The sequence below is a fragment of the Cryptotermes secundus genome, unplaced genomic scaffold (genome assembly GCF_002891405.2).
Source record: "Cryptotermes secundus unplaced genomic scaffold, Csec_1.0 scaffold46, whole genome shotgun sequence".
Taxonomy (NCBI): Eukaryota; Metazoa; Arthropoda; class Insecta; order Blattodea; family Kalotermitidae; genus Cryptotermes; species Cryptotermes secundus.
In genome coordinates this window covers 1,140,900-1,212,988 of record NW_019726221.1, presented here as the reverse complement: position 1 = coordinate 1,212,988, position 72,089 = coordinate 1,140,900, and the positions used below count along the sequence as shown (strand labels likewise).

The following is a 72,089-nucleotide window of genomic DNA, read 5'->3' as shown; positions in this document are numbered from 1 at the left end:
CTAGAAGTATTGTTGCATGTTACTAAGAATTACAGTATAATATTGTATTGTAGCATCCTGTTGCACTGTGTCTACTTTTTATTCAGATATTCGCTGCTGTCTTGCAACTCGCATTAAAAGTTTTAAACATGGGGCACATATGTGGGATTATAACTGATACAATGGACTTCATAAAAACAGAAAAAGGGAAAGCATTTAAACTCATTATAAAAATGCCATATATACAAAATCGGTAAAAACAAGCAACACATGAACGATACATATACAGGTTGTCCGGATGAAGGGTATCCAAAATAAAATCGTTATATCTCAGAAAGAATTTATTATACACATTAATGGGCTACACCTTTACAAAAGGAAACTATCAAAGTTTTTTCTGCATATATAACTTTCGCAATAAATTTAAATGTGAGCTCCCTAGGTGGCACAACAAATATCCAGGCTTGAAGCATGTTTGGTGTTACCATAGCCACAGCGTCCCTTATGCGGGCTTTCAGGTGTTGAAGGTAATTGATCTTAACCTGGTAGACAATGTTCTTCATATAACCCCATAAGAAAAATCCTCTGGGGTTAAATCTGGCAACCTAGGAGGCCAAGTGATTGGTCCACCTCTGCCAATTCATATCCCAGCCATCTCTGTCCAGGTGATTCCTAACATGGTGGCAAAAATGTGGCGGCATATGCGCATAAGCCGGGTACGAAAAAAAAGCTTTCAGAATTTTCCTTCCCAATGACACAAAGCAGATACATGTATGACAATTAGTTTTCGAGATACAAATTCTTTATTTTGGATACCTTTCATCTGGACATCCTATATTAATACGAAGGGCATTCAAGTTCTAAGGTCTCCGATTTTTTTTCTCAGGACTGGGAGCAGATAGACACATGCGGTTTAGTTTAAAATACATGTGCACTCTTTGTGAATGTGTGACAGAGATGGCAGCACTGTACGGCACACAGAACTCTAGTGGTGGCGGTGAGAATGAAGAGTGTTTTTGATACCTAAAATGGCGATGTTTTCGTTACAAGAACAGCGAGTAATCAGTTTTCTCCACTTGCGTGGTGCGACACCCATTGAAATTCATCGCCAGTTGAGTGAGACGTGTGGTGATGGTGTCATGAATGTGAAAAATGTGCGTTCGTGGGTGCTACAGTTCAAAGAAGGCCGAACGTCATGTGACAACGAACCAAAACTATCTCAGCCTCGCACCAGCTGGTCTGACAACATGGTCGAGCGAGTTGAGAAAGTTGTTTTGGAGGATCGCCGATTGAGTGTGGAAAACATCGCCTCCAGAGTTGGCATTTCCATGGGATCTGTGCATACAATCCTGCATGAAGACCTGCAAATGCAGAAAGTGCCCTCCAGGTGGGTGCCACGAATGCTGGCGGACGACCACAAGGCTGCGCGCATAGCAATTTTTCCAGGCGATGTTGACACATGATGAAGGCATGAATGGGACTTTTTTTCATCATTTGTGACAATGGATGAGACATGGATGCCGTTTTTCAATCCTGAAACGAAGCACCAGTCAGCTCAATGGAAGCACACAGACTCACCGCCACCAAAAAATTTCAGGTAAGCGCCAGTGCTGAAAAAAATGATGGTGGCCATGTTTTGGGACAGCGATGGCGTAATCCTTACTCATTGCGTTCCAAAGGCCACTACGGTGACAGGTTCATCCTACCAAGATGTTTTGAAGAACAAGCTCCTTCCAGCACTGCGAGAAAAACGGCCGGAAAATGCTGCACGTGTGCTCTTTCACCAGGACAATGCACCAGTGCATCAGACGTATGCGACGCAGCAGTTTCTTCGTGAAAACAACCTTGAAGTGGTTTCTCATGCTCCCTACTTGCCTGACCTAGCTCCTAGCGATTTTTGGCTTTTCCCAACGATGAAAGACATTCTCCATGCTCACACATTCACCAGTCGTGCCGCTATTGCATCAGCGATTTTCCAGTGGTCAAAACAGACTCCTACAGAAGCATTCATAGTGGCCATGGAATCATGGCATCGACGTGAAAAATGTATATGGCTGCAGGAAGATTACGTTGAAAAGTGACAAGTTTCAAATTTTTTGTATGATTATTGTGTGAGAAAAGAAATCGGAGACCTTAGAACTTGAACGTGATATTTGAAACAGTTACTCACCCATAGAGCTGAGACCTTCTTGAGAAACTGTCAATTGTGCAGCTACTCAAGAACTTCCCAGCATTTTATGGAACTTTCTCAAACCTTTGGTCACTTCATCTCTCTTTGGTACAAATATTCTCCACAACACCCTGTTCTCAAGCACCCTCAGTCTGTGTACCTCCCTTAATATTAGAGACCAAGTTTCACACCCATACAGAACCACAGGAAAAATTATAGTTTTGTATATTCTAATTTTTACGTTTTTAGACAGCAGACAAGGAGACAAAAGATTCTGGACTGAATGGTAGCAAGCATCACCTGAATTCAGTTTCCTCTTAATTTCCTCCAGAATCGTGTTTTGATTTGTGATCTTCATTCCCAAATATCTGAACTGTGCCACATTTTCAAAGGCTCTATAAGTTATCTCTGTGTTATGATTTTACATAGTTCACTTGCGGTCTAAAATCATGGAGAGTTCTACTGATGACACATCAACATACAAGTATACTTAGTTTATACTTAGTTTTTAGCAGATAAAATCAATCTTAAATGTTTTCATATCAGGGCACAAATAATTTCATGTTCTATACCAAACATAACATGCTTTCAGACACTGTCAAAATGGAAACATGAAGCTGTAGGAATTTTTATCATGGATAAAAAAGAATATGTTTATTCTTCACTTTCATAGTTTGTTCAGCATATTATGTCAGTACAAATAGTTACATAATTAGTTGTGCAGTACCAATCAGTTCAGTTTCACTGCTTGTAATAGAAGTGCTAAATATCAGCCAACATTATGCCTTTCTTTCGTTCTATTAGCTTGAAAAGTACATGGATGCGCTAATTGCTGTTTTAACATTAAACAGAACCACTGAAGAAGGTACTGTTGTTTCCCCATGTACCCAGTCAAGGGTCAAGTTTCTTTTTTATGTATATACTTCAGATAACAGTATTCGGATATAAATGAAAAATCTGACCTGGTTTGTTTGATCATTCCAGAAGGAAGTCATAGGGCCTACACTCTACTCTCTGAGAGAAGCTCATTTCATATGCAACCCAACAAGTGCTAGTTGATGTACAGCATCAAACACTTCCCTCTTCATTCTTGCACATTGTATCTCCTGCAGCCAGATGGTGCTGATGGTATGAATGCACCTACCTCCGTCAGACTTCACAATACCATTGCAAGCATATACCTGTTGGGGGTTGCCTCTGATCTGGATACTGCTTCATGCAATTCTGACTTTTCCATTATAAGCCATACATGAAACGCATATTAGAATACTCCACATTACTAAATCGTACAGTCCTGTTTTGCTGTTATCAGTGATTTGCCATCAAATTTAATGTGAATCATAAATGAATGCAGTAAGTGCTCCATCTAGGAATGTTATGAAGGCTCCATTACACGAACATCCAAAAAAGCCAAGACTGAAATTCTGATATCTGTATCTTTGCTTGGAAAAATTTGTATGTGTTCTATTCCAAATTATCACTCAGCAACCTCCAAATACTAGGCTATAGGTCTTTGAGTCACCTTGTATATTCTAACAGGTTCGTGCCTTTGTTTTCGTTCTCATTTCTTCCTTTTCATAGAATTGGATGCTGGCTGATGGACTGTTATACGTACTTTCTGATCAGATGGTGTCATGCTGTCACAAGGATCTAATTGGAGGTTACATCTGTGCTTGTTAAATATAATTTTACTTACCTGATATTACATTAGCTGTTGAAAGTTATGTCTTTGACATCTAAGCACATTCCTCCAGACAAGACCCACACACATTCAGAGCCAGCATATATAAACACATGAGTCATGCCTTAACATAAAGGGACTTCTGCCACGGTTTATTTCTGTGAGTCATTACATGTTTCTTCTAGTGACCAGTCATTTATGAGTATTATTTGTATTCATGGTGTCCAACCATAGTATGCTGCACTGGAATTACTTATAAGCTTTTTCAGCAGGACCTTGTGCAGGCAAACACTGCATAAAATGTAATGTGAAGTGTGCAAGTTAATATTTGGAATCAGAATGCATCCATTGCTATACAATGGCTAGCAATTCCTAGGCAGCGAAGCCTAGGAAATTATTGCCCCACAAATGAAAGTCTAACAGTGGTGTTTCCACTGTTACAAACGAATTGTTTGAGGCAGACATGTATTCCCACGTTCATTGCATAACAACATGCAGAATTAACCCTTTGACAAGGTACTCCCTATTCAGTCCAAGAGCAAGTTATAACAGTCCACGTCGGCCAGAGACCACCAGAGTTTGTATTCGACTTTAGCAGCAGAGTTCTTATCCGACAAGAGCAGAAGTGTTGTAACACTGAAGGAGAAATGTCTAAAGGACGTTATAAGTGGAGAATAACTGTAAGTGTGAGTGTAAAAGTGACTGTCCAATAAAGGCATTCATTGAAATCTGAGAACCCACGCAATTTCTTGTTGCATTGCATAGCAAATGTGCAACATTCTTAATGATGCAATATTGAATTATCATATAATGTAAGCATACCGGATTGAAGAAATTATGCACTACATTAAATTTTGAATATCAGTTTAAAGTGACATCTCCAAATAATTATTTGTAAGACCAAGATTATATTTCATGCACTTTCTAGATTTTGGACTTGCCCAGTACTTGTCTGCAGAAGACCAGAACAGCTCTCTGAAAGGCTCTCCGCTTTATATGGCACCCGAGATAATATTGAAGCATGAGTATAATGCCCAAGTTGATCTCTGGTCTGTTGGAGTTATCATGTATGAATGCCTTTTCGGAAGAGCTCCATATTCGTCAAATGACTTCAAAGAGCTGGCTGAGAAGATAAAACTGCAGATTCCTATTGAGGTAGTTTTTCATAATCATGCATGAACCACTCTCATATTGCATCTGTATATTAGAAAATTTTAAAAAATTGAAATTGATTGTTTAAGGCTTTCGCAGTTGTTTGATACTAATGTTGATCCTGTTTTGGGGTGGTAGGTCTATGTAGAAGTTGGTTGTGTTGCTGATTTTTTAAGAGATCCATACTACAGTGTACTTCTGCTGATTTCTTGCTTGGCTTACTTTTTGACCCTAAAAATGGAATTAATGTATTAATGTATGTGTAGGGGTCTCTCCAAATAACACAGCATGACAAGCCAGAAGACCATACTCTTCACAGTGACCACTGCCAGAACCTCAAATACAGTTCTAGAAACTGTTATGCTGCCTTGAGGATCGGAGAAAACCCACAGCTAGCCAGTCCATGGCAAAGATTAAAATCAGGCATACGTAGATGCATAACCAAAGTAGTAACCTGCTCAGAACTAATCAATTGAAACTGACATTTGTTAACAGGTTCCTCCTGGATCACAAATATCATCATCTTGCAGAGACCTTTTGATGTCTCTTTTGCAGCATGATCCAGAGAAAAGAATAAATTATGAAGCTTTCTTCAAGCACAGTTTTCTAGATTTAGAGCATATGCCAACACCTGAGTCATATCAGAAAGCTGTGGATCTAGTATGCAGTGCTGTCAGACATGATGCAGAGAATAATTATCTAGAAGCTTTCACCCTCTATATTGAATCATTACAGTACTTCATTCCATTAGTTAATGGTAAGTTACATTTGATGATTCCATAAAGGTATATGGCAAGGGTTATTTCATGTCACTAGAATTATATTTGAAATTTTCCATTCATGGTCTCTTAATTAATTTTCAGTTTATTTAACAACACTTTCAATAACTCAGCCTTGATAGCACCAAGTGAAAGCACTTACTGAATAGTGAATTGGAAAGGTTGTAGAAGTAAACAGTCTTATCCTAATTTGATATACTATCCCAGCATTTGCCTGGAGTATCTTAGGAAACCCATGAAAAATCTTAACCAGTGTCTGGAGCAAGATTTTAACCCAAGACTTCCCAAATGTGAAGCAGGATTGTCATAAACTGAACACACCACTTTTGGTAATGTCTGTTGGCTGATATGTATTTATGTACATTTTGGATGTTAAATTTACTTCTGTTTTCAGGTAATTGACTGCTGCTATACTAACAGATTTTATAGTGGCCTCCGTAGTCTAGAGGTAATGTTCCCACCTCATGACTCGTAGTACACGGGTTCAAACCCGGCGGAGGTCGTGGAATTTTTAAGGGTGGAAAAATTCAGGGAACAAGTCCTCCGGGAGGGACTTTAAGCCATGGGTCCTGTGTCGTAGCTTTACGGCGCGTAAAAGAACTTCATATCTCCTAAGGAGATCACTGAGCCAAATTCAAGGACATTTCCCGCCCAACAGTAGTCTCTAACACCTCTGATAGATGGGGGAAGCATTATAGATACCGCCAAGCCAGTAGAGACCGAACTCGCTGGCTTGGTCGGGACTGATGGTAAGCACCAGTATCGGTAGGGTATAGAGACTGGTAGAATATCATAGAGGGAAGCACAATAGATCAAACTGGTCGCGGTGCATGGGGAAACCCACCCTCTCCAATAACTAACTGACTAACAGATTTTTATTATATCTATGTAATGATGGTGGAAGTATTTTGGATTAGATGTGATATCTTCTGGGTTAACCCTGCTGTGTAGTGGTTAACATTAATTGTCATGCTGCATAAGCAACACACAACACTATTTTAAAAATTCAATTTTTAACTATATTATAATGAAACTGTATTGATGATATGGCTGGCCAGTGTGTGTGGAATGGCAAGGTGTGAATGTGAATTTGACAGTGGTTTTTCCATGGCCTGTGTATATGGTCTTGACAACTTGTGCTGTCTGTGTGAGGCCTGACTATACATTTTATTGGACCAAGGACGTATGATGTGTAGTCATCATGAATTTGTAAAATGTGACATGTTTTATGTCCAGCCCTGTGGGGAGATGATTGGATCCATGAAGTGAAAATAAATGTAAATGTAAATGTAGTCTGCTCTCAGACACTCCACACCTGTGTTCTACCTTTAAAGTGAGAGACCAGATTTCACACCCATACAGAACAATGTGTAAAATTATCATTTTTGTATTTTAATTTTTGGAATGTGATACCATGTATGTTACGAAATGTCTACTAAGGTGGGGTCAAAAGTCCTACGGTAGGATGCTAATGGGCCAGGTAGGTCATTAATGCCTGTTTTATTTAACACATAATACAGTAGTATTTAATTCTGATATAAAAAATAAAGAAAATACAATGGACCTAGTAGATGGTCCTCAATACATAAATACACAACGGTGAGGATCCAACTCTTTCGTTCTGCTGTATCCTAGGTAGCCCATCCTTTTGTTAATTTTGTAGAACTTAATTTAGTAAGATATGGGGCCTCCCCAACCTGATTGGGGTCAAATAACTTGGTAAGGCCGAATTTATTTACTTACAGTCCGTTGGCCCAAGTTCGAACCCCCCCCCTTTTCGTTCAAGATAGGGCCCACTAGGGTGTCCTCAACTCCCTGCCGGCTGCTCCTGCTGTTCCTTTTTCCACGGTGTCGTCGCTGCCAGAGGAGCCTACGCTACCTCTATCTCGAGCGTCTCGTTACCCACTGCCTTGTACACTACTGCCCCCCCCCCAGACATAAGGGTGTGGGGCCGCGTATACAGGACTGTCAAGTGTCTTCCACAGGCAGTGTTGCTACATCACCGATGCTTTTCAAAAGTAGCCTCGACAGGAGCATCACGCTCGTAACATGTAGTCTGGCAGAAATTTTGAAGTCCTGTAAAACATGAGTAAATATTGCATGGCATCCTCTAAAACAGTATACTTCAGTCACAAACATGAGAATCTCAGCTCTCACATAATTACTGTGTTTATTAGAGAGACAGGAGACTGGATGTTCTGGGTGTCTGCACATAATTTCTTCATTAATATTGTGTTGATTTGTTAGTCATACTAATTGGTTGCAATGATCTTACTTACTTACTTACTCATGGAGTTGAGCCCTTCTGGAGGAGCTGCCAATTCTGCAGCTACTCAAGAATATCCCAGCATTTTATGGAACCCGAAGGTTCATTACAGTGTTCACAAGAGCCCTTCACTGGTCCCTATCCTAAGCCAGATCACTCCAATCAATACTGTCCCATCCTGTCTGTCTAAGATCCATTTTAATATTGTCCATCCACCTATGCCTTGGTCTTCCCAGTGGTCTCTTTCCTTCTGGCTTTCCAACCAATATCCTATATGCATTCCTTGGCCCCCCCATTCATGCTACATGTCCTGCCCACCTCATCCTCCTTGACTTGATCATTCTAATTATACTTGGAGAAGAGTACAAGTTATGAAGCTCCTCATTGTGCAGTTTTCTCCAACCTCCTGTCACTTCATCTCTCTTCGGTCCAAATACGTATTCTCCTCAACACTCTGTTCTCAAATGATGCAATGATGTTATATTATATAAATGAAGTCCTTACTTTTAAGCTGAAATGGATGTCAAGAAGAAGGCTGCAATGCGCAGCAAAGTAAATGAATACATTAAACGTGCAGAGGACCTTAAAAGGATAATATATGCCAAGGAAGACAGTGGAGCAGGAGGCCAACTGCAAACTTACGAGAAAATAAGATTGGATGCTACTGAGTTAAGTATGTTGAATGTTATGTTCTTTTACAATAACATTCTGATACTTTAGGGTCTCCTATAGTATGCTGGGTCATTTTAACTTTCTAAAAACTTGTACTCTTTATATTTTATGAAAAACCGTTTATTCTATGAATGTTGAACTAAATGACTTCTCAAAATTTTCAAGAACATTTTCTGATATGTTACATATGAAATTAAAAACTCTTAATATAGTACTAGAGTCACACTCTGATCGTCAGATACAGTTTGAAAATATCATTTTGAGTTTGTATTTTGTCAGTGTATCCCCAATATTAAATAAAATCAGAATCCGTAGTCATAACAAACTTTTCATTCCAGGCCAAAATTTTGGTTTTGTATGAAATACACTGTGTAACCTTTTACCTTCTTGTGGAGGCTTTCTTAACTTTGTTCTGTCACTGGGTTGAATGAGAGGTTAGTACCTTTACCTCAGGTAGAGGGCCCCTGATGCCCATTTGATAGCAGGTTTTCCTTTAAAGTGCCTGTCAAATTGTCCAATATGGTCAAAATTAAATTTGTACAATGAATGGCAAGAACATGATGATCAGTTCTGCAAAAGGGGATTTCTTTTTCTACATATAGTAAAGACAGTAACAGTAGACAGTTTTCTTTGAACTTTAAAGAGCCGGTGCCCCAGACAGTTTGATATCTGAAGTGTTTAGTTACAGATGTTGAGAACCCACAGATTTGATCTTTAAGTTCATTGTTTTTAATTGCATTTTTAAAGGTTTTTGTTAGATGTTCTATTAAAACTCTGTGGTTGTGGCAGTGGGCCCAGTTATGGAATGCTTTTGTACCTTTTTAATTTACGTTGAATTATTTAATGTAGCTAGGTTAAAGTTGGTCGAGACCTATGATTCTCAAGGGAGTGAAAACTGTGATCTTCTGGCCTGTGTCACCATATTGTCTGATATTTATGTGCCATAATCATAGAGGCACATTCTGCCTCCATTTTCTGGGTAGAAGTGAACCAAGTTGAGAAAGTGTCTGGTATGTAGAAGAAAGGTGAAAAAAAAATGGGTCGCGATTGATACCAGTGACAAATCAGAGTGATGAAGGAGAAGAAAATATGAGGCACCATTTCATCCTCCTTGACTTGATCATTCTAATTATACTTGGTGAAGAGTGCAACAATTTTTGTAGTTTTGACCATTTGTCCAAAGAATCCATCCAAATCTGAGGTCCTCTGTAACATTTTGTAACAAACTTGTTTTTTATGGTGAGGAGTTGGTAGCCCCACCCCACCCCACCCTCCCAAAGCTGGAGGACCACACTTTGTCTGCTGTCCATAACTCCTAATTCAGTGTATTCTCAGCTACCTTCCATATCTGGAAGCCATCTCCTCCATCCACAACCTGAGGACATGCCATGCTGTGGTGACAGGGAACCCACCTAGCTTGGATTGAGTAGATACTAGATTCTGGATTCACACTTTTCTCACTAGGTGGCAGTGCATATGTGTGGCTGATGAAAATGCACAATGAGTGCAGTATTATGAAATTATATCAATACAGTGACACTTCAATTTTACGATCTCAAATTTTACATTTTTCTGGATTTATGCACTTTTTTATGGTCCTGGTGAAATACCCATAACAGTAATATTAAACTTTAATGGGTTTTAGGTTTCTGAAACTTTACATTTTCCATAAATTTGCACTTTATTTTTCAAGTCCTGGCTACAAGAATTTGCCCAGTTTTATGGACAACAGACCTTCCCTGTTAGCAGTCACAAGTAGTTTGAAAATGCATATCATATAGCTGATCCACAGGTTTAAGTGATTCATGCATGCACCCTGTGTCTCACTACTACATAGAATGCATGAGCAGTTATTTCCTGTGCTGCAGTCCAAACAGCAGGCAAGTGCCATAGGCCAGCTTTGAACCTGATGTGTCCTGGTGTAAGAGTAACTAAGCAAGTGTAGTTTGTCTGTCCCATGTATCACAAGTTTGCCAAAGATGACCATTACAGCACAGCAACCACTGTGTTTTCATAAGTGAAAACATCTAACAGATATGCACCCAGGTAAATTATTCAATTTTCCTATGCCCAAATGACTTAACTCCTTAAAGACCAAATTTTATTATAGACTAAGATGAATTTCATGGCAAGAGGATGAAAACCTAAATCATTTACAATAAGTAATATAATAAATATTTTAACACAAGTTGATACACATACTGGAACACATGTTGAACTGGCATCATGCTTGGGAACTCAGTGTCCACACTAAACATCGCTGAAATGTTCGTCACTGGAGGAACTGGAATCTGCACTTGCTGCATATTCCAAGCAAGCATTTGAGAATAATGCTTCCATAGATGGCACCCACCTCAAGGAGAAGGACTTACACATCTCTGCTTGTCTGGAAATAGCCAACTTTTCTTCTTCCAATGGTAGAATCAGCAGATTTAACATGGGACACAGTATTGCTTACAGAAATCTATCAGGAGATACCAGACATGTTGATTCAGAAACTGTAGAAGACTGGAAAAATTGACAAATGATGGAAGAAATTGAAGATTATGACCTCTATGATGAAAATAATGCTGATGAGACAAGTCTATTTTTCATTCTACAACCTTGCAAAACCCTCACTTTTTAAGACACTTTTGCCATGGTGGTACAAGTTCTAAATAGGTGGTTACTGTGCTTCTCACATGCAATGAAGATGAAAACAAAGAAGTCCACATTGCTTCAAGAATGTCAAGAGACCACCTGTAAAATATGAAGCAAACACAAATTCTTGGATGACCACCACAATATTTTATTATTACCTCACACAGCTAGGTAGAAAACTGGGATGTTGTGACCCAAGTTTACACTGTGCTCTATATCTCATTTATCTTGATTAAATAGACTATGTTCCGGTACTACTCTGACCTTCATATCAGCTGAAAATCTTGTCTGTCAAGTGTAAACTGTCTGTATTTACAAGGAGATACTGTTTGCATCCATTGTTTCTACATCCAGTCACAGGGTGAAAGAGACTGGATGACTAACCCTAAAAACATTGTGCATTTCTGGGATCCCCTGTAAATGCATGACAGTATATATTAGGGTGAGATAGGACAGTCAGCAATTTAATGCCTGGATAAATTGGCCATCACAGGAAATGGAAAACAACAGATTCATCACTTTCTGCTGCAGAACATTGGTAACCTGTCCAAGAAAACCAGATGAATGGGTTGGATCATCAGGGAACATCATGAACAGGGAAGGTGGATTCTGCCTAGGAAAGTCAGAAAAATTTCTTATTTACACCACAAAGCAACACATGAATGTTTTTATTTGGCTTCTCTGTGCCTGTGGTTCTAGAAGTTGCTCTTTCTTCTCATTCTTCCATAAACCTGAAGAGGGCTGTCTTGTTTTCCTTCTGTACACTGTTTGTGTGAAAGGGTGGATGTCTTCATTTCCCCACTTATAGCTCTAGGTGATGCCTCCTATTCTCTGTGACCCATTTCTTTTCTCCCTTCTGTGTAACCAATCACTTTCACAAGCTAACTTACTTGTACCTTTGCAATTGACATAATATGTTCTTTAGAAATGGTGGTCTTACTTCCAGACTACGTGTGTTTACATGTTTATGTACATAATACTGAGCCATTTGTCTTTTAAGTTGACTTCTTTAATTCTTTTTTGCTAGGTCAGTTATGTAATGCAACTCCTGCAATAGCAGCAGCATTAGAAATTGGCTCTTCAGCAGAACAGTATGTATCAGAGGGTCATTATCAGAGTGCTCTAGATAAATTTCAGTCATGTCTTGGCATTTTGATACCCTTGCTAAATAATGAACCAAAGGGACATAGACGTGATCTTCTTTACAACCAGATTCAACTTTGGATGACACAGGCTGAAAGTACAAAAGCACTGCTACATGTTGCAGATTTTAAAGATGCTGTTATTCCAGATAACACAGGTAAATATTGCTCTGAAATTATTATAAAATGATTTGACAACGCCGTCCAGTGTGACTCAGTATACGTATATTCATATACAGTGCCTTTACATGTTTCGGTCAGTTGTGACCATCTTCAAAAGGCAATAACAACATGCTAAGGTAGTGGTATTACATAGATCATAGTACATATGCGTAAACTTTCATATAAAGATTCATAATTATTAAAGTTAAAAGGTGTTTAAGTTAGTGATATATTATTAATGTTCTTAATATTTAAAATCTTGAACTGCTGAGGTTTGTGTCTCTGTGCCTCTTCTGTCAAAACAGGAGATTTGGGTGTTATTTGCCATCCTCTGAGGTCTGGGCAGCATTGTTTTCCCCTTTTTTATGATTCGTTAAGGATCTGCAATTATAATATGGGTATTTGTATATAAAAGTGTATGTACTTTTTTAATAGCAGAGATGACATGACATTGTAAACAGAACTTTATCCTTTCACCAAGACAGTGACCCTCTCAACAGGACTCCCAACAGGAAAGGCTAATAGCTCTTAACAGAATTCCTTTGCCATAGATGCTGTAGGCATGCTTTAAATGAAGGGGTATTTTAGCATCACAGCATTGCAACACTATGCTGTACATATGCCATTATAATAGTATGAAATGCAGGCAATAAAGATCTGCACTGCTCTATGTCTTGAAAAGAAAGAAATATAAACAGTTGACATCCAGATGTTTTGTAGCATGTATTAAGACAGGAAACTTGAAATGTAAAAGTTATTAATGGGATTTTTTTCTTCTGTATTTTCAGGATCTTGTCATATCCATTGACTCCTCAAAAGCTGCGCAAAATCTAGTCAATATCATAAACATCTACGAGTTTTAAATTCTCATTATCTGTTGATGATACTGTGCTTTGCTAATGTGTGCATATGGATCACAACCAGCAGCAGATTTATTCTAGCAAGGAGGAGCTTCTCACATTATTGCTCTCCGTTGGCCTTGTTGTTATTGTAGCTTATTGTTAAATCTCTGTTATGAATTGAACAATTATAATCACAAAGGTACAAATATTAAAGAAAGAAGAAAATAAACTCATTTCAGAAAATTCCTACAAACCATTTTCTTAAACTGAGGGTGTTTGAGAACAAGGTGCTGAGGATAATATTTGGACCAAAGAGGAATGAGGTGGCAAGAGGATGGACAAAACTGCACAACGAGGAGCTTCATAACTTGAGCTCTTCTCCAAGTATAATTAGAGTGATCAAGTCAAGGAGGATGAGATTGGCAGAGGATGTAGCTTCAATGGGAGAGAAGAGAATTTTGGTAGAAAGGCCAGAAAGAAAGAGACCAAGATGTAAGTGGGTGGATAATATTAAAATGATCTTAGAGAGATAGGATTGGGTGGTATGGACTGGATTGATCTGGCTGAGGATAGGGACCAGTGGAGGGCTCTTGTGAACTCGGCAGTGAACCTTCAGGTTGCATACAATTTTTGGATATTCTTGAGCAGCTGCACAAGTGGCAATTTTTCAAAAAGGGCTTATCACCTCTGAGTTAGTTTTAGTTTGTTTGTTTGTTTGTTTGTTTGTTTGTTATATTTCTAGTTGGAATGTGCAAGATTTTTTTTCCCAGTTTAAGGCAAGAATTTAGATATGAATTAAATATAATTTATTAACATGGTCACTGTTTTTGCAATACACCAACATGTACTATTTAATCCTTTTGAAATCAGTTTCTTTTTCAGTGACAAATTTTCACAAATAATTTTGTTGAAAAAATCTGGGGCATGTATTTTTTTCACCATGAGCAGAAATATAAAGAGAGGGGCAGAAATTGCTGACAAGATAATTCATGCTAGTGTGCCCAGCCAGCAGATTTTGTGCCGCCTGTCTATCTTGATGAGGAGGTTCTTGATGTCGTCCAGGGTTTGTTCGTGGCTTGCTGTGTTGTTTTCACACTCTGCCCCATACAAGAAGGACGATAGGAGTACGGACATGAACCTACATGGTTTAAAAAATTTTAACTATTGATGATAAAGGTTTTATAAATAACATCTAGAAACTTTTAAAAACTTTACACCAGGAAGCTGCTGTGATTGTGAAGTGTTCGACTTTAAGCGTACTGTGCATTATAGGATAAGCGTACCGTGCATTATAGGATATAAGTGTATGTATTTTAAATCAAAACACCTATTGTGATGGTAGTTTCCAGTTTGTAATGATGTTCCCTCTGAAGATGGCCCATAAGGACCGAAACATGTAAGGGAGATAAGTTTTAACGTAGTAAAAACTTATATGTCGCATTGGACGGAGTGGTTTGTATTTATAGTTTTCTCTGTGTTTATTTCTAGACCAACCTCCTTACCAGCATCATTAAAGTTTGTATGTTTCTCTCTATGGTATCTATATTATCACCCAGTAGATTCACATCATCAGCATAGACCAACAGCTGATGTGTCCCATTTCATTTCAGTCCCACCTGGTTTTCTTGGACCTTCCTAATGGTATATTCTAAAGCAATGGCAATAAAGCATCTCCTTGTTTTAGACCATTCTGGATATGAAAATTATCAGACAAATGTTTATCTATATGGACTTTACCATACATTTCATCTAAACACAATTTAATCAGCCTGGACTGGTTTCATGTGTATCCCAAACACTAACAGAATACTATACAATACTTCCCTCCTAACTGAATCGTAGGATTTCTTGAAGTCTATGTACTGTCTCATTGTACTCCCATTTTTTTTTGTCCTGTATCTGACAAATGCAAAAGATCTGATCAGTAGTTGATCTGTTACATTGAAACCACACTGATGATCCCCAATAATTTCATCTATGTATGGACTTAACCTTGAGAGAAGAATATTGGATAAAATTTTGTATGAAGTTGATAGCAGTGATATTCCACAATAATAATTATAGCCAGTTTAATCACCCTTTTTATGAACTGGTACAATAATAGACTCCTTCCTCTGATCAGGCAATTTTTCCTTATTCCTACTAGCATTAATTGGCATATGGATTATTATATATTTTAGATTATTTCACATCCTGCTTGAATAAGTTCTACTGGAATTTGATCAATACCTGGTGATTTATACCTTTTCAATTTTGCAATAGCAATTTCAACCTCAAAAGGGCTAGGATTGTGTACTAACAGCTCAGCTGTGTGTATTTCTATCTGCCTAACACCACTGACCCTATGTACATTCAATAACTGAGATAAGTAGTTCTTCTGCCTTTACAAAATGTTGTGGAATCTGCAAGGAGATCACCATTCTCATCGTTCACTAAGTTACTTCTAGGTTAGCGGCCTCCTTAGTCTAGGGGTAACGTTCCCGCCTCATGACTCAAGGTACGCGGGTTCAAACCCAGCGGAGGTCGTGGAATTTTTAAGGGCGGAAAAATTCAGGGAACAAGTCCTCCGGGAGGGACTTTAAGCCATGTGTCCCATGTAGTAGATTTACGGCACGTAAAAGAACCTCATGTCTCTCGGAGACCTCTGAGCTAAATTACAGGCCCTTTCCCGCCCAAGTAGTCTCCAGTGCCTCTGGTGGATGGGGGAAGCATCACGGTACCAGGGGCCGACCTCATTGGCTCTACGGGGGCTGATGGCACGCACCGTTACCAGTAGGGTATGGCGACAGTAGAAATTAAAAGGGGGACGCACAATGGACCAATAACTGGTCTAAGTACATGGGGAAACCAACCCCCTCTCATAATACATACATACAATACATATTTCTAGGTTGGTAACCCCTCTTGAAATAATTTATTCCTCCGTAATGTTCTTGTTCTTACTGTTCCTTGCAAGCTCATCTATTTTGTCTTTCATATATTCCCTCGTTTTATTCCTGAAAAGCCTGCTGGTTTCTCATCTTATACCATTCAGATTATCCCCAGATAGTTCACTTGGATCCTGTAACCACTGCAGTTTGGCTTGTTTCCTTTGGTCTAATAATTTTCAGCATCCTTTGTCAAAACATGGCTTATGCTTCTTCAGTTCGTAGTAACCTAGACTCTCTTTAGCAGAAATTTTGGTATTCTCTCTAATAGTTTCCCAAGTAACAATCAAGTAACAAAGTAACATCCCGAAGCAAAAAGATTGGGCCAAGCGGGAAAGAATTCTAGGGATTTTAAGAATTCTTACTTCAAATAACGAAACATAATTTTACACAATTAACGACGAATCAAATAAGAAAGCTACTGTGGTGTGTGAAAAACTTTTAGTGAACCGACACTCTGGGTAATTTTAACTATTTGTAATTATTTTAATTAACTGGAACGTGGCTATCTTGGACAAAGTGAAGTTTTGTGTGTTGGTGATTTCTTTTTCTACTATAAATGCCTCTGATGATGGCTCCGTGGTGAGCCGAAACATGTAAGGCAGGTGGTGACGAGGTGGAAAACTTAAAAAAGTGTCACATTTGACGGAAGGAACTTGATTGTTAATTGGTTAGTGTGACGGACCAGAATGAAAGACCTTAAAGTTTCCCAAGCTTTATTAATATCCACATCAGTGTCTGAGTTTTCCAAAGTTGTGAACCAATTTGAGATTTCAACACGATACTGCTCTTTACCCTCTACCTTGTTCAATTTCTTGAGATTGAACCTCTCCATATGAACTCTGTGCACTGTTTGCTTACTCACTGTCAGTGTCTCCCCAACTTCTGCCACCACCAGATATTGGTCCGTAATACAGTCTGCTGCCCTGAACAATCGGACATCAAGTACACTTGAATGCCATCTCCTACCCATCAAAATATGGTCAGTTTTGTTCTGCATCTTTCCATCAGGAGATATCCAAATAAATTCATGATTATTACAATGTGGGAACTGTATTTTTGACAATGACATTTTTGGATGGGGCAATGTTTACTACTCTGACTTCATTATCATTACTAATTTCATGCAAACTCTCATTCCCAATTGTTGGTTTGAAAATATCATACCTACTTACTTTGGCATTGAAATCTCCTAACAACATTTTCATATGGTACTTTGGGAATTTATCAAATACATGTTGTAATTCTTCATAGAACCTGTCCTTTATATCGTCAACTTTATCTTCTTTTGGGACATGAACATTCAGAATGATGATATCACACCAGAGACCTCTTAGTATTATGAATGACATCCTCTCACTAATGAACTATATCCTCTTAACTGCTGATATGATTCTCTTATGCACCAAAAAATGTGTACTTAATTCGTGATTTTCATTCCCTTTCCATTGAAAAATGTATATTCACCTGCTGATTCAGTGCCACGTTCACTCAATCTGACCTCCTGTACCCCCATTAAATGTAACATATATTTTTAGATTTCTTCCGCCACTCCCCTCAGCGAACCTGTCTATACATTATTGCTAGTGGGGTGGGACTAAGTACCTTGTACTGCGGCCACTTCTGGCCTATTGTACCATGCCTGTACATACTTCTAACATTCCAAATACCAGATCTCATATACATTTTTTTTTTCACTTGGGTCATTTAACCAAGGTATCTATTAGGTCCGAGGCTTCTTGCAGATGTTTGTAACAAGCTTATTTTTTTACAGCAAAAACTTGTTAGCCCAACCCCAAAGCTGGAGGACCACCCTTGTCGTCTATCCGCGACTGCTTATTCAATATATTCACAGTCACCCTCCATACCTGGAGGACATCTCCACCATCTGCAACCCGAGGATGTGCCATGCCATGGTGACAAATGACCCACCTAACATGTACATTTTCTGGCGACCTGTTTAATTCTGTCCTCTTTCCCGACTTGGGCATTAAAATCTCCTATTACTAATAGTATATCATGCTTAGGTATTCTACCTACTATACAGTATTCTGAAGGTCTTCCTAAAATACTTCTGTCATTTCATTGTCTTTATCTTCAGTTGTTGCATGCACATTCACTATATTAATATTGTAATATTTACCTTTTATTCTCATCTTGCATCTTTCATTAAATGGCTCAAATCCTAGTATGCTACCCATTAGCTCTTTCATCGCTAAAAATCGGGTCCCATCTGTTTTTACTTACAGCTATAGTATAACATATAAGTTCGTCTTGTAATCTTTGCAACCATTGCTTGCACATTTCCCAACTACAACATTTCCCTCACGTTCCTTGTACCTACAGTTACTTTCAAGTCACCATCTAGTCTCCTGACCAGTGGGTGCTTGGCGGCAAAGCGGCTGAAACATCGAGTACCGAGTGGAGCTTACTCGCCGCGTGGTGTAATATTCAATTATTGCGTCATAGCCGGCGAATTGTCACCCCTTAGTATGCTGCAGTAAGTTATGCCCGCCTCTACACACTGAGATGGTTGCAAAGCCTCCAGCGAACTGCTGTGGGGGACCTAAGCTGTCTGGCTAACTCTGCCAGGGTGACAGAATTTGTCATATAGTGCAATAAGACTCAACCTGCAGGTTTCGTCAACATGGAAGCCACAGAATGCATACGGAGTAAGCGTGATGGTTTAGGTTCCGAATTGTAGTACCGATTCATATCTGTGATTTTGAAGCCTATTTCCGACATTGTCACAGTGATGTGCAGTAAACTGGTCAATGTGTTACTGAACATCTAACACGCCATCTGCTTCTCGCGCTATTCTCGGTAACAAAGCACAGACGTTTCCTCAGGCTACAGGCTGTGGATTGGAATCCTCCTCGGATGACCAATCTTCCTTTCCACTCAATGTGCTAGTTTCTTGCTGCTGCTTCTTCGACGTACTCTTCGGCCCTGAAGATGGAGCCAATATGTTTCTCTGAAAAGTCGGTGAATTTTCCGTACTACACGGCGACACGTCCCGGAAGACGGTACTCCTTTTTTTCAGTTTCGTGTTACCCATTTCGCTTCATTGGTTTCAATTGGAATATTAATATTGTTACTTCCTATGCAACGGTCTGTTCTAGCGTTTCCATAGAACACCATAGAAGTCCAATCTTTTAAGTTTGATCCGGTTAATCCGAACTGATCCCACTTCTGACACCAGTTGTCACGTGTTGGGTATTGCACGCAACAAATAACTAATCGTGGGTCTCGGCTTCAGTGGATCTCTATTGGACGCTTCACATATACACTTTACAACTATTAGCACTTGCAGTATTACAATTACTGCTTACACAACATCTCGGCCAATACTTCTGTAGCTCCAACTATCTTCAGTGGCAGCTTCCCGAAGACTGACTTCTTCGGCGGTTAACACCAGACTGACTTCTTCTTGTCGAAGCTGGGCTATTTATACCTCGGCGGTTGCTATACAATGAGCCATTGTTATAACCGTGGAAACTCATCTCTATGCAATGCTCACTGTTAGAATTACAGTATCGCTATTGTTACTGCCTCTGCAATGGTCTGTTCTAGCGTTTCCATAGAAGTGACTCTTCTGGATTCCAAACACGTTACAATATGTTACTCATTAAGTGTATCCTGGTGTTTAAATCGTGTTGAATCGTGTTGGTCGTAGACAGTAAGGTGCACCTGCTGAAAATAGCGTTGTGTTGACAGGAATGCAATAAATGCTCTCTATATTAATAGATTGCCTTCATTTAGAATATTAATAGATTAAAAGACAGCCCGAACCAGGTTTAATGTACATACTGAGAAACTTCATAACTTGTAGACTTCGCGAAGTGTAATTAGAATGAAGTCAATGAGGATGTGATAGACAGGGCATGTAGCACGAACTGGGGAGAAGCGGAATGCATATAAGATATTGGTGGGAAAGTGTTGGGAACTGAGACTCCTTTCCCCTTTAATTCCTTGACTTATGATCCATGACTGCATATGCGTTTGCTCTACTAGTTCCTGTGTGTTATTTGCCTGGCAGTAGCGACGTTACCCCGGAAACGCTACAGTGAGAGCTCAGGTACCATTGCTTAGTAACGGCGAATAAACAGTCGTTGCTATGTAAGGTCTTGGTGGAAGTAAAATATTGTTATATAACGCTTCAAAGTCGGAATCGTGGACTCAGCGCGACGCGATTACTCATGCGTTGCCAGTAATCACTTCCCCGCTGTGACGCAACAGCAGAGGAGCTGTGCTAGGCAACGAGACAGTAAACACTTCTCTGCTGTGACGTAACAGTAGATGTGCTGCTGGAGGGGACATTTCCCACTTGTTCGATTTGAAGTGTAACAAGCATAGCTGGGGAAGTGGTGCCGACAGAGGACAGTGGTGTTTACAGAAGCCAGTGCTTAGCCAGCACGGACAGTTCGACATTTTAGTGAGAATAGTTGACATGAAAGGACCGACTGTGAAACGACTTGTTCAACATTTGTGTTATAGTTAGGTTCAATTGTAGTCACGGCGTTCAGCAATAAAGTGACGTCACAAGAATACGCCCCTCGATGTCTTGTTTCACGACAGAAAACTCGAAGGATAGAGACCAATAGGAAGACCAACACGTAGGTGTGTGGGATCTACCCACATTGAGTCGAACGCTAGCAAATCAGCGCTGACCACGGCAGCTCCAACGCACATTGCTTCGCGCGCCGGCTAGCGACAACGTGCCTCTGACATGTTAGCCGCCAATCACAGTCCATGAACCATCCGTTGCTAAGCAACGACTCGGAAAACACGTTCCCGCGGAGACAGATTCTGAGCGACCATCTCTGCGGGGGGAGGGCGATGTGAGGGCCACCCACATCGAATCAAGCGCTAGCCAATCAGCGCGGATCACTGCGCCTTCAACGTCCCTCCGACACGCTAGTCGCCAATCACAGTCTAGGAACCATCCGTTGCTAAGTAACGTCTCGGCAAACACGTTTCCGGGGAGAAAGATTCTGAGGTATACACCCCGTTGCTAGGTAAAGCCTATAACAATAAGTGACAAGACTAGACGTCTGTTGTTAGGGAGTAGACACCGAGAAGACAGCACAGAAGCGTTACTAAGCAACGGATAACGAATGCACAACAGGCTGGAATACTGGTAGTGTTTTAATTGTTGTAAGAGGCTCGTCCGTGTTTTCATCTTAGCAACAATAAATATTACAGAAGTTTACTACATGGTTGTCTCTTCAAGCATCGACAATCCCAAAGGTGGGTGGGGATACATTAAAACGGATCTTAGAGAGATAGGATGAGGAGGTGTGGAGTGGATTGGTCTGGCTTAGGACAGAGACCAGTGGAGGGCTCTTGTGAACACGCTAATGAACCCTCGGGTACTGTAAAATGTTGGAAAATTCTTGAGTACCTGCACAACTGGCGGCTTATCAAGAAGCGCTCAGCCCCATGGAGTTAGTTTGTTTTTTCTCGTCCCCTTTTTACAGATCTTGGTAACAGGAGTTTCACTGCGGATACATATTGTCACGTGATGGGTATGTAACGCGACAAATAACTTCACGCCGTTTTGGATCTACCGAATTTATTGAACACTCGCTCTCACAATTACACCACTACTGCCATCTGCAGTATCACAATTACTTCTCCTGCTGGAGTCATTTCCATTCACTCGATACAACTCATACCGAATACTAGTAACTCTGGTTACACTGACGAATACTCCTCGTTATGTAACTTCCGCACTGACAACACAGAAAACAGTTACGTGATAGCTACCCTGTTGCGTGACGTCATGTTTACCGATTGCCAAGCAACAGTCTCTGCAAGGAGACGCCTGTTGCAACGTAGTAACCGCGGTGTTATGTCACTGTGGGAAGTGCTGTTACGTCACCGCGGGGGAGGCGGAGTGTTTACCGAGCGTTGCGTAATGATGGAAGGAGTGGGGGTATGTGACGTCACTCGCGAGAACACAGAGTTCACATGACCCCTATTTCCTGTTGCGCCATCCACGTCACAATATTTTAGTACATTCTCGTACGATTAACAGGGTAAAGCCGCGATTAATAGTGTAATGTGTTATATGTTGTCCATCGCTGAGCAACGAAACAATGGAAATTGTTGAGACGGTTGCGTAGCAACGAGTGTTCATTGCGTAACAACGCTCGGTAAACACCCCTCCCCGCTAGGCTGTGACGTCACGCAACAGGGGCGTCCGTGCAGCAACTGTTGCTAGGCAATCGGTAAACACGTTTTCCGTGTGATCAGTGCGGAAGCTACATAACGAGAGTACTCGTCAGTGCTGAGGCAGTTACGAGTTACGAGCAGCTGAGAGCGGCGGAAGCAGTCTCAGTGGAGTCAGGAATGCCAAGCGTGATTTAGAAGACTTAATATGTGCGACAGTGCTTGCAGCAGTGGATTAGAAGATCTGGTGTATGTAAGTCAGCGACGGAGCTTTATTAGAGTGTAATTGAAGGAGTGCGTGTAACCAATCTGTTAATAAATCAGAACTAGAACCCGTCATTTCGTCACGTGTACCCCACCTACACGTGACAATAGATTCTCTAGCACTGTTAAAATTACCAATACATGGCACATGCACTCTTTGTGAAGACTGACTGTCGAATTACTGAACGACAGTAGTGCAACTAAATAAGTAAAGTAAAGCTATCCCAGTACCAGGCCGTGAAGGCCCATAGGGTTGTGAGACGTTGAGGGTCCCACATTATCTAAACAATCGGCTCATAGATGGCGGTAAGGTTGTCAGCCTTACGCGCCGGCCGCGCTTTACTTCCCAGGAAAATTATTTAATTAATTCCTGGTACTCATTTCTGTTAGAGGCTGAGTAAACCCCAGGGCCTAGTGCGGCTGGAAGGATTAGGTCAACTGAAAAGAATCCAATGACCTCATCGGGACTTGAACCCGCGACCTTCCGGCTTGTAGCATAGCCCCTCAACCAACTACGCTACCAGTTGGCCCCGCAACTAAATAAGACAGCATTGAATGACTGAATGCTGGCGTGCGCTACTGTAAGGTGCTATTCCAGTAGCCTGAAGAGAATACTAGTAATGAACAAAAACCTCATTCATGGATAGCCGGGATGCGAACCCAAACCATCCCAAGTAAGGTATAGGGGCTTCCCACCGCGGCGGCCCGGGTTCGATCCCGGGTCTGGTCAAGTGGGATTTGTGGTGGACAAAGTGGCGCTGGGGCGGGTTTCCTCCGAGTACTTCGGTTTCCCCTGCCAATCTTCATGCCACCAAATTCTCCATCATCATAATCGCCCGGGGCAGGCTACAATAGGCCAATCAGTGGCCGCCGTGCCGAGTGGACGAAGTTGGACTCCACCCCTCACTAAGCGAAATGGTACAGGGGTGACATGCACTCAACCACAAAGTCTTACCTTGAAACATTGTCTTCTGAGATATAATGCCATGTCATCATCATCATCAGTAATCTGTCGGACGACAGGTCCACAGTCTCTTCCAAAACAGTTTCTCCACTTAATGCGATCTTCTGTTTTTGGAAAGAGACTATCCAGGAAAAGTGATAATGTGGTAGTTTTTCCATTTGCTTTCCACATCGCAGTACAACAGCCGTTCAAACCACTCTGGTCACGCCTGTTGCTATACGAACTTGAACCATCTCGAGCATCATTTGCTCTGTGCTTCAAGTCGCTGCTGATGACGCTGCTTCCGGCATCAGTTTTTGGTTTTTGGTGTCTCTCTTCGTCTGATGCCTACCCTTTGATCTGTCCAGCAAGGGAGGCCCTGACAGTAGCTGCGCTACCGCTGGTTTAGCTGTCAGGGTCCTTGGCATACTCAAACCCCCTCACCACGATAAGGTGTGACACCAACGAGGGGGAATGCCATGTAGGCCGTCAAAAATCAACCGACATTTCGGAGAAACATGTTCTACTTCCTACCTGCTTCATGTTGATTTCTTGGCTTATTCTTCGCCCATGAAGATGGAAGTGACATGTTTCTCCCCAACCTCGGCTGACTTTCAGCAGACGGCGCTATATCCCATAAGATACCAGTCATAACCTCAAATCTCGCATGCTTTCCTTGCTCGGTTCCAGCCTCAGTGCACCGTCGAATGTGCGACTTTTCTGATAAGTTAGCTGGTATGTGTCCCGACTGAAAGGAAGAGCTAAGTATGTAGTTGTAATGAACGATGCAAAACACTTGTGGGATTGTCGATGCTGTAAAAGACAACCACGTAAAACTGTAACAATTGTATACCGTGTAAGATTTGAGGCTTTCACGGCGGTGACTATGAAGAAAGTAGTCTTCTGGGATTTGGCACCGTGTATATGTGGTGTTAACCGACGTTTCGGAGGAACGTATCGCCTCCATCTTCAGGGTAGAAGAAAAGGTATAAGAAATCTGCAAGCGACAAGACCGTGAGAACGGTAAAGCTTTTACCGTTCTCACGGTCTTGTCGCTTGCAGATTTCTTATACCTTTTCTTCTACCCTGAAGATGGAGGCGATACGTTCCTCCGAAACGTCGGTTAACACCACATATACACGGTGCCAAATCCCAGAAGACTACTTTCTTCAATTGTATACCGTATTTACGCACGTATAGGCCGCACATTTTTTGCCAAAAATTCAAGAGGAAAACTGGGGTGCGGCTTATATTCGAAATATTCGAAATCACACTTCATTTAAAAAAAAATATATATTCATAATTAGTAATACAGGGTGTAATACTCCTGAAATAATATTCCAAGAAAATTATTTTTTCTATAATTTGTCTGAAAATTGTGCTGCGGCCTATACATGCGTAAATACGGTATATTAAATTGTATAAATTGAATGTACAGAAGAGCTGCAAAGCTATTTGGAATGTCAAAAGTTGGCTGGTCCTTAAAAGGGCAGTTTGTTCCACTGTGAATGCGCTGGTAGAATTTGCACCTTTATAGTAGACCAAGTCTTTAGGGCCGTTCAGCTGGGTTTTTCAGGCTGCGTGCGCCTGTGGAAACAGCTGCCTACGGAGCGATGAGGTAAATTTTTTTAATTGACCTTATCCTTGCAGCCGCACTATGGCCCTGGGGTCGACTCAGCCTCTAACAGAAATGAGTACCAGGAATATTCCTGGGGGCCAGCATGTAGGGCTCACAACCTTACCGCCATCTATGACCACATTGACTAGAAAATGTGGGAACCTCAACATCTCACAACCCTATGGGCCTCCACGGCCAATTACAGGGATACTTTTACTTTTTACTTAATATTTTTTATTAGGTTTTTTTCGTCCATACACATTATACGGATGATTTTTAACTGATGCAGGACTGCCTTTCTCCTCAAGTTCCTTCAAATTTTAATTGGTGTTCTGCAAGTTTCGCATTTGCGTTGTTAGATACATTACATAGCGTAGTGCTGTAACTTCCTTTCTTATATATTTGACTTATAATTAATTAATATTTAAGGATGCCTAACTGAAAAAGTAAACCACTGAATCTTACTGACATTCGTTTGGATTTGTACGCTCCTGTGGTAATTTCTGTATTTAAAATCGTTGTTATGATGGCTTTAAGACTGAGACGTGAAATGAAAAGTAGGTAGATGCTTGCTTCTCACTGCGGAGTCGCTCGTGTGAAATTTGTGCTGGACAAAGTGGCGCTGGAACAGATCTTCCACGCAGTTTCTTCGGTTTTCCCCTGTTAATCGTTATCCCACCATTTGTCCATACTGATCTGTCACAGGTGAGGTATGCCACAGTCCTGACCAGACAGCACATATCACACGCTCCACGGTCATTAGGTGCGGCTTCACCTTTGATCCGGCACTTTGTTACGGAGTGAGGAAGTTGAAGTTTTTGTTTTGTTGTAACGATGCTGTATCTTCATATGACTTTCGGTCAGTATGTACACTCACGTGTCAAGCATGTATTTATGAGGCTGCATTCTTGTCGGTCAATTAAGTTCAAGGTACTGAGTACTACTAGTGCAATAAAAATGCAATGCCCAACCATTCCTGTTGCGCAAAAGTTTCGAAACGTGTAACATTTCCTTTGCGCGAAAGAATTCCAAGGTCACATTTCCAGGCAAATGTACTCGATCATATTCGTTTAAACTAGGTTCTTCGCTGTAAATGGAGACTTTCGTTGGCCATTGCATCGTAAGTTCATTTAAATTTAATTTTGTGTTATTGCAATGAAAGACTAGTCTAAATTTGTTAAAAAGTGTACTTCGAACCCCCTCTTTGTGATTTGTGTTTCGTATAGTCCGTTATATACATACAAACTTTGAAGAGCTTCTTTAAGGTCTAAAATGTCGTTTCTGTGCATTCATTTTCGCCCTTATGGAAATGCACACACGGTCGATTTTTCAGTATCTTGGCAACCTTCCCAAACAGTATGGAAGTGTGCAGTTTTTGTACTAAATCCTTCGTGGCTGTTGACGCTACAAGATACGGTTGGGTCGTTCTAAATACTGTTTGTGCGCATGAGCCTTGAATGTATAGCTTATCCATGTAAAAATCAGCATTCAACAATATACTGTTACAATTGTTGGCTGGGGTGGATAGTACGTTTTGAAACCAAGGTAGACCCTTGTGTCATACTTCCTACGGGGCTTTAGGGTGTATCACTTAATTACAAACGGGGATGTATGGCAAAAACAATTTAAGTAGTTCTACAGTTGCGGAATTAGATGTCAAAACGAGGACAGAGACGGGTTTCCGACATACTGCATTAAAGTAAGGGAGGAGTGTGTACAGTGGGAAGAATTAGTTGGGCCGGAAGTACATCTTTCATTAACAACGAAGGAAGAGTAAACAGGATCTGAAAACTGTTCTCGTATTTTCGGATATCGTCATGATATAACTTTCTAGTATTCCATTATGATCGCGTAGTGAGGATGATAATGCTACTCGTACGTTTCTGAAAAAATGACCAATTTCGTCAACAATGGGGGCAGCCATTTTGTATTCCGGGCCAACTTAAGAGATTACAAGCAAGATCGTATGGTAATGCATTCTTCGTAGGGTCATTAATTGTCATATCCAACATATTTTAGGGCTGGCCTTTTAAAATAAAATTACAATAACGCTTACATTTATGATTTTGTAAACAGCACCGATAATCAATAGGATAAGAGGTTAGGTTAGTGTATTGATTTTTATAATTATCGTTTCATTGAACATTAATATTTAATGCCATAACAGAGAATAAATATTTTGGAAAAATTTGAAAATATCCTTTCGTTTTGTCTCAGGACAAGTAAATAGGGCCCAAGCATTTGACTTCAGGAGTCACATTTGGAAATATCGTGTCAATATATATATATATATGCATGCGTTCAGGAAAGACCTTGGAAACGTATGTTCTAGCCTCACTGCGAGGTACACAAAAATATCTTGTGACGTCATCACAACGATGGCGTAGTCTTTTTGTTGTAGCCACATGGCACGCTGTGATTGGCTAGTGTCTAGCTACGACCGCCATTTGACGAGAATGACTCACAAGTGAAGAAAAACGGGTATTCAGAAAATGGGTGCCCTGTATGCGAGGCTAGGTGAGGCATTTTCCCTTGGCTTTCAAAACGAAGGGAAGAAATGTGTGACGTTCTATACATGAATAGAAAAAAGTGGACATAGCAATACGTATGATAACTTTACTAAGTGTTGTGTTATCGTGTAAGAGTTATGCTGAATGTACCGTAAGAGAGAAGCGGTAGCTGTTTTATGCTATTACTGTTTATAATTTTACAGTCGCTCATCTCATTTCAATTGTTACATGGCTGAAGCAACGTGAAAGTATAATGGCGTTACCCTCGGTTGCCGCCTTACCAACCAGTGCCAAGCCAACAACATTACCAGGTAGGATTAGTTAAGTTAGGAAATATTACGAATATTGTAAACAGGAAACGAACTGTAATGTTATTGATATTTATTTTAATCCATAAGAAATCAATAAAGCGTTAATACGTGAAGTTTATCCACACCAAGGTTCGTTGATCACATAGGCCTATCACCGCGAAAATTTGTGTTCGCATATTTATATATACACCCTGAATAGCGGAATGTCAATAAAATAGGTTTATGTACGCTTATGAAAATCTAGCGGTTAGGGATATATTAGATGTTCATATGTGTTGCCCGTACAACAACAGAAAACCTTGACCTCATTATATCACAGATGCTTATGTCATAGAATTATAGTATCTGTCAAATAAAAACATGTCCAGCCCAGAGCTTTATTAAGCAGGATCAGAACCGAGATTTGAAGCAAGTTAGCGAGTTACATGAAGCAGGATCTGAAGCGTGATTTGTTGAAGTATGCTGCTCTTGTTCAAAGGAGATATGGTTGAAGTGAAACAACTGCAGATTAGGTTATAATGTGGGGTTTGGTTTTTAGACAGCTTTGTTAAAATATTTTGCTTGTGTACTGCATGTGTGAGAGGTGGAACATTTACATCCTTGTAATGGATGTTGTTAACTGTGTATATAAAATGTTTTCTGATATTGATGGGCTGGTTATTTTGTCTAGGCCTTGAGAACGTGGCAATTAAACAAGAGAGGCCAGATGAGGCAGAAATCAGAGAATTGGCAGCAAAAATGGTGGAAGCAAATAAGGCGAAGATGGCTTCCGGGGCAACCCGTCCAGTTGGACAGGGTGGCCAACAACACATAGTACAACCAGGACAGCCCGGGATATTGAACTACCTTTCACGTGGATCAAATGGTCAAACTAAACCAAGTAGTGAAAAGGATAAGAAATCTGGGACAGGGGGGGAATCAGACAGAACGTCACCTTCTGATGAAGATAGTGTGAGAGGCAGGTTTGGCTGGGTAACACTTGGTAAATGTCATATTCCTTTTATTTTCCGCTCTGGTGAAAAGTATTGTGCAGTGCGGATGGTGGAAATGAAACTTCTTAATAAGTACCTGAGTTATCTACATTCAGACATTTATAGCTGCACCTGTATCCGTAGTTATTACATTACGGAACCAGAAGCAAGACTTTTGAATGAGGTGAATATGAGGCACTGCGAAAGTCAATTTGGGCGAGAGTTGTTTACATCCAAAGACTTAGTTGTGCGCTTGCAGGATGCAGGAGAGTTTTATAACTTTCTGGATGTCTGTTACAACAAACTTCTCCTTAGCTCAAGTAATCCCAAGGACAAATGTGGTTTTATCCGCATCAATGGTGAATCTGTGGTTCCATATACTGTGCGAGATGGATTCAAGTATGTTCCACTTTTCTATTTTGAAGGTGAAACAGATAACTTGAAACTTAAAGCAGAGAGGTTAGAAGGGTGGGACTTAGCATATCTAAAATTTTGTTGTAAAGTGCAAGGAATTCGCAATGAACTGTTTGCCAGTGAGACATGTTCAGTTATAAGTCTGAGTGATATTAAAAGTTACTTTCCGCCGGGGACTGTGTTTGAAGATTATTGGCCAAGCAAAGTAGTAGATTCACAGCTTTTGCTTGCAAGCAATAAAGGTAGTACAGCTGTTACAAGTGCAGGAATGTGGACTAAGCAGCCTGGTTTACCACCAACGCAGCAGCAACATTCCGTCGTCACAAATGCCACTCTTCACCATCCAGTGACAGCTGGGAATAAAATAGTGACTACCCTTTCCCAACCTGCCACACAGCAAAGGACAGCTACCCTTTCCTCTGCCACCGTTTCGTCTCCAGTCAATTTGAGTGCAGCAACTGTTCAGGCAGTGTGTAATGGTTGGGCAGGTCTTGTTGGTGGGCAGCCAGCGTTTCAGCCAGGAATGGTTCCACAGCCTGCACAAGTTATCCGAATGTCACAGCCACCCATCTCAATGCATAGTGTAAGTTTTCTGTTTTAACAGAGTTGCATTTGAGTAGAGGCAAATGGTGACAAGTGTACTGATTTAATAAATTGATGCTGTGTGTGAAATTTAACTTGGGAAGTGTGACTGTACTGACTCATAAAATGAAAGTGCTCATGTAGTCACATTGCCATAAAAATAGACCAGTTTGATTACCTTATTATTCATTTTACATGTGTAGTGAGTAATATCTTTTTTCTTTCCTTATATGCCTTTTTGGTATTGCCACCTCTCGTTATTTAATATATCAGCTGAAAAAATGAGGGAAATGCCTGTTCTAAGACATACTCTTTGTCACGTTTAAAAAATTTCTGAAATCAGGGTACATCTGGCATTTGACAGAGTTTAAGAATTGATGTTGGCAAATTATATTATAGGACTAAAGTGTAAAGAAAATCGTGCCCATAACACTAGTCATGGGACAGTAACAGCAAAAGAGATTTCAAAAGTATTTCTGTGTATTTACATTATAAATGTCATTATGTGTGACTGTATATAAATGGCTGTGGGGTCTTGGAGGCAGAACATACTAAATAACTTTAGTACAAAGTGCTGAGATTAGGAGGAAACTTCGTAATGCTGAAGGTATGCCGGTTACTTATTTGGCCTTACGCCTCATATCTTGATCTAGCTCTAGTCAGTCAGATCCAGAAGAGGACATATGAAGTTCTGTTTGGAACCACTTCAAAAATACACACCCTCAGTCTGTGGCTTGAAACTTGTTGAAGTAGCGCAAGAAACAGAAATGTAAAGTGAGACAAAGACACACAATTTTACAGAAAATGCTTAGAGTGATTACAGGCTGCCCTTAAGCATATCCCGCGTCTTTGAAGAAATCCCAGCAAAACATACTGAAGTAGTCGCGCCCCCTTTCTCATTCGTGCAGCTTCTGCATTGGGAGATATGTTCCTCTACACTTTCCTTTTACATTCTCAGAATAAGAGGAAACAACAGTGTTGCAAATATGCTGGCTACTTATTCAGCTGTATCGTATGTAGTTAGCACATTGTAGATGTACACAAATGTCATGAATTAAATCCTTAGTTATAAGGGAAAGTTAGGGAAATAACTGACAGCCACACATGACAACGTAGTCTTATTCGTAGGTTTCCTTCCCCGTTCTTTACTGCATTATTTTCAAGTGACCAGTAATTATCTCCCAATTTATCATTGTTTTGTTGTTATTTTTCTTTTAATATGTTGGGACCCCATTTAATGTCCTGCTTTAAGGTTTTCCCCCATTAGGCATATACTATATTTCAGTGTACTCAGTATTATCAATGTCAAAGTATCATCTCTGTTTAACATTTTCCTCAGTTTTACATTCACATCTATTGCCCTCAAAAGAAACCATAAATGGAGTTTCAGTCTGTGAGGTTATGATTACATTTTGTTTTGATATGTGAAGCTTTTCTAAGATGATAATATTTCTGTTCTCTTTTCAGCTAAGCCCCACGAGTAACAGTGTTCCAAGAACTTACAACCCGGTTCGGCCAAGACCTGCTCCCCAGTATTATCCACAGGTTGGTAAGCAGTGAGCCACTTCGACAGAGTCAGAATATTTTGTAGGAACAAGGGAAATACTAGCACACAGTTACATCAGGTTGTAAACAATGTCTGACATTTTACCATGTTAACTGCATGGCGCTCTCCTTTCTTTGTGCGTATCATTGATTTATCTTGTGAAGACATCTGGTGTGCCTGTGTCTTATTCACAGTAGTGCCTTTGATAGTATGTTTTTATGACAAATTGTATTGAAACATGCTTTTGATTAGATTAAATTGAAGTTGTCGGCATTATGCAACCCTTGCAATGTGGTTGTATGTCTGTTGTGCATCCCCTTTAGAAGATTAGCCCTGTAGCAGTCTCATATTTCAAATTCTATATTTTTTCGTAATGTTTTCAGTCCCAGTAGCATCTGTGCTACTGGCTTACCTTCCATCCCAGCCACTGTAAGCAGTACGCTAGCCTTTGGCAGTAAAGAAATGAATAGAAGACCTTCATTATATGCATCCTGTTGTGTATAATAATTAACAGAAAAAGGTTTTGCTGTTGACAGAACAATATTTAATTAAATAACTCAAGTTAACTCTCAACAGATGGTTTATTTCAGTGGTTACTGCATGTTTTGGTCCTCACAGGACCATCATGAGGTAGTTCTACAAATACATCTGAAATTAATTGAATGCTTAATATGGATCCATATTGGTGTAATATACAGGGTGTTTCACGACTTTGGGGCATAACTGCAGGAGGTGATTTCCTAGGTCTTTGTGATCAAAAAAGTTTATATAAACATGTGTCCGGTTTTGGACGGTTACGGAGTTAGACCGTTTTTTCATTCCCATACACACCCTCGTGTGAACCGCGTCTGTCAGCTGGCGAGTCACTATTTTTAGCCAGCTACAGACAGAGCATTCTCGTTATCTTGACACTTGAGATGTACCTAAGGTGGGGAGGGTTGGTATGTCTGGCGCGGTTCACAGCCAAGCGGCAGCCTGTGTTGCGGCCGGCGGTGGCATTTTCGCAAATCAGCTCTAAGCACCAATAAATTCAAATTAAAGGTAATTTCACGAAGTTAACTTTACATTCATACTTTAAATGCATCATGTATTATGCTTGTTTATTATTTTGTTCCGTTTATTGTCAGTAATCGTTACCTTCTATTCTGAGTTTAAAACGGTCATAACTCTGTAACTGTCCAAATTCGGACACATGTTTATATGAACTTTTTTGATCACAAAGACCTAGGAAATCACCTCCTGCAATTATGCCCTAAAGTCGTGAAACACCCTGTATAACAGTCATAGTACACTCATGTATATACCGTAAAGGATTCCCTCTTTTTCCAAAACATTAAAACAATTTTGTGATCCCTGTTCATTTATTCATCTACCCCCCTTATCTCGCTAGACCTTTCTCCTTTATCCCTTTTATTTGTCCATCCTGTCATCAGTCCTTTCACCATATGCAGGCAATGCCACATTGGATATTCCCTGCATATGAAAGGAAGTGGCTCTTATTTATATTTAGATGGTTCAGTTATCCTTTTGCTAATGAAGATAAACAAGTTTTTCACTGTAGTATGCTGTTTGTTATGCTGACTTCTATATTTATACAAACCTGGTCATGGGTACATTTTTTGACAATTTATGAACCGTCTAGGGATTTCTGAGGTATATGTTCAAGCCTAGCATAGTTTCTCTTCACTGAACATGCATTATTTTGATACACTTTCCGGTTTCTTCAGTAGTGACGATATGTGTCTTGGCTTTTGGAAATTCAAATAAAGAGAGGTAATTGGTGAATATTTGAAAGCATGAATGAGTCAATCTAATGATCAGCACCTATACACAAAATGTTAAAATTTAATAATAGGTTTCAAGGTTTCACGTTTGAAGTAGAATTTGCTGTGTTCATTGCACAGTGATATATGTATGCCAAAGTTTTATTTACGTGTGGGTATCCCCCCCCCCAAAAAATTATTCAGTTTGAATATGAAATAGGCCTATGTGTGATGTTTGGCAGCACTAAATGAAACCAATTAAGTAACAGACTTTAACACCATGGAGTTAGTCTTTCTTATGAAGCCACCAGTATCTCACTTACTCAAGGATTTCCCAACATTTTATGGAAACCAGAGATTCATTAGCACATTCACAAGAGCTTGCCAGTGGTCCCTATCCTAAGCCAGATCATTCCAGTCCATACCACCCAATCCACTTTCTCTAGGATCCATTTTAATATTATCCTCTCACCTATGTCTAGGACTTCCTAGTGGTCTCTTCTAAATTTCCCAGCAAAAATCTATATGCATTTTCCTTTGTGTCATGCATGCTATATGCCTTGCCCATTTTATTCTTGACTTGATTATTCAAATTATATTTGGCAAAGAGTACATGTTATGCAGCTCCCCATATACAGTTTTCTTCAGCCTTCTCCTCCATCCATCTTTAGCCCAAGTATTCTCAAAATTCTGTTCTCAGATACCTTCAGCCAATGTTCTTAATGTCAGAGACCAATTCTCACACCCATACAAAACTACAGGCAGATTATAGTTTTGTGTATTTTAATTTTTACGTTTTTAGACAGATGAGAAGACAAAAAGATTCTGAACGGAATGGAAGTAAGCATTTCCTAATGAATCAAATACTGATTTGTGACTGTCATTCTCAACTATTTGAACTGTGCCCACTTCCGATCACCAAAGATTTCAATGTATCACGTACTTATGCTGACTGTAGAACTTAAGTGGCAGTACTATGTACTCACATGTATTTGTATCAATCAACTGCATTTGAGAATTCATTGTCATTATGAGGATATGTTTTTGGAGTTTGTTATTTTAATTACCCATTTTGTTCTTGTATGAAGTAGAAGTTCCACTGTGTTTCCCCGTGTGTGTGTGTATACACACACACACACACACACATGCAAGGGGAGCCTGAGAAAGGTGTGAAAAAAGTGATATGCAGAAAAATATTTGCCCATATTATACAGAAGAGGTGATCTCACAATTCAGTAGCACAAGAGTCAAAGAATTTTTTTTTGGCAAGGGGTGGGGGACATAGTAAGTTTCCATGCGAGCACCACGAGTTGCTCGGAACATGTTGAAATGCTATTCCATATTATTTTTAACGTGTTCATTACACATGTTCAGCGTAAGTTGCAGTTAGTGCATGCAGGTTCAGCACCAAGCTACAGCTCCGTTGATAAATAGGGTAGTTGTCGAAGAGAAACTGAAGTGCTGTAAATCAGAAATTGCTAGGATGTCCAAGGACATCCAGTGAAGATGAGTGTGTTAGACAAGCATTTCCTCTGTAGCCCATCAGGCAGGCAGGCAACTTCATCTTCGGCTCTCCACAAGACGTTCATGATATAGACAGATATTAACATGCATACAGATTGCGGCTACAGCAGGCAGCACATCAAACTTGTAGCAGGAGACCATGAGGAAGTGCTGCAGAAAAAATTATGGTGGTTGAGATTTTCCTGGACTTGGTGTTTTTCTGAGGAGAGAGCATTTCATTTGAATGGTACTTTGAACAGACAACTGCAGAATTTGGGGTAGTTACCAGAAGAAGTTACGAAGCATCAGAGAGACACACCAAATGATAACGTGGTGTCGCATGGAGCTTTTTTCTTTCAGGAAGCAACCACAACAAGCCATTCATACCTGAACATGTTAGAGCAATACAGTGTTGCAATCTTTGTGATTCACGGCTCCAGCAGGATGAGCGGCCCCACGCTTTGGAAATGTTTCCACTTTCTGAACAAGTGGATTGGAGGAGGCGGTTTTCTGGCATGGTCCCAAGATCATTGTACCCAACACTATTGGACCCATTCCTCTATTGTCACTTAGGAGAAAACTGCACATCCTTGACATCTGTGGCATCACATAATTGACATTTGCAGCAGTAACTGAAATTATGCTTGTGAACATGTGTTCACATTTTGACACGTGTCCAGAAACTTATGGTGCTCACATTGAGATTTAGTAGGTGACAAAAAAGACTTTGAGTTTTGCGTTACTGAATTGTGAGATCACTTCTGTATAATAAATATTTTTTCATATATAAATTTGCCTTTCTTCTCCTCACACCCTCCTGCGAGATACAGTGCATGTATTTAAGAGAGGGGGTGGAATGGTATATTGCGACATTTTTTAGAGAGTTTTGTATTTTGTTCCAGGTGTCCTTGCCTATGCCCTTAGCACCATCACAACATAGCCACATGGCAGTAGCACAACCCCCTCCACTAGTCAGGGTTACAGGGGCACCTCCTACAGTAGGGTAAGTGTTTTCAGGATTACATAATACACATTTTTGTCTTCAGTTCTATTATTGTGACTACTGAATTATATTTACTTGAGTTCATACTATAAGAATCATTTGAATATGTGTATGTGCTTGCATATAATTCGTTCACTATCCCATATATAGAAAAGTATGCATTATGTCATTGGTGTGGCATAATCTTTGTGAGGGAGTCAGTAAATAGGTTACAAATGGATATGAAATGTAAAACATGATATTTGAACCTTTAAAATTCATCTGTTTCTTGACATGTCCTCCACCAACATTGATAAGCTTGTCCCATCGCTTTTACCAGTGTGTTAAAACCCGCAGCATAGAAGTCTTTTGACTGTTGTCTCAGCCACTTCTGCATGTGTGTTTCAACCTCTTCATCATCAGTGAGACAATTGCCATGTTTCTTGACCCACTTGTGAACTGCTTTACACAACAATCACTTCCTGCTGTAAATAGAAAACGTTTCTTTGTGAATATCCTTTGCATTGAATCCTTTTGCCCACAAAAAATGCACAACAGAACACTGCCCTTTGGTAGTGGGGCTTTAAGCAGCAGGAGTGTTTAATACAGAACAGCAGCAAACTGTGCTTTAACTGAACAGGCTCTTAATGTTGTAATTATATAATATTACTGAAAAATCCTTCAGTTTTGTTTTGGTGCACACAATATTCATCTTCTTTATATGTAAGGTACTGCACCTGTTGAACCCGAACTTGTGAATTTGAGATTGATACATGCCGAAGATAGTAGTTATGCTTAATTGAATGAAGACAGAGACATGAACAAGAAAATTCTTCTATTTACTATCCTGAACATTGCATAATTCATGGCTTAATTGAGGGAGGGACTTGTCCATAAAGAGTATTGAGAAAAACTTGATGGCTGACTCATTCAAGATTCAAGATAATGCTACAATTGTAAAAACTGATTTGATGTCATTGTTTACCTTGTTTTAGTATGTATTGCTCGAAAATGCATTCATGATATTTTCGTATGAAGTGTAGGGTCTCTCAGTCAGTTGCTGTGTTTTGTGGTATTACTGGATAAGAATTCAAAACAGTGGATCAGATATTAGTTGATGACCTCCAGTTTACATTACACCATCCAACAGAAATGAGAGCATGAATGATTTTCACAGTAAAAACAGTCTGCAGTAACATTAAGACGTGTGTCTTGGAAGAAAGTATGTTGCTGATTTGTTGAGTGTAGAGATGAGATGGATTTTCTGTTATGGAATGAATTAATTTCTTAAAAATTGTCATAATATCTGTAGACAGAACATTCCTTGAATTTTAAAATTGTAAACTGCACAGTTTTGGATTCGTGTGTGCCACTCTTCATAAATCTTAAAAATACTCTTTATTGTAATGCAGTATATATTAGAGAAATATTAAAACATAGCAATCTTAACAGATATGCATGCAGAAACAAATGACTTTGCAGAATTCAGAAATTTAAATTCATGTCCCATGTTCTGTGAATAGTCAGGTATAAGATGTCTTTAACAGGTGATAAAACGTAGGTCTCGGGAATCCCATCCTCTCTTCTACTAATAAAGGCATGCCATCTTTGCAGCAAGACAAAAGTAAGACTGATTGGCTTCAGTTTTGAGGATGTTGGGTGATGTGATGAGTATGCTCCACAACCATGAGACTTTAACAAATGCATGACTCTTTCTATTCCATATACTTAAAGAACATTGAAAGGCGCTAGATTTTGTGACATGAAAGTGATTGAATTCAGTGTGGTGGAGCAGCTGTTGGTGATTCTATAAACTGAATTGGAGAGGTTTGTCGAGCACTATTTAGGAATGGTTGAACAAGTGTGTTACATGCTGAAGGAACCAGTTCTGAAGAGAACAAGCTTTCCATTCCGGTAGTTACAGTGCATTTAAGTTTCAGAGATTCACTGTCAATACATTTTGATCAGACCTCATGTATAAGTTTAGGAGAATTCCCCCTCCCCCCCCCCCCAGATTATTTCAATTATTGAGAAGTCCCCCCCCCCCCCCCCCAGATTATTATTTCTGTGCTTGTCTTGGCTATTCTGTGTGTCATCTTCAAGGCAGTGAAGTGCCACAAGAATGTTAGATGTGTAGTTCTATTTATAGTCACCATTGGTGGAATGGTTAATGCAGTTTGTCCATCTGTCTCAATATCATTGTATACTGATGATGTTGCTACTTGTTGTAGTTCCCAGAACTTGGTTACTGTAAAATGGCAGCTGTTGATTGGTTCTGCAAAATGGATTTTCCTTCTCCACAGCAAGGACCCTGTGTGTACAGTTCATTTGATTGCTGGGTTTTTGTGTGTCCCCTTCATGATTTCCTTTAACACCACATCTCCAGCTGTCAAGTTTCTAGGCTGCCTTCTTGACAGCACTATCTCTTGGGAAGACCTCATTTGAGGTGGCTGTGCAGTAAATGCAAATGGTCACTGAACATTGAAAAGTTCTGTCTGCCATGTGATGCTCCAACATTACTGTGCCCTAACACAGTCAACGCTAGAATGTGGGAGCATTGTGTACAGCTCTGCAGCACAGTCTAAATTGTGTCATAGATCTTATTTATGACCCTAGATCTGAAGTTGGTTACGTGTGTAAATCCATTTTACTGTCATGCCAAAAGAACTGAAGATTTTCCCAGGTTACAGAACCTTTGCTTGCCTTTTTGTGGACTTGGAAGTGGAAGTGAAGGGCTTTATATCTATTTTGTAACTTAATCCATGTTTATTTTCATATGTTTCATCTTAAACACATGCTTTTGGTTCACTCACGAAACCACGTCTCTGGTTAGGTTACTTTGATGTTTGTGGTCATTATGAAGCATTTGGTAGTGTATTATAAATTAAAAGGGAAATTTCATGACAAAACAGTAGTTAAAAGTTTGGTATATAAATTAAATGACAGAACAATAGTTTAAAAGTTTGGTCTGCTTGCAAATGTGGAGGGATAGTGCAGTCTACTGGTTGGGAGCCAGTAACATACGGGTCAGCATTTAATTAACAGTAGTATACTGGTATCCGTGGTTTATGAGCACATTTCAACAAAGCATGTTAATTTTTATCTATTTTTCACTCAATGAACTTCTTTTTCGTTACAGCAGACAGCTTATGTTCGTAAGTTCTTTTCGCAAAGGCAGAAAAATACATAACACAATAACATGTGGGAATGTAGGGAGAATTGGATATCCCCACCTACATGAATCTCCCACCTTCCCAGTCTGTGCTTGCAGCTCGTGATCATACTGAATCAGCTGTGCTCTTGATGCTTACATTTTATCCATCAATATCTCTGTTATTTGTGCCCATCATGGCTCCCATACAAGTTAAAATGGTTGTAAGAGGTGTTGATAAGCCACAGAAAGTAAAGACAGCAGTTAGTTTGGCTTCAAACAAAACAAACTCCACAAGTGAACTATAGTGACCGAGCGACCACTGCTTGTCGGCGAAATTTAGTGCCAACTTTTGTGGATAGAGGGTGTTGCGTAGTCAGTGCAACAAACCCCCATGGCCATTAATGTCAGCTTCTAGCCTGTAGTTTGGCTTCACAGAAGGAAATATTAAAAAGGATTGAAGGAAGACTGTGGTCCAAAGGCATGAATAGCCATGAATTTGTCTGCTTCAGCAGTGCTTTCTGACTTCATATAGAAAGTAGCAGTCAAGGAAATGACATAATGTTTGTTTTCTGTCCACTAAGAGGCTGTGTTCATACAATAACTCAGCTGCATTGTTGCATTTAAACAGCTATGAGGAAATAAATGTGAATAAAATAATATGGTTTTATTTGCAACAGTAAATATAAACAAATAACATTGTCTTTAATTTAATGCTTATTTACTAGCAAAACAACATGTTAAAAATGTTGGGATTTTTCTGGGACTCTTGAACAAGTTGGTGACTTTTGTGTATATAGTAAGGAAAATTAATTTTTGATTTAGAATTTTCATCTTATGAACAGTTTTCATGGAATGAATTGCCTTTCTAAATCGAGAGATGCCCGAATTTTAGAACTCTAATGATTACTATATGTCACAGACTGACTCTGTCCCATATTGTCCATCTTACTGTTATAACACTGTGTGTAGTCTGGCAAAGAGGTACTAATATTTTGGATGGACATACACACGTGTCATCAGAGGGTGTTGATTTTTACTGCCATGATAATCTCAACTCTCTATGTAACTGACCTTTGTGGGGCAGGTCTGGCTACATCATAAGATAAAACACAGGATAGGTGGTTGAACAGTATCTTTACATAACTTTTTAAAGCATAGTGATTTGTTGAATAAACAGCAGTCATTTTCTTAAACATCATTAACTGATTGTTCTCTTTGCTGGATACAGTTTGTTGTCTATGAAGGAAGAACTGAACTTCTAATATTTTCTTTTCTGTCTTTGCTTCTCATATGTAACTTACTTTCTTCAGTTGGGCACCAGTAAGCTCATGTTGTGATTACTTACAATAATTAAGATTTAAGTTAGGAAAGAGGTAATGTTTATGTTGGACTAGATATGGTGGTTGAGATTCTTCCTCAGGGCACTTGGCAGGGCCTCAGCTTAGGTGGAGGAAGTGATGAACTCGGTGCTACACGCTTAACACTTAAATACTAGTAATATTTATTTATATGATTTATAGGCTTGGTCCGAACACACATGTAATACACTTTGCTATAAACACTTCACTCCCCTTAGCATGGTTACGTTATCTGTCATGTATGATAGTTTACCTTGACCACCTGAACTTGTGTTAATTTAGACTTTCGAAATATGAACCGCAAGGGTGCAAGTTTGCGTCTAAAACCTTTTAAGAGCTAGTAGACCACTGAACTCCGAGACTGTTGTCTCTCAAAACCCTGAGGTCCTCTGTCCTTCAGTTCCCCTGCTAAGGCACACTCATAAATTCTACTGATTGGGTATATTTGAAATTTGGGAGTTTACTACAGTTTCATAATCTCCAGTCAGCTAACTGCAGTATGGGAATTTGGTCCTTAAAATTCTAACGTTGCTTTTGACAGCTGGGTGATGGATATTGTGCTTAGCGTGGGTCTCCACCACACCCCTTTTAAATTTACTATGTGCAGAAGCTGTTACATATCTTATTCTCAGAGTTAGCCAAAATTTCTCTTACAATCAAAATTCCAGGAAAAAGCATTGGGGAGTCTTCCTGTGAAACAGCAAGATTGGGAATAAGTCATTTCCTGTGAGCAAGGTTGTGACTATGTCCCACTGTCTTTGCCTGTTGCATGTTACTGATAAACTCTAATTATTCCCCAATCTAGTGCACAGCAGTGGTGCTGTTACAGAAGAAATATGTAGAACTGCTACACGTTCTTGCAAAGTGTCATGCTTAGAACTGAATGCACTGTTACGTAATAGAATTTTATTTTAAATATTGTCACGTGATAGTGTGACTGTAGATGGGTTTTGAATTAATGACAAAGTATATTGTTCTCTTTTACATACAGCATGTGACTACACTTGACAGTTCACTGTTACACGATACTTAGTGTCCACAGTCATGCCTTTGCTGCCAGTGCTTGGTAGAAGCTTCCAATTGTAGACATTTCCCTTACTCTGGGTTTTTGAATGGTCCCCAGCCCCAGCTACCAGCTTCTAACAGCAACAGCTCACAGTGACTGAACCGCAGCAGTCCTCTGACTCTCTGCAGCAGCTAAGTGGCCCTGCTTACAAAATCTCAGGATGGACCATGTAGAAAACGCTCTTCCTCGGTTGTGGTACAGTTGTTGCTAAGCAGTGGCATGATGTATTCCATTGTTGCGTTGCAGCCATGGGCATGGACTGTGCAGAAAATACTATTCATCTGTTGTATACAGGCCGCTGCCCAGTAACAGTTGGCTGTTGTGATTCCACAGTTCTTGCTTTGAGCAAATATGCCACATTGCTCCCTCCTTAAGGCTGCTTGTCTTGAGTAACTTACTGTTATTTCTTCTTTTCTGAGGGGACATACCTGTGACATTTTATTGGCCTCACATTCCTTCCACATTCGGTTCTCATGATGTTTACTCCCCAGCTGCTACCTCTGTACCCTCATCAGAGCCTTTCATCCCAAGCAGTTCCCTGATAAGGTGCCAGGCAATCTGGGTGTGCCACCATCCAGGGGCTGTGGTTTTGATGTTGCTTCTTTTGTTTCGAAGGGGCTGACCCCTCTGCAGTGTCCAGCTGTTCACTTCCCATAGCCCAAATGTAGATCCAACTATTGGCTTTTCAATATCCAGCTCTACGGTCTTCCTGAAGATCCTACTAGATCTCTCCTTCTGCAGACGTAGTTGCCAACTTGATCCTCAGCCCTTTTTCCATTGTTGCATTCTGGTCCCTTCTGTCGTCTCAATCATCGGTCCTTTATGACTGCAGCCCCTACGCCATGCAGGAACAACAGCCCTTTCCATCATTAAGTCCTCAGTTGCTCCGATCATCACTGCCTCTTCCTGTATCTTCAAAATGGATTTGAGTTCTCCTGGATTTGCATCCATCTCTTCTAGAGAGGCCTCCAGTATGGCCATCTCTTCTTGACTGGTCCACATTTTTTCTAGAAGGATCTCAACCTTCTTGTTTATTGGCGACTGCCTTGGCTTCCATCCTTTCTCGGTTGGTTTTCATTTCCTTTTGATTGGCACCCTTCTTGGCTTAGTTGGTTCTTATTTTTGCCACCAGGCATGCCATCGTTTGTTCCATCTCCATAGTGTGGCAATACGGTTATCTACTGCAGTCTGCAATGCAATAGTTCGATCAGTCTGTTTCCACTTCTGACACCAGTTGTTGCCATGATAGGAGTGTGAATATAGATGGGGTTTGGATTGATGACTCAGTTTATTGTACTCTTTTATATATAGAGAGTGACAACACTTTACAGTTTACTGTTACACACACATGCACACACACACTTAAGTGTTCACACTCAAATCTTCACTACTGTTGCTTGGTAGTGACTTCTAGCGGTGGGTCTTCCCCTTCCTCTGGGTTTGTAAATGCTCCCCAGCCTCAGCTGCCAGCTTCTAATAGCAACAGCTCACAGTGACTGAACTGCAGCATCTAACTAATCCTGCTTATAACATCTCAGCCTGTACTGCATACATGTTGCAGTGCAGTTGTTGCTTAGCAATGGCATGATGTATTCCATTGTTGCATGTGCAGCCATTGACACGGACTGCTCAGAAAATGCCATTCCCCTGTTGTTTACGGGCCACTGCCTAATAAGGGCCAGCGGTTGTGTCTCCACAATTCTTGCTTTGGGCAAATATGCCACAATATGTTCAAAGTTGATACTTTTATTCAGAATAAAATTTTGTATATCAGTTTCCACAAACAAATTTTGTGCATGAACACAAACTTTTACAGTAGTATGTGTGTGTTCTGTAAGGCTTTGATAAGAGGTGTAAAGCATTTCAGACGTGTATCATTAACTCTGGTAAGTAGAGTTTTTTTTTTTTTAAGCTTTCAGATTTGTCAAGAATTGCATGATAAAGAAAGTTACACCATTTTGATTTCGGCAGTGCACTGGATATCCTCTAGATTTTTTTTTTTGTACATGTACTGAGGAACAGTCATGACAGTTTTGTTCCTAGTATCTAGCATTAGCCACATTTGTAGTCATAGACTCTGTTGTCATGAGTGTCTTTGTTACATGCCCACCCTATGACATCCTATTTTACACATGCACTATCTCTTTTAGTTATCCTACATATGGAAAGGATGAGTGGTAAGTGATTCACTGGAAAGCTGTTTTTAAAATACTTGATAAAGAGCAGGGTGGTCCAATAAATTGTTTAGCTCTGTAGGCGTTTCACTTCACACAGTGACTGGCATTTAAAGTGCTTGTGACCAACTAGTTTTGCTCATTCGCGTAAACAGTAATTAGGCACACATTTTTTGATAGTATATGGTAGCATGTGGTACTGATACATTTTTCTCTTCAAAGAAAAAAATAATAAAAGAAAGTGTAAAATCAAGTGACATTCATGGTGGTGGCATTCACATATGAACTTCAACTTATGTGACACATTTATTTGGAAAAAAACAGCACTAGTTTTCTGTAATTATCTCATTATTTTTAATTTTTCAAGAAAAATTGTCAGTTTGTAGTACACTAATGGTAATATGTTCTGTGGGAACGTTTTGTAGGGATTATGAGAAATAAATACCTTCCTGGAGTAAACCATAGAAGGGTTAGTATGAAGTTAGATAAGAGTGAAAAATGAATGTGTCTTGTGGGAGGGGTTTTGGTAGTCCTTTTATAGCTCTTGCAGTAGGCAGTGTGTCAGAGGTGTAGCTGTGATTGGTGACCAGAGGAGTGGGATGCTAACCAGAAAGGGGTATCCATGTGATTAGAAAAGAGATGATTAAAAATGTTTCACCATGCACTTGGCTAATGAAAAAAGTGATGGAAAAACTTCTGGAAATCATATGGATGAGGTAGAGGAAAAAAAATGCTTTAGTGACCCCGTGTTGGAGACACAGGGTGGTTGATAGATTTTTATTTCTCTCTTTTCTTTTACCTTGTGAACAGGAAAGGGGTCCAGTGATTGCTGGATGAAGGTAGTTAAGTGGTGGGTCCAGGGAATGGGAGGTGAATTATGGGGGTGTTTTGTTATTTCATTGGCTTTCCAGTGATGGGATGGTGGGTCCAGACATTAGCTCTGACTTCTATTGAAGTCATGTTTTGTTTTGTCTCTGGTAAAATGTTCAGCTTGTGCTGATTGCTCATTCTCCATTACAGTGTCTCTGATGTGCTCAAGAATTCTAGTGGATATGTGGCAACCCATTTGGCCAATATAAACCTTGCCACATGAGCAGAGGATCTTGTGAACTCTGGAATTTTGGGTTGGGGGTTGTCTTTTTTCTGGCTTCTGGACTGTGAATGAATGCATTTTTTTTTCAGTATCCTGGAGATGCTGTCATTGGTGTAAAGTACATATACCATGTGATCTCTCTTGTTTTTGTTGGTGGCTGTGACCTTCGATTACCTATTGATATCTTATAGGGATTAGCCGTTTTCTCGGAGAGCGCCGTGACATGTTGCATTTTGTTGCCGTGGTAGGGCTTGTTGCAGATCGTTATGACTCTGTTAAGGTGGTAAAGATGGATCTCTTGTGAGCCAGTGGATGATGTGAAGTTGCCTGGAGGTATTTCTGTGTGGGTGCATTTTCCTGTAAAGACATTCCCCAGGGGTCTGTTTACATGGACATCCAGTTCTGAAGAACTTTATGTTGGAGTGCATGGAGTTCCTCAAATGAAACATTTTCCATCACCACTTTTCACTCTCCTTATGGACACTCCCGTTGGTTCGCATCCCGTTTCTCTGGCCACTCAGTCATGACTTCAACCTCTGACACATTGCCTAACGCGAGAACTGTCCAAGAGCCTATAACCCCCCACCCCCCAAATCATTATCCCTGAAGCTGGAATTTTTAAAGTCTGTCTAAATGCTGGAAGATCAGCATTCATCCCAACATAGTTCCAAAAGCTGAAGTCGTACATTAACCTTCAGCTCTGAAAACCTGAGGATTATAACCCGGGTAACTTGTTTACATTTAGACATATTTGAGTCTTCAGAATTACTGCTGCAAATACAAATTTGGTAATGGATTTATTTAATATTGTAAAAAGTACAACTGATATCGCCCACGGTATTGGCTAATGAGGGGTAGATTGATCCAAAATTATTGATCTCATTGGCCAGGAAGGATTCCTCATAATGTGATATGGCACGTGAGATATATTTTCTCGTATCACTAATGGGTTCTTCTACTGCTATGGCATTGGACCACTCTGTTAGTTATTGTGTGTATAGTGTAAAGATTTTATTCTGTTCTATTATGCATAAAAGAAATTATGTGATAGCCACCAAAACTGCCATTTATTTACCTAGGTGTTTCTTTCAGAATTAAGTACTGAAATATTGATGTGATGACAGGGTCATTAGTCAAGGAAAAAATTACAAGAAACTTGTAAACTAGACTAAAATAATGAAGTTATTCCCATTGATCACTGTTTTTTTTTTTATTGTTACTTCTCATACAGTCTTACCAGTATTTGTATTCCAGTTGCATAAAGTTATTGAATATGTTTGTGCACTATAGGAAATAATGAAATTGGTTATTTATTTTGTTAATAGGGCAATGTGTATTTGCAATCACCTTGTTCTGTTTATATATTGTGACAAGTCTTACTAACGATTGTTTTACTGTTGACTGCCCTGATGCTTCATAGGGACCACTTGAACGGGCTACATGTGATACAGTTATGCATTCTATATTTCTGAGGGTATAAGTGTTGTTTGCCTTCAGTTCATAGTGCCCATGCTTTTAAACAAGTTACTTTAATTATCTTATATCATGGCAACTTTCCTGTCATGGGAGATTGGCATTGCATCTGAATTACCAATTGTGAAGTTGAAATATAATATAAGGAAACTTCAGGGCTACAGAATAATTTCATTAACTTTAAGTGTTAGCCTCTGTGGTCTAGTGGTCAGAGTTCCTGGCTACAGATCCAGAGGTCCAGGTTTGATTTCCACCACTTCCAGATTTTCTGAGAAATAGGGGGTCTGGAATGGGGTTCACTCAGCCTCGTGAGGATCATGGAGGAAATAGCAACTCCAGTCTAGAAAACCAAAATTAATGGCTGTGGAAATTTCTTGCGCTGACCATGTGATGCCCTCTATCTGCTAAAGTTGGCACTAACTTCGCCGGCAAGCAGCAGTCGCTCAGTTGGAATAGTTTGCTTGCAGACTAGAAGCACAGAGTTTGTTTGTTTGTTGTTTCTTAAGTGTTAACATTTCATTTATGGAATGAATGTTCACATCAGAAAACCGAGATTAATGGCCGTGGGGATCTGTTGTGCTGACCACGTGACACCCTCTATTCGCTAAAGTTGGCACTAACTTTGCCGAAAAGCGGCAGTCGCTCAGTTGGCCGGTATAGTTTGCTTGCGGACTACCAGCCATGGGCAGGGGTTTGCATTTGTGGTGATGCTGTTTCTTGCCACTCAGTTGCTAATGAGGCCAGTTTGTACTTATACTACATCCTAACTATAATGAGGAACTTGTTTTAACTCAGAATTGTGTTGGCACCCATAATTTTGTTACTCTTGTGACATATGTAGTGATGTATATTGCCTTGAAACTGTGTGCAGTATTATAATGGGGAACCCATGTATATGACTCGGGTAGCCTGCATTATATCAGCACAACCAAAAGAAATACAGAAGTATGTTGTGTTGACTCCTGATTTGTACTTTCGTTTTCTAGAAATGATTAGCTTTGCAAGGGTTTGCAGTTGTAGGGGATTAAACCATTAGAGTAAAGTTGTTCCTGTGCTTAATGAATTAAGCACTAGGCCTTGAAGGCAAATTGGGGAGTGGTCGTATAGATCCACATTTTCTTGTCCTCAGCACTAGCTGGAAGTTAGTGGTCAGCTTCACATCCCCACCACTTTATCCTTGGGGAAAGAGCCCCCGGTACCAATTGGATAGGAGAGTGGGTAAGGGGGGGAGGTAATTATTAATGATTAGATTTGCTTTTATGTACAGGGTTATTACAGATGATCCGAGTGATCTGAGATGTTTATTATGAAACAGTCAACAATGAAACATTGAAAATTGAGCCACTATAATGAAAAGGAACTTAAGGAAAATAGAATTGGTAACCTGCTGAGATTTAATGTGTTACATTTTTGGCTGTGCATGCATCACTACACCCCTTTTGTTTTCTTCTTAGAGAAAAGAATGATACACGTTGTTGGAAGAGTTTAAGATATGCTGCAAAATGTCTTGTGGGAAACAGAATAATGCTTTGATATGCAGAGGCATGTTGTAGTTTCATAAGTTAATTTATAAAATTGTGCAGATCATTTTTTATCAATACAAGACAATTTTTAAGTTATCTGCCATGATCCACGATTGATTAATTAGGTACTGTCCACAGAATCATAATGCTAGCAGTTTTATTTGCTAGTAAACCCACAGAGGTCCATATTCTATGTTAATTTCCCAGTAAAATAATGCAAAAGACAATCTGGACCACAATTCATTTATAAGTGTATATTATTAATTCTTCAGATGTGGTAAAGAATGTATTTTAGAAAGTGCTATAAGGGATTCTTTTCCTGAATGAACTGTAATTATGTTTAATGTAATTATGTTTAATTTACATGCCTATATATGGAGTGGAGTTTGTTGTCTCTTTCTGTTTTGATTTTCTGATTTATATACTGCATAAACTTCAGAACTTACTGATCATCTTCATATAAAAGTCCCATTTTTGTTACATAAATTAGTCCATACAGGCCCTAGCTTGACATTTCTTTTCTGGTTACTTTTCATTTACCAGTACATAATGTGGTGACCATTGTATTGCAGAAATATCTGACGACACAGCAGCTCTGGCCTTTGTTCAGTGTATATCACACACATTAACAAACCATATATTATTGTGCAGAACTCGTTAATGATGATCTTGAAAACATCTGCAAGGTGTACATATCAGCATCTGAAACAGAATACCACAAATTGAGTTTGACAAACTCACAAGTTACTATACACAGAAGTTTTATCGTACCAAACTCTGTTAACCCATTATGCTGTTGGAGTAGGTATGCTAGCTGAGAACACCCAGTGGGCAAATTCCATTACTTATGGCTGATGATGGAGTGATAGATGAAAACGGTGGCTTTCAAACTGTTGGCCCTGGCATTCCCCATTCCCCTCCTTACCGTTTCACATTTTACAGTCTGTGTACTGATATTGACTGTAGTTGTAGAAGTTAAGTCAGAATTCAGAAAAAATGTTTTTGTCGTCAGTCATTTCTTTGTTTTGCAATCTTCTTGTGGTTTCCTTCTACGATATTGAATGCACTGACATGAAATCACTAATCTATAAAGGTGTATTGTCTGATGAAAGAGGTAAGTTTTGCTTTGTAATTCTGTGGTGTAATGTACATTGCCTTAGCTCCAAACGTTTTTATGTTGATGGTAACAGTATGGTAGAAATGGTTAAAGTCTGCTGTGATATTTTGTTATAATTGAAACATGTGAACCATATATGTTGGAAATTGAGCGAAGAATGCTGATTTAAGTGTTGTATTGAACAAGTAGGAACAGAAGATATCAAAAGCGAAAAAGTCAGCACTGCAGCAAGGCTTTGAATTGATACTGTGCACAGGGTATCTCTGAACAAGATAGCATATTTGTGTGTACAGTACACACACACACACACACACACCAAGCAAGCAAATTGATGTATGCCTCAGTGCAGCTGACTTGTATTTTGGAACTTTCAAATATTCAATAGGGTGCTGACCATCTCTGAGGTTTTCATGATTGCTCCCAGTCCTAATGAATCCTTGAATTGTGTTTTTAAATAGGCAGTGGTTCCCCCTGATATGTTTTAACCCTACATGTCATCCTTTCATTCAATTTTTCATTCTACAAACTGTGTAGTAAATGTGGCATAATGAATAATCCGTGAACCAGCAAACACACACATTCTAGGAAAATTTAGTTTTTAAATTGATTCATTTTTATTTTTTAATATGTGTATGTTAGTTGTGGTTATATTTACTTCAGTGAGGATGGGTACTGAGATAATTGCATGTTGTTCCTTCTTACCAGTCATATTTATGGCATTTATCTTTGCCTTTTAGCTTCCTAAGAAAATACAAACTAAAGAAAAGGAACATGCATAATGCATTTTGGGGAGGAAATATATGCTTTTAGCACTTATGTGGGTCTTGTTTTTTCATTTCAGGTCATCATGTACATACACCTCTTCAACTGGACTGAGCAATATGCCAAATGTGTCTCAGAGTTCCTTGCATCTGATGGGTCTCACTGATCCTTCCCACCACCAGATGCTTCCCCCTCCTCATACAAGCTCCCTCCTCCACTCGCAACATTCTCCACATTACACACCGGCTGTGGTTGGTTCACCTCAAGCACTGCAAAGACACACACCTCCGAACAGTAGCAGTAGCAGCAACACCAACAGTAGCAACAATAATTCCAGCAAGTTCCCTCCTCCTCTCATCCCAGTCAACGGAACATCCCGGTACTCATCTGGCAGTGGGGCCTACAGTTCGGGTGCTGATGTCATAGACCTCTCCTCTCCACCTCAGTCACCTCACAGGCCTAGTATGGGTAACGGAAGGACTGGTAGTAGTACTACTCCAGCTAACAACAGTGACCATGCGTCTCCGTGCGGTCGGAAACTCATACAGATTGGGGAGACAGCCACTTCAGGGTCTCACATACCATATCAGGTGGGTAGGTTTCTTTGCTGAAGTTGGAGTCATACTTGTGTAACCTTTGTCATCATTTTATTTGGGTGCTCTTCGCTTCCCATGGCTGATGCAGAGTCCGTCATCTTATATTGTATGGAATAAAGTGAGTTTAGAATTCAAAGCTTTACAAATTCATGATCAGATTCATCTCCCAGTCCTCTGCTCTGCAGCTTGCATAATGTATTTATCGCTTTATTTAACTCTGTAGCCCTAATGGCATTGTGCCTCTTGAAATCTGGCCATACTATCACAGATGAGATGTAGATTTTTTCCCTTGATATTAGAAATGAAAGTAGTATTGTGAAGTGCATAATGAAATAATGATTGACATTGTCAGAGTTTAGGTTCCCATGGCGGTCAACTATGAAGAGTTGGGGTTGTAATGCCATGTAGTTTGGAGAGAGCAATACTTTTTTGAGGAACATATCACCTCTGTCATCAGGGTCAAAGAATAAGGGACATAAGATACCAGCAGAAGTGGGTGGTAGGCTTTGGAAAGCAGTATGTTGCTCTGAAACATTTGGCTGTCTGAACTACACAGCATTGCAGCCCAGAAAACTGCACTCTTCCTGATCGACATTATCATGGGACAGCATCATGTTCCCTTAAAAGACACAATAGATGCTTCCTGTTGAGACATGCATGTTATTTCTATAAATAATGCCCTTGATTTTGGATTGTAAATTATGTTTACAACCTTTTGTTTTAATAATGCTGATTTATGGCCACAGTGAAAGGCACTAGTGCTACTCCCAAGACTCTTTGGTTTGACCTTTCCCAGGTAATTCTGTTTCAGGCCCTGATTTTAAAGGAGTTAAAATGATTTGAATATAGCCAGTGATGCAATTAATTGCTACTTTGAAAAATTATGTAGAATTTGTTTTGAATTTTGGTAGTATCGGAAGTAACTGTAATCAGTAATGTAACATTTTCACATGAACTTTTTACTTGCTTGAGAGTGTGAAAATGTTACCTTTGTAGGTATTTTGATGTTTTTAAGGACTCTTATATGTCTGTGTTTGTATACAATAAAATCATGATAATGCCTTCTGAGATTATGGTAATAGTACGCCGATAAAGCACTGCAGCTGCTAGTTTCAGGTAGTATGAAATCTGCTGGTAGGTAGATCTGCCAGGAATGGTCCCTGTATTATTTTCATGAAAACGCATATTTAAAGGATTTTTGAAACCTGTATTTTGTATTTAATTAGCATCGGATGTTAAAAACTGAGTCACAAATATACAAGCCCCCTAGGTACAAAACTGTTGGAAACCTTTTTAGTATGGGTAATAATAATAATGTTGGAGGAACGTGAACGTAAGAAAAATACAGCTGATCAGATGTAGGGGTTCAGTAAGATAGTTTCCTGACTAAATTTATTTCTCCATAACAGCAGCATGTACCCTCAGACTTGTGTTGTCCCATTCATAGTAACAGTGAACGGCACTGCTGTCCAGAGCAGTTCCAGAAGCCAGTTTGAAACTCAGCAAGTGTATCCTGTGATTATGCTTGATTCATGGTGGCATCTTTAAATCTCCTTCCCTTTAATATTATTTTAGTTTTGGGGAAAGAAAGAAGTCACATGGCACTAAATTTGCCGAGTAGGATGACTGTGAAATGACACTCATATTGTTTATGCACAGACAAAGTAGAGTAAACAGGTGTGTTATCATAATGGAGAAACCGTGAATTTCACTTCAGGTCGATTTTTCCGCATGTTTTCCTGCAGATGCTGTAAAATGTCAGTGTAATAATATTGGTTTACAGTTTGTCTTTGTAGAACAAATTCATAATGCACAACTCTTGAACATTAAAAAAACCATTAACATAGGCTTCATATTTCAGTGAACTTTTTTTTTTTTTTTTTTTTTGCATGGAGGTGACTAGCTCCCTACTTATCTATCTGTTCTTCTCCTTTACTTGTACTACTTTTCAATGCCTCTGCTGTTATTTTTATAGGTTTGACTGAGCGTATGATTTCCTGTTGTACTGTTTTACCACATAATTTGATTACATCTGTACCAATGAAACTAATACAAGCAGACCAAGAGAGGGTTTATTTTCATAATAGTTTCATCTTCAAAACTTTGCCTCTACAGTTTATTTCATTCTATTTCAAATTGTCATACCCATGCCCAATGATTAGTTGGATTTTAGAAAAATTAAAATTAATTCCATTTAAAAATACAAATTATGATGAAATGATAAAAATCATCAAATATAACATGCAGTACCTAAAAACTTTACTCATTGAATGAAATATGCCTTACGCATTTCAGCCATACAGGGACATCAGAGGCTTACATGTTATAGAGGAGATTGCTTAGCGCACATTAAGTGTACGTTAATTTCTAGCAGTAATATTTATATTTAAATCCCTTTGCAGTTGAGAGCATAGAGAGTCCTTTGCTTATGTTGAAATTCCCAGTGAGCTGAAAAATTTGTAGACATTCTGTCTTCATGTTGGGAGTTCCTTTAACTACATAGAATTCTTTCAGGACGTGATTGGTATTTCTTTATTGCAAAGATAACATGGTTTAATTATTATACAACAGCAACAGTTGACCATCTTTACACAAGCAGCAACATACAGTTTTTAAGTATTTAAAACACAAATGTATAAAATAACATACAGAACAACAAACACAACAATGCATTCCTCTTCTCCCTCATCTACATGCCCTGCCCATCTAATCAACCTTGACTTGATCATTCTAATTATACTTGGAGAAGAACTCCTTGTATATAAAGAGGTAAATATACTCATAGATAAGCAGAAGGCACAAACCAAAATGTTCTATTTGATGTAGTATTCATGCTAGTACCATCGCATACACTGATCGCATCCCTAGCACACAGCACACCCCACACTGTAGCAACGAATGGGCAGGTGTGAACTTTATAATAAAAAAATTGATAATGTTCCCCCTATCATAAGTTAAAGAAGAATAAATAATTACACCGTGTTACTTTGCAGACAATGAAGAAGAAATATATATATCAGTCATGTTCTGCGTGAAATTTGCATATAAAAAGCAATACCACCAGAAGCCAGAATGTTCACAAATTTTGCAGTCTGTTGGCATTTTGTACATAAGCTCTCAGTTGTAAAGGAATTTAAATGTAAATATTCACTCACTCATGGAGCTGAACCCTTCTTGAGAAGCTGCCAGTTGTGCAGCTACTCAAGAACTCCCCAGCATTTTATGGAACCCGAAGGTTCATTACTGTGTTCACAAGAGCCCTCCACTGGTCCCTATCATGAACCAGATTAGTTCAATCCATACCATTGCATCCTGTCTAAGATCCATTTTGATATTGTTCACCCACCTATGTCTTGGTCTTCCCAGTGATCTCCTTCCTTCGGGCTCTCATACCAATACCCTATATGCATTTCTCCTTTCCCCCATTCTTGCTACATGCCCTGTCCATCTCATCCTCCTTGACTCCATTGTGATTATACTTGGTGAAGAGTACAAGTTTTGGCTGATGAGATAGCAACATATACTTAAATTTCTCTGTGTTTACTTCTAGACCAACCTCCTTACTGGCATCAGTGAAAGTTTGTGTGTTTCTCTTTATGGTATCTGTATTATCACCCAGAAAATTCACATCATCAGCATAGAGCAACAACTGATGTGTCCTATTTAATTTCAGTCCCATCTGGTTTTCTTGGACCTTCCTAATGACATCCTAAAGCAATGGGGAAATTATCAGACAAATGATTACCTATACAGACTTTACCATACATTTCATTTAAACACATTTTAATCAGCCTGACTATGATTTATTTAAACCGTCTTGCAGTGCATACACTCATCTATCTCCTTCTCTCACTCGCACTACATGTTTCAGCACAAAAATGCCATCTTCAGGTGCTTACTCAATCCACGCCAAATTAGTTCATTGCATGTGTTATACTGTCAATGACAGTATAACACACGCAGTCACAGGAGCAAGACACAACAGAAACACAATACACACACGATAGTGAAGAAGTGCTCCAACAGAGGAGGATGGGCGTGACTAGCATAGTAAGATGCGACGTAGCGATGAGGAATCCTGTACAGTTTTAATATTTTTAACGTTTGACATTTGTCAGTGTATATAATAGATATATATATTTTAGTTATTTTAATGTGAGGACAAGGCATGCAATGCACTAGTTTGGCGTGGATTGAGTAAGCACCTGAAGATGGCATTTTTGTGCCGAAACATGTAGTGCGAGTGAGAGAAGGAGATAGATGAGTGTATGCACTGCAAGACAGTTTAAATAAATCATGGACTTAAATCAGTGCAACAGGACGCTAAAATATAACAGCCTGACTAGTTTCATGTGTATCCCAAACTCTGTCAGAATATTGTACAATACTTCCCTTCTAACTGAATCATATGCTTTCTTGAAGTCTATGAATAGCTGATGTACTGTCTCATTGTACTCCCATTTTTTCTCCAGTATCTGACGAATGCAAAAGATCTGATCAGTAGTTGATCTGTTATGTTGAAAGCCACACTGGTGATCCCAAATAATTTTCTCTATGTATGGACTTAATCTTGAGGGAAGAATATTGGATAAAATTTTGTATGAAGTTGATAGTGATATCCCACGATAATTACTAGCCAGTTTTATCACCCTTCTTGTGAACTGGTACAATAATAGACTCCTTCCACTGAACAGGCAATTTTTCCTTATTCCAAATAGACTTAATTAGCTCATGGATTTTAGAATGTAATATTTCACCTCCTGCTTGAATAAGTTCTGCCGGAATTTGATCACTACCTGGCAATTTATACCTTTCCAATTTTGCAATATTGCAGTTTTTATTGCATAATTGAACAAGAAGAAATGTAGATATTACTGCTAGAAATTAACGTATACAAAGTAGTCACCTCTTTAACATGTAAGCCTCTGATGATGGTCACATATGACCAATACATGTACTTGTAAGGCATATTTTATCCAAGGGGTAAGGTTTTCATTCTTGATGGTTTTTATTGCTTCATTATAATTTGAAAATACAGTAGAACTTGGTTATAACGTCATCAAAGGGACCTAAAAATAGTGTCGTTGTAACCGAAATGGGCACTTCCACAGTAGCCTTATGTTAGTCACGTAAAAATCTACCAAAAACCGAATTAAAATGTTGCATTTTTTAGTGAAATATGTAGTTAAGTACAGACTAACGTAACATTAACGTGGAATTGCCCAAATGTGTAATATCAAAGACATATTACAGCGCTTTTCACTGACAATACACACAATATTTCACGAATCACTTTAACTTTCTCTTCAATGCTTAAAACTTTCCTTTTCATTGCCATGTTTTCGCTACTGCACTTCTCTGGGTTTAGGCAGGAACACTATAGGGTAAGTAGACAATGTGAGGTCCTGTTAGACGAGATTCTAGGAAAGGAATGCAGTTAACTACCTGCCGCGTCCTCTTGCACTATTCACGCAGTCCCACCCCACACCCTTGTTTTCGCATAAAACCCACGCTCCTCTTGCAGCCCGCGGTCATATTCTTCCAGGACAGTCACGTCAGCAAGTAGAGAAAGTGAGGGTGGGCAGACAAGTCAAACTTTCCCACGATATCTGAGAAATTCAGGATTGAAAATGACGTTACATACGAGGTTGATGCATTTGTGCATGTCGTACTAAGCAAGGTATAAAAACAGTTGCTTTATGAGGAATTAGTTCGTACCATTGAATATTTGACGCAATAGACAAGGTGTCGCAGAAACCGATGTTGCTATAACCAAGTTTTACTGTATATCGGCTGAAATGCCTCATGTAAAAATACAAATGATGAATTATGTCAAGACTAAAATTCATAAACTAATTCAGTTATTTATCCCCCGTCATGCCTTTTTGCTTGAAGACATTATATTTCATGTATTACTTTCATTTAGGTCCAGAAGGCACTAGTAGAAGGCAAAATGGTTCCCTGTATCAACTCAAAACCTTTCATCTACTCCGAGTTGCTGATAACATTACCAGACCTGGTGACCCATTTCTTCCCATCTGTGCCTCTGAGCAGCTGCAGGCAAGTGCTGCAGGATGTATTAGGCCTTGACCTTTACCGAGGAAACAGGTATGTATTTCGTTACTCTGATATTATGTTTGCTTCCAAGTGATATGTGAGTACTTCCTCCCACTTGCAGGTTCCATTTGTTATTTTTATGTATGAGTATCTAATATGCAATAATAAATCAAGCAGGCAACATTAACTAATAATTTGTTTGTTTTTTTGTTTATATTAAAATTATCCAATAATTGGATATCCAGTTGGGGAGATTTTTGGTTATGCATATTTATGTATTCTCGTGTTTCAGATCATATTGATATTTGAGATGTTAAGAGATAATGCCATTAGCTGTGAAGTGAACCATATGAAAATATTATTTCTATTGTATAGAAGTCTGGAAGTTATTGTTCAGTGTTTACTGATTACTTTTGTATTTTGTGGGGTAGGCTGTGGAAACCAATGCCATGTAACAAACTTGTGTAGATATAATTAAATTTAAAGGTCCATTTTAGTTTCCTTGACCGCCTCTGTGGTCTCGTGGTCAGAGTTTCTGGCTACAGATGCAGAGGTCTGGGTTCGATTAACAGTGCTAACAAATTTTATGAGAAGTAGTGGGTCTGGAATGGGGTCCACCCAGCCTTGTGAGGATAATTGAGGAGCTGTTTCAAGAAAACAGCGGCTCTGGTATAGAAAAATGAAATTAACGGCCATGGGGATTTGTTGTGCTGACCACACGACACCATCTATCCCCTAAGGTTGGCAGTAACTTCGCTGACAAGCAGCGGTTGGTCGGTATAGTTTCCTTGCGGACTGAAACCACGGAGTTTGTTTCTTTGTTTTAGTTTCCTTATGTTCATCTGAAAATAACAGTACTTCATCTACAAGACATATTTCTGTTGAATTTTGTTATTTCATTTTAATATCAGTTTAGTTTGATTCATTTTGGGGTCCTAAATGAATTCTTTATGGTCATAGTTTATCTTTGAAGTCATTTGATAGATTTTGATGAAATAATACATACAACACTTCTGTTCTGTGATTAGAAGTACTATAAAAATCATTAGTGTCTTTAAGTTTTATTCACATTAATTTATAGCCCATTTAATATATATTGGAGAATATCTAGTTAAATATTCACTGGACTTGAAATCGCACAAGTTTTAATTATTTAAATGAAATATGCATGTTATATCTAATACAGTATTTGCATTAAACTCACATATTTTAAGAAAATGGCTAGTATAATAGCAATGTGATCGGAAGCATAATTTATGATCCTGGGATCACTGGCCCATAGTTCAATTTACCATGTATTTCATTTGCCTAGAAAGCAGACAGCCACAATATGTTAATAGAATGTAGCTTTTTAATACCATCCCCAAGGATCCGCTTGGAAATAATGGACAGAAGTAGTGGCATTACTGACGCAAGAATAGATTACCTATGAGGTTAGTTAATTGAAACAAGAGATTTCCTATTTCAGAAGCCAACAGAATCCGATGTATTTGTAAATGGTTTTCAATATTTCCCCCATAAATTTGTTTTCTGGTCATAAATGTTAATTTTTATGGCTGTCATTAGCATTGACTGACATTAGGCACCTAATCTTGAGCACCAATAATCAACACCTGAAAGAACTTTTCACCGAGATACTTTTTCTGGTTTATTCCTGCAAATGAATAATCATATGCTTTACAATTTCCATATTTGATGATGCTAAGATATCATCCCTTGTGAGATGCACCCTTGATTTGCTAATAGGTTTTCATCAAAAAAAGACACTGTCAATTTTAAGACATGCGCATGATTTAGTAATAGCTTTTCAGGACAAAAAGTACATATATTACAATAGGAATTGTCAGTATTCAGACATGTAACTTCTTTGTATTATCAAACACAGATCAACACAAAACTGAAAGTTTAAATTAAGTAAATTTGTCTGTATTGTGTCTTGTTTTGGCCGGGCAGGGGAGCTTGTAGTTGTCCCTTAAGCATTTACACCTTAGACATTTACTGAGTCCATTGTGCCTCCCCCCCTCCCCCCCAAGTGTTGCTTGGGCTCTTAAGAGCCTCAAACTTAGCTAGAACTCTCCAGAGGCTGAGGACCTCATATTGTCCATCAGCTCTACTCAATGCATAGGTCATGGATCTATGCTCAACCAAGTGGGGCAGTGATATATCATCCTTTGGGCTGCTGGTAGTATGAATATTCCATATGCCCTATATAATTCACCAACAGAATCATGAGATCCTCCACCATGGTGAAGTTCAAAAACAGAAATATTAGTTTCATTGTTTCTTATAACATTTCCAAATTTCAGTATGGAAATTGCCATATTTGTGGTAAAATGTGACCTGAGAGTAGGTTTATGAATAATGCCCTTGAGCATTAAAGAGACCAAATGCAACATAAATTTCTCTCTCTGCCACAGATTTTTATGCCTTTGCAGTCAACATGCTCAATAGTTGACACCCATTTAGAAACTGCTTGGCATATCTGTTTGTCTGCCACAGATTTTCATTCCCTAGCAGTCTTTTAAGTGCTTGATAATTCACACCCATTTAGAAACTGCTTGGTGTATCTCGTTGCCCTTTCAGCACTTGTATTTTATTAGTTCTCTGTTGGAAAACAGTTTGGAAACTTCCATAATTTGTGTTATATGTTCTGCAGCATGTTGAAGTCCAGCACTGCCCAAGTTTTGCCTGTCTCTTGTAATTTTCCATGCCCTCCCAAACAGACCCCTGAATAATATTGTCATCTCTGTCACTCATCATCAGGAACAGCACATTTGCCAAATCTTATAAACTTTTGCCTGATATGCTTACAGATACATTTCAAAAAATTAATTATTGTGCTATCGCTGATTCACACACTTTACAATCTACTACAGCATGCACAAAGTCTTCTCTATGTCTTCACTTAGGTGCTGCCTGGCAATGGCTCCCAATGCTGTAGATTCCTTAGCTTCAATGTTCAGTGGCTCCTGCCCTTGCTGGCTGGAGATTGTCTCGCATCTCTTCATACTCAGACTGGTATGTCTCCCTCAGAAATAACTAACTATCGGTTTCATTTCCTGGTATATAGCCTTGGATGAAACTCTGACAGAAAGTTAGGTTTATGTATGGTTTTGTGTAGAACACATCAACAACTGAAGGCAGAGCTTATTGTTCCGGGTTGTAGCCCAGTTGGACGTGGAAAGGATACAGTTACCTCTGTTGCACTATATGCCAAACTGCTTCCAAAGAAAGAGACTGTTTCATATGAAGTCCGATGAGTGCTAGTCAGTAGATTAGCATGTACAGCACCTGACAATTTCACATTGCATCTGCTATGACCAGCAAGTGTTGGTGTCATAACTGCACCCATTTTCCTCAGCAGTGTACCATTGCAAACGTGTCTGTTGGGTTGCCTTCGATCCGGATACTGGCACTGGCAATGAACACTTACGCTGCTCCAACCCTGAAGATGGAAGCAGTATATAAACTTTGAAATATCAGTAACACTGGTGGATGGACACACCATCACCCATATATATATTGTAACAGAGCTGAAAAGGCCAGAATAGTGGAACTAGAAGAGATTGTCATTGCGAGTCAAAAAGCTGAGTAAACCCGTGTCCTTGGCAGCGGATATGCACACAACAATAGAAGAACTGTTGGAAGATCTGTGGAGTTTTGCCCCGAGGCTATATACCGGGAACCGAAACCGATAGTTAATTAAGTAATTAGTTTCTTCTGAGGCAGACAGACCAGTCCAAGTCTGAAGATAGGTGAGACAGTCTCCAGCCAGCAAGGACAGAAGCCACTGAACAGGGAAGCTAAGGAATCCACAGCATTGGGAGCCATTGCCAGGCAGCAAAATGAGAAGACTTAGTGCATGCTGTAATGAATTGTAAAGTGTGTGAATTAGCGATAGGACTATAATTAATTTTAATTACAGTTTGCAAGAGTTAATAAATCCAGTTACCAATCCAAACAACCTGTCAAGCCACCTAACATGTGACAGCATATACACTTAATGCACTGAGTGCAAAGAATCTGTAAGAGGTAAAGTTGTCCCTGTGCTTAACTAATTAAGCACTAGGCCATGAAGATGTATGGGGAAGTTGTATAGACCCATGTTTTCTTGACCTCGGCACTAGTGGGAGGTGAGTGGTCAGCTTCATGCCCCAGCCGCTTTACTCCTGGTGAAAGAGCCCCACATAACCATTTGGATTAGGGGGCTGAATGGGTTCTAGAGCCGATTTGAACAACATGAAATGAATATTCAGGACTCGAACTTTGACCCCTTGGCTGTCTAGCCTGTAGCCAGTCGCTATTCCAACTGCACTATAAAATGGTTTACGCAAATGGAAGTATGGACTCATGTCATGAAATTAGTTTTTCCTATTCCAACAGTTTTTGGAGCCTAAATTAAATTACTTTATATCTTAAATTGTGCAATTGTCAGTGTAATATCATTTTGCAGAGAGATTTTTGACAGGAGAAAAGATGTAAACGCATTCTCATGGTACTTCAGTAATAAGCATTGTTACTTCTCTTCCACAGAATCATTTATGTGCTTAAAATTTACATTAAATTTAAAATGAAGACAATTTTTAAGCTTAATGTTGGAGTGTTACATATTGTCAGGTGTTGGGTGAATAACGCAACAAATAACTTCACGCCGTATCTGATATAGCGAATTTTATTTCTCATTCGCTCTTACAATCACAAAAATTACAATCTCACAATTACTGCCATCGGCAGTATTACAAATACTAGACTGCAAATGCTAGACTACAACTGAAAGGTTGACTGCCTGGCTAACTCACAACCATCTCGTAAACAGCTGCCTTGAGAACTCGTTCACTGCTGACTTGAGAACTGTCTTCGGCGGCTGTGTAGTTCCCTTATATAGCCGCAGTGTTTGCCTGTTACGAAATGGGTACTGCTGTTGCCTGACGCCGTGTTACGTCACTTCGAGGAGAGGGGCAGGGTGTTGACTTGTCTATTACCATAGTAACGACAGCGTTCCAATGCCACCACATACCACTGGGGTGGGAGGGGGTGTCCTCCATTGCGCAACATGTCACAGTATATTTTATGCAGTGTCTGAAGTTAGTAGATTATTCTTTGATATTCTCCAAAGTGTAGATATGCAGAGAGATTGAACTCTTTCTTTGCGGATAAATTCATTCATTTTATTTGGCATTCATAATTGCTACAACCGTAACACTTGAACGAGTCACATCATTAAATACATCATTCTTGAAATCCTCTTGCTTAAATGCCTAAAGGATTAGAATTTATCAGCTATAAATAATCACTCTCGAAATGGTTAACCTATAATTAAAATATTTATCACCAATCTCTTGTAATTTACTGTTATTTATTTTAGGCAGTTTCTGAATAATAAACAAGAAGTCATTACAAAATCTTCAGAAAATATTCTGTTATATACAGACTGGGGTGATCAAAATATTTTCCTCCTGAGTATGTGTTCAAGGAAAGTTTCACTAGTTCCTTTTAAGCAAATTTTTATTATGCATGTGTACAAAATTTTTGTAATACAGTTGTATAATGTGATCTGTATGTGTTATAACTTTGTATTGCTATAATTGAATATTGTCAGTGTTGCTCTTTATGGACTAAACAAGGCACAGTTCATCATTATCTTGTTACTCATTTTCATTTCAAAGGTTTGAGCACTTGAAGGAAGAAATTCATTCCTGTCCATCTAAAATGTGAAAATTAACAGCTTACATACATTACTATAAAAATTTAATATGAACAATTAGTTTTATCAGACATGCATTGCACTATCCTTCAACAATTTATTGGCATTAACTTCATGCTTTTGTCATGTTAATTTGTTATTAAATGAGACTGGAATAGATTCATCATAATTCGAAGACGTCACACTTCAGCAAGATGGTTTCTCAGCTGTAACATTCAGTGTAAGAAGAAGTGGAGAGTTCTTGATTCTAAAATTAAGATTTTAGGAATAACAATTATGTGCTTTCCTCATTTTCTAAAAGAGACTTGTTTTGATGGTGTACAGGCAGCAAATGAACATCCTGCGGGATTCAGGCAAATGTCAAAGTGTCAACGACATACTTCCACTGGTGCAAGTACGAGATGTGATGCAATACATGCCACAGATGAACTACATGTTCAGTCGGATGAATGCTGGTGGTGAGGAGAACCCTTCCAAGCGTCAACGGACCAGCTAGGACATGTTCTGGCCCGGGTCCATGCCAGCAGCCACAGCCTGGCATGGACATACTGGGTATGGGTGGTCACAGCATTATGGTTTGTAAAGGGATCGTGAGAACATGAAGCAAATTTTAATGCATATACAATTAGCTGTAGGATGGTTGAATAATTTATTAAAGAGTAATTCCTCTGGAAGTTATTCATGTTGGAAATTAATTTGGTGACTGATTTAGTATTGTATCATTATTGCTAGAGAACATTTCTGAACGATTCTACATTGATAATTTACATGAGGAATGGCATTTACTATGACATCCTCTTTGCCTATTTTAAAATTGAAAAGTTACCAGTATTCCAAGTGTCACACCACAGGTTTTATTGTCAGAAAGATTAAGGAACTGTATAATGTTACAGGAAGGGAGTTATGTTTAATCATTCATAGAAAGTTTGTAAGTACTTGAAGTGTTTTGAGGTCAGCTGAGTGCTCCTTTACTTTGGCTTATACAAGAAATTAAAATTGAATTTCGTAGTTCTGTGAGGGCCCTAAAGCACAAAAGCATCTCCAGAGAAAAGTTATTTTTGTGAAATTCAAATTTCAGCTGAGATTTCTATTACATTAAGCTGTAATACTGTATTATGTGAATAATGGCACTGTAACATCCCTTAAAATTATGCACATAACATGTGTTAGACTTTTTCTAAAGATGCTCAGCATCGAAGTTGAACATTTTCTTTGTATAAATACAAACATATGTGCAGGTTTTAATTTTCAGAATAACCTTCCTTTTATGCTGGAATACTCATCATGAATAATATTCAGACTGTAACAGCTATTAGCCTACTTTCTTCTCAACATACTTATCACAATCAGAATTCTCCTCTCCCCTAGTCTCGGGTTTCACAGCAAGTTCAGTCTTTTCAGTCTGTGGCAAGAACACGAGGAGTTTCATGAGGTCCATGTGTTTTGAATATTAGGACAGTTTCTGTATTGTACTTGGTAACACAAAATTTTAGGGCTTTGTGAACATAGGATGATATAGTGACATAAAGAATGGACCCCATAAGATCTAGAAGTTTGTGACGATGGTAAATTGCTACAAGTAATATGTTTTTGGACATTATCCATCGTCTTGTCTATTTTTTTTTAAACCGTCCTGTTTCTTTTTAAAACACAACGTTTCGGAGAATGGATTCTGTTCCTGTCCCTGTCCAATGGATAATGTCCAAAAACATATTACTTGTAGCAATGGACCCTATGTTTGCTTCCGAAGTCTAGACCACATCTGACTATTCTGTGGTAGAATAGGTCTTTTAAAAGCATCAGTCTATTAAGAAATTCAGATGAAAATTGGATCATTGTCAGATTTTGTAGTCAATGGCATCTGTAACACTTATTTAAGGTGTTAGAACCCCAAATTTTTAATAATGTATTTTTTGTCCTTGTCTTTATTGGTCACTTCCAAGTTAACACCCAGGGTGGAAGTTTGACATTATTAAAATCTGCATGATATTTTAAACATATTCATGCTAGAACCACAAGTTCGTGTTATCTCAATAAAATTGGAAGAAAGATTGAATGACAGTTTTCTTATTTTCACCAAGGCATGAGTTGAAATATACAGTTTTCTTTCTGTTGCCACAGATTTATCTGAAGACCATAAGTGAGTCTGATATTGCTTCATCTCCTCAAGAAGAAAAAGAAACCTACATTGTGCTTACATGTAGGTTATGTTATCAGAACATACATGAATCCCCAAACTCAAAGGCCACAGTTTCCTCAAGTTGAATGCAAGCATGGAAGCTGGCAATTTGAGGCCAGCTTCATTCCCATGATACAATATCCATCTTGAACACACTTGTAGACAAAGAATTCTGACAATCAAATAATCTTCAGTAAAATATTTTTAAGGTTGTTTTAATTTTCAGTCTGACATAATAATCATGCATTACAGCTCTAAACTGTTTTCCTAGTTGTTTTAAAGAGCGAATTCATTGTTCTCTGTTGGCTATCATGAACTTTACAGAACTGGAGATGTCTGCCTGTGATCATATGATACTGAAACTGGAAGTAGTTATGTGCAAGACATTCCTGTAACAGAAACAGTTGAAAGTCTTTCATTATATAATGATGAAATGTTAGGAGCATTCAAAGGCCAGTTTTGCTGGTCTTGTGCTTTATTTACTTTTTGACAGAACTGAATACCACAATTCTGTTTCATAATCTCTACAAAAGTATTAATGCCAGGCTGAAAAATCTAGGCTGTAGTCATGTGATTGTTTTGTTGAATATTAGTAGTGCTGGAACCCAATAAAAAAAATGTTCTATTATATCAGAAAATCAGTTGTTGTATTAGATTGTGGTAAAATAATTGCAATATGTAATAATGCAAATCTGAATAAGAATTGATTTCTGTAGTAACCATTTCCTAGTGTGTATTTATGTTATTTTGAAGCACTTTCTAATATTTATATAAAATTGTTCATGTTTCTGTGCCACGGTAAAATTTAAAGAATGTCAGTCCAGTTGAGATTTAGTTAGCAGTGTTCTTACACTACTGCTGTCCCCGCATGGGAGGAAGAATTTTCACTTGTTTTCAGTTTACCTGAAATTAAATTTTAGTTATAAGCAATTTAGCCTAATATGAGTGCATTGATATGCAGTTTGGCTTGGAATTTAAATAGTGTAGGTCATCACTAAAGTGTGCTAACTTTAATTTCAACTAAGTAATGAGTCTTTCATGCGTCAAACCAGACATCAAACAGAAATAAGAAAACTGTGTCATGTAAAATAAATATGAGTTTTTATGCAGAATTATTTACATATCAGTTAAATAAGGCATAATGGTATCGTTGTTTGCCAAATCTGAGTGATGCATTTCTTGTATCTTTCATTGTACAGAACTGTAAGATTTCTTATTTTGGACTCTATCCATCGTCTGGTATATATAAGACAAAAAAAAACCATGTTTCGGAGACTAGATCTGTCTCCGTCCTCAGGTGGATGGGGCAAGATAGGCCTACTCAGTTGGGCCTGTTAGAACTAGTGTCAATCACTGGACTGGTTTTTTTTTTGTCTTATATATACCAGATGATGGATAGAGTCCAAAATAAGAAACCTTACAGTTCTCTACAGCCTAACCATCGTCAGAATCCTTTCAAGTCTATCTTTAATTGTGTTTGAAGTTTCTGATTTAGGTATCCATTTGCCTGATGAGATGTAGGGTGATTTCATAAAATTCAGTAATGATTTCTGAGCAAACACAAAGTTCTTAGACCATTCCAGTCGGTACATATTGCACATATTGTATGAAAATGAACATTTTCTTTAATTTCATATACTGTGTGTCATTGAATGAATGGCATTTTGTAATATTCCACCTTACTCATATATCATGGCCATAGTGAAATTTAGCTCTCTATAATTTAAGTTTGTATGGCATACATTTACTGTTTTTGTGATAATTTTGAATTTCTGGAAATCAGTATTGGGTTTACATATATTGCAGTATGTTTGCAAATTTAATTTCAGTGTGAACAACTTTCAGAAGAGTTACTAGTGAATAAACCAGTACATTGAATAATGCTGTAAGAACCAACCCAAATAAGACTGTGAATTCAGTTAACACACATATGAAGAGTTCTGGTGTTTACCTTGCAAGCAACAAAGAAACCTTGGAGCGTGTGCAAGTGGTTAAAATATCATGTATGCATAATGGATAGGATGTGTGGTAGATGAATCTTATGTTTATGGTGTAAATATTATAAGTTGCATCAAATTGAATGCTTTTTTTTTATTAAATGTTTCATTTATTTATTTACCATTTGCTCCTCGACTTCTGATATACATTGATGAAGCTGTTAGTTGTGAAATAATCATCATTTATTGTGCTAAAACTGTTCACATTTTTATCTTTAATTTCCTGTATTTAATTCATTTTATGGTATTTAATAATGAGACTAAACTATATATGCTGCCTAATTCTATTTCTCCTGGAGGGAAAGTGTTTAATTTTGACACAGGGTGGTAAGAGGTGAACAATCTTAGCACTGTCGTTTCATGTATATACAGTTTCAGTTATTGTGAAATGACTTCAGAAGTTTATGTTTTGAGTCCATGTTAATACAGATCTTCAGCTTGGTTTCAGTATGTTTCATTAGTGTTTTCTTGTTTATAAAAGAACTTCCCACATTTGATCAAAGTTAGGTGCAGAGAGTTTATCTCAGTTCACAAAGTCCCACATGGCAATCCAAGACACTGCCAGTCTCTACCAAGATGTCTATTTATGTGCAGATCTGCTGAAGTCCACATACGAGTACAGTGTGAGTACTTGATGTAAAGTAATTTATGCATAAATATATGAAACTTGTTTCTGAAATTTGTTCTGTTATGTCCCCATGCACTTTGATTTGCATTTTGTGCAACCCATCAGCCCAGTTGACATCTATAAATGTGAAGCTTAGTAAGCAGATTTTTATTGCCATTTTCTTAAGATTCAATTCATTTTCCAAAGTCTGGGTATTCATTTTATGTTGTGACATTCTGTTTTCTTAGTTGGTAAAGTGATCAATACAGAGAATGGATACTGAAAAATCTTCACTTCATTTCTATTTGAATCCTTTGTTGGATGTCACACAATTGAAATTCCAGGTCTAGTTCTGAATTGACACATACAGCTGCGTGATTTCATGATTTGTAATGTGATAGTAGGTGTTATGATGATACTGTTGAATAACTAAAATACTTTTCACTCGCTGTTATACAGACTGAGGAGAATATGCAATAGAATGATCTTTAGTTTTATCTCTGTCAAGATAAACATGCCTTTGAATTTGTGGGGAAAATGAACAAATACACTTAGCACAAAAATGAACACAGTTGATGTATGTACAGCGGTGGTCTGCTGAAGAGGACTGTTGGTTATGTCCTGCTAATGGGGTTACTCATCTTCATCACCCTTTGAGACTTATACACATGGATGATACATAAAATTAAAGGAAGAAATTTATCACTTGACTTTTGACTTATTAACTGTGCAAAAGAGTTTATGGATAAGATTCTCCTCCTCGGAATAGACACACTTGTACATCAGTCAGCCAGTTGCTCCACGAGGTGGCAGGGGACAACAAGTTAGAAGTTGTCTTGTGCATTTCATGTAGTCATATTTTTATCACTACTTCTGCTGGGTCAGTAGAGTGAAAGACTTCTTTACCCACACATTATGGATTTGTACATAGAAGAAAACTGTGTAATATGTCTGCATTTAGATGAAAGAAGCACAGCAATATTTTAATGGTGAAAGGATGTTCAAAGAAGTCAGTTCGTTCACAGTTACTTATCCCAGTTATTCTCAGCCTGTTCCATCTTGTGTTCGCTAGTCATTTTGCCAAAATACGTAGTCCCACCATATTGAAAACAAAGCTTCTCTTCTTCCTAGAAGGTATGTATGTTTTCATGTTTTGTTAATCATTAATAGAAAGCCCCTTTTTGAGACCTCACATCTCGCACAACTGACCATGAAGTCCCACAAGTAATACACATCTCACCAGTTGAGAAGTACTGATTTAAACCAATATGTGTCACATTATGAATGAAAAATCATCACATTGGTGAAGTAATAAAATTGGTCATCATATTAATGTGAGATACACATGTGCTAGTGTAGTTACAGGATGGTGGCTAGCATATTTTTAACGATGCATTAGTCTGCCGTCTGGACGTGCCAAATGTAACTGCACATTATTTTGTAATTTACGAACAAGTAACTGAAGAACACAGGATTATGGTCATGCTGTATACACTTTATTCACAAATCTGGTTCTTTATAATAATTTTCTCTTTATGTGGTTATGGAAAAATATGGGAACACTGATTTGTTTCTGACCTTAGCAATGTAACAGTTGTACTTTGGAGAGTATTAATGGGCTTTCACCTGTCACTGGCAATTAGGAAACAAGATCTGATACCAGCACTGAAGCAGGAGGAGAACATGTGAAGGGCATTAAGTTAATTTTATGACAGAAGGTTATTTTCATTCAATTTGGGGGATGGGCCTCTATTTTCTGACCATATCAAATGGTGTTTTTATTATTATTATTATTATTATTATTATTATTATTATTATTGAGAAAGACCAAAAGCAGAGGAGATGCAACTGATGTACGCTGATGTTATAATGAAAATTAAGTTAACTATGCCAAGCAATGTTGTGAGCTGATGTTTAATAGAAAACATGGAAGACTGTCAAGTGATATGTACTCTGATAGCTATAGTTTAGCTAAGAATTCAGTAATATCCATTTTATCAAAGTAGGTAATTGTAGTGCCATGAGTCAGACGTTAAAGCATCATGACCTGAAATCTCCTTGACATTCTGGTATAATGAAGGCGCAGTGGATTTACACAGCAGCCTGTATTAGTCAAAGGTAAGATTATATACTGGGTTTCAACAAGACCATGATTTTTGTTACCAAGGCTCACATTGCGGCAACTAATAACAGAAAGCGATTCCCTGTGTAGGACCTACATGTATCCATGGGAATTCAGATTTTATAAATTTTGTCATAAAGTGACAATTACTGCATACATTTGAACTTCATGACACCAAATTGTATACATTAATGATATTCAAAATCCAAACCACATATATTTCACTAAATAAATTTTGGTTCTGTGCTAGAATAACTGAGCTGAAATAGCCCAGTCAGTATTGCTATAGGCTGGATGGCTGGGGTTTGATTTGTGGCAGAGGCAGAGCCTCCTGTTCAGTAGGTACCAGTGGTGGCTCTTTCCCCAGGCATAAGGCGGCTGGGCTTGGGTGTGAGCTGACCACTCACCTCCATCTAATACCAAGGTCAAGAACGATGGAGCTATACCTGTTACCCCCAGTGCATCTTCATAACCTGGTGCTAAGTTAATTAAACACGGACAGCTTTACCTTTAACAGAATAACTGGGTATCATATGCTTTTTCATTTTTTGTTGAAATTTCCATCTTCAAATAATATTAGTAAAGCTCAGCAATGACAGGAAGTTTCAGAATTGGATTATAATTTTCATCACAGGTCAGGATGTGGGAGTGAATGCTGCAGTTTAGACAGCGTCTCACATCTTAAAAATAAGCTCAATTTTCAGAATACTTCTGTTACTTGGCCAGAATACATTGTAGATATTTTGGAAGACTGGTGTGCACACAAAATTGTCACCTGTTGCCTAAACGTTGATATTATACCACACTGATCAGGCAGCCTGATTGAAATTTCTTAAGAGTGACATATTCAAAGCATTTTCTAAATTTTTTAAAGATGGATTCTATCGTTATATTTGTACATTTTCTTGCATGTGGAATTTCTTGATGTTTTAACTATTGATTGGTGGATTCTTGGTTTATTTAACAATGCTTTTTCAACTGCATTGGTTATGTAGCATCTACTGGTAGGGTGGTATGTGAACAATGCTTTGGAAGAAAGCAGTCAGATGTTCTATGGTACTGTCCTGGCATTTTGGGAGAACTGAGAAAAGTCACAGAGGTCCTCAATTAGGCTATCCAATCTCTGGAACTGGGACCTCTCAAACATAAAGTAAAAATGTTATCCTCCTGACTGGTGTTTGTTAACATTTCATTGCTGACTTCTTGTGAGGTTCATTTTGGTGCCCTTAATAAGAGTAAAATTATGAGACTGCATAATATTGAACATTTTTTGGATTGTGAAAATTGTGTTTAAAATGAAGAACCAAAAAGAAGAGAACTGAGTTTGTGAAATAGGTTATTATTTGTGGCAGCTGTTTTATAGTATTTATGTCTTGCATTTAAGGTGCCAACCTCAGTTTTAACATGTTTTAAGTGAAGTATTGAGACTGATTTCAGTGGATGTTTATATGGTGTCTGCTTTCCACAAATCCTAATCCTTAAAATTTCCCAACACAGGGAACATACCCATCTTTATCAACTTACTAAATAAATATAAATGAAAGTGAAACTTGTAGATGTACAGCCACCTGAGATTGAAGAACTTCATGGGTATGAGTATCGAAAATGCAGTCTTTATTTATAGTATATAAACTGAGTTTATGTTGTTATTTATATGGTCATGATCTTCATAAGACATGTTTCTCTTGACATGAACCTTGTTGAAGTATACATAGTCATATAAATGCATGTAATTTTAAGGGAAGAAGAGCCCAAATAAATAAAAATATAATCTTTTGACTGCAAAATGAAGAACATTTATTAATGAGGGACACCTGTTTACCTAAGTATTAATAGGGTAATTAAGGCTTTGATGAACAGGGCTTGTTACATTATGTAGTAAGAAGGAAAATGTAAAACTTACAGAACTACTGAGCAAGTATTTTCAAGTGATAATATTTCCTACTTGTATTCATGAGGTACCTGGTTCAAGCCTTGGCAAGAGTGCTTACTACCACAGTCCCTCCAAGCAGATGCCACAGTAATACTTAAATGAGGCCACAGGTGCAGTGCTTTCTTCCATACATGTTTTCCAGTTATTCATCATCCTAATATTTGATGCTATATAGCTTGAGCAACTGACATAATTGCATAAACTGTAAACAAATAAGTTCTAACAAATTTCAAGAAATCTCATAAAAGGAAAGTCACATGGGAGACTAGTATTTGAATGGATGGATAATGTACAAGAGTGTATGCCAACAGGTTACATATATTTTAAGCATTCCTCAGTATTTTGCATACCTCATTGAACTTATACTAATTTATTTAAGATAATCTGTTTTCACAAAGCCAATTCCACAGAGATACAACACTGCCCCACGGCATGAAATTTGTACTAAAAATGTTTTAAGTAAAAGTTGTAATTTGTATTGAAATTAATTTTTAGCCCACATTGTTTTGAAAAGTAAAAAGGAGTCTTTTGAGATTAACTTGCTGTCTCTGTGTCCCCCCACTGATGCCTGAAAGCTGGAAGAGACTGCTGTTGCTGGGCAACAGCTTGGTAAACATGTTCCCATGGCAATGAATACACAGCAACAGAAGAACTCTTGAATATTGTGTTTTCTATGTGGTCCATGCTGGATCATATACTCGGTATGTAGGCAGTTAGTTATTCCCAGAACTTCTGTTATACATTTTAAAAATGTTGGTTAAAATTAGATATGCACTTCATGTAAAACAGGCTGAAATTTACCAGTGAACGTTAATTTGCCTCACAACTTTTGTTATGAACTCCCCCATTCTAAATTCTTTGAAATCCTACATGTAGTTTAGGAGACAGTCCATGCAAATGGACAGGTAGATTGGGGAACATACTTGGTCACCCACTGTGCATTCCATTTATACACATTAGAAGAAAAATGGTTTGTGTATTGCACTCTACTGGGTTGGTGTCAAGTGACAGTAAGGCACCACTGGGCACTTTAAACTAAGGAATTTCATGAATATCAGAATAAATATTCAACACTCCTTCACCTAATGATGGTAAGATTTGTATTAAAATTCAGTTACAGATGGCAGGAGCCTGAATAATTCAGGCAGTGTACAAGTGAACAACTGAGAGTTTTATTCCTG

The 72,089-nt window shown here is 38.7% G+C and overlaps 2 protein-coding genes and 1 long non-coding RNA gene across 7 annotated transcripts in view; 2 read left to right on the top strand and 1 right to left on the bottom strand.

The window, feature by feature from the left end:
- The window catches only part of LOC111863862 (serine/threonine-protein kinase ULK3), a 20,376-nt gene extending 6,468 nt beyond the window's left edge, over positions 1-13,908 (top strand). For 3 of the 4 annotated variants that reach the window (XM_023850612.2, XM_023850615.2, XM_023850613.2), the window contains exons 4-8: positions 4,759-4,985; positions 5,478-5,739; positions 8,539-8,700; positions 12,367-12,639; positions 13,432-13,908. In XM_023850612.2, the coding sequence (XP_023706380.1) occupies positions 4,759-4,985; positions 5,478-5,739; positions 8,539-8,700; positions 12,367-12,639; positions 13,432-13,451 (944 nt within the window). In that variant the 3' untranslated portion in view covers positions 13,452-13,908. The other variant, XM_023850616.2, reaches the window with a different exon arrangement.
- A 13,957-nt stretch (positions 13,909-27,865) lies between these two features.
- Positions 27,866-64,860, top strand: LOC111863857. 2 transcript variants are annotated; one of them, XM_023850608.1, is made up of 9 exons: positions 27,866-27,928; positions 28,125-28,232; positions 28,903-30,200; positions 31,667-31,744; positions 35,914-36,014; positions 43,722-43,748; positions 49,793-50,303; positions 56,236-56,417; positions 62,395-64,860. In XM_023850608.1, exons 1-9 carry the CDS (start codon positions 27,904-27,906, stop codon positions 62,564-62,566), a joined length of 2,502 nt encoding a protein of 833 aa, XP_023706376.1. In that variant the 5' UTR covers positions 27,866-27,903; the 3' UTR covers positions 62,567-64,860. The 2 variants fall into 2 exon arrangements, with proteins under 2 accessions (XP_023706376.1, XP_033607120.1); XM_033751229.1 differs by lacking the exon at positions 43,722-43,748.
- A 7,125-nt stretch (positions 64,861-71,985) lies between these two features.
- LOC111863858 overlaps positions 71,986-72,089 on the bottom strand; it is a 1,794-nt gene continuing 1,690 nt past the window's right edge. The window contains exon 2 of the long non-coding RNA XR_002842677.2: positions 71,986-72,089. This exon is cut by the window's right edge and continues 604 nt beyond it. This is a non-coding gene — a long non-coding RNA (uncharacterized LOC111863858).

Coding starts and splice junctions, on each gene's coding strand:
- LOC111863857 (XM_023850608.1), top strand. CDS start 27,904: ATGGGTGCCCTGTATGCGAGGCTAG. Junction 43,749..49,792: donor ACATATGGAAAGGATGAGTG/GTAAGTGATTCA, acceptor TTTTCATTTCAG/GTCATCATGTACATACACCT. Junction 50,304..56,235: donor GGTCTCACATACCATATCAG/GTGGGTAGGTTT, acceptor ACTTTCATTTAG/GTCCAGAAGGCACTAGTAGA.